Raw genomic sequence first — 72,089 nt, forward strand, 5'->3', positions numbered from 1 at the left:
CACCTGGAGGGGTCTAGAGGCCCCAGATGGTGCAGAGGGCAAAGCTGCAGACAATAGAGGTGCACAAACTAGGCCTAACATGAGAGTGTGTGTACAGTCACTTATACTCCTTGACATTTTACTTTTTCATGTACTGTTTCATACATGCATTTCCACTAGCAATAGAATTCATATTTGAAACAGATCATTTTTGGCTTCTCTACAGTGTGTCAGTATAGTGATATGTCACAATTTCTTTGGTTAGTATTTAGCTACAAGATATTGTCTCCATAGTATTTTTTGGCTTACAACTTTTCCATCTTACTTGGGTGAAATTTCTGCGTGGTCTTTCCAGCTGGATGTTTGAAAGTACAGAGGAAATGATTAAATCTTGGACTCAAAAATCTACTTGGTGTTATAGAGACTACAGAATTATAAAATTTCAAAACCATAAGTTTCAATAGTTACTAAACTCATTTTATAGACTAACAATAATTTCAAAGATTAACAATGACATTACCGTGATCATAATATGATGTGCTAACATAAACATGTAAGTGCCTAATATATGTTAGGTAACATGCTAAGCATTTTATTTGTATGAACTCTTATAATAATAATATCTATTGTTACTTACAATTTACAGGTGACAACACATATCTAACCAATGGTAGAGGTGGGACTCAGCACAGAGTTGATGTGACTGCAAAGCCAATAGTCAAAACACTACACACACCTGCTCACCTGCCAACTGTAAGCACGTGGGCCTGGATGTGAGCAGGAGCACCCTTAGATCACAGCATGGAATACCCATGCCCATCTATATTTTTGCTGAACCCATTGAAATGTCAAACATCAAAATCCCTTCAACACTTGTGAGCTATGCCTAAAAACAAAAACTGAATTTCAGCACACAATCTATATAGGTGCAACCCTCCAATTTTTATGGAAGCATTTTGAGAGCACTTTTTCTCCAAAACAAGTTTTTAAAAATTTGATATCATTAATATACAATTACAGGAGCAACACTGTGGTTACTAGATTCCCCCCATTATCAAGTACCCACCACACACCCGATGACAGTCACTGTTCATCAGCATAGTAAGATGCTATAGAGTCACTACTTGTCTTCTCTGGGCTGTACTACCTTCCCTGTGCTCCACCCCCTACATTATGTGTGCTAATCATAATGCCCCTTTCCCCCTTATCACTCCCTTTCCACCCATCCTTCCCAGTCCCTTTCCCTTTGGTAACTATTAGTCCATTCTTGGATTCTGTGAGTCTCCTCCTGTTTTGTTCCTTCAGTTTTTTCTCCTTATACTCCACAGATGAGTGAAATCATTTGATACTTGTCTTTCTCTGCCTGGCTTATTTCACTGCGCATAATACCCTCTAGCTCCATCCATGTTGTTGCAAATGGTAGAATTTGTTTTCTTCTTATGGATGAATAATATTCCATGTGTATATGTACCACTTCTTCTTTACCCACTCACCTACTGATGGACACTTAGGTTGCTTCCAATTCTTGGCTATTGTAAATAGTGCTGAGATAAACATAGGGGTGTGTATGTCTTTTACAAACTGGGCTCCTACATTTTCTTTTTTTTTTGTTAATTAATTAAAAAAATTTTTTGATATCATTAATGTACAATTACTTGAACAACATTATGGCTAGTAGACTCCCCTCATTATCAAGTCCTCCCCACATACCCCATTATAGTCACTGTCCATCGGCATAGTAAGATGCTATAGAATCACTGCTTGTCTTCTCTGTATATACTGCCTTTCCCGTGCCCCCCCCGCCCAATATTATGTGTGCTAATAGTAATGCCCTACTTTCCCCCTTATCCCTCCCTTCCCTCTCACCATCCCCAGGCCCTTTCCTTTGGTAACTGTTAGTCCATAGTCCATTCTTGGGTTCTGTGATTCTGCTGCTGTTTTGTTCCTTCAGTTTCTTCTTTGTTGTTATACTCCACATGTAAGTGAAATCATTTGATATGTGTCTATCTCTGCCTGGCTTATTTCACTGAGCATGATACTCTCTAGCTCCATCCATGCTGTTGCAAATGGCAGGATTTGTTTTCTTCTTATGGCTGAATAATATTCCATTGCATATATGTACCTAATCTTCTTTATCCATTCATCTAATGATGGACACTTAGGTTGCTTCCATTTCTTGGCTATTGTAAATAGTGCTGTGATAAACATAGGGGTGCATATGTCCTTTTCAAACTGGGATCCTGCATTCTTAGGGTAAATTCCTTAGGAGTGGTATTCCTGGGTCAAACAGCATTTGTATTTTGAGTATTTTGTGGAACCTCCATACTGCTTTCCACAATGGTTGAACTAGTTTACATTCCCACCAGCAGTGTAGAAGGGTTCCTCTTTCTCCATATACTCACCAACATTTGTTGTTTGTCTTTTTGATGTTGGCCATCCTAACTGGTGTGAGGTGATATCTCATTGTGGTTTTAATTTGCATTTCTCTGATGATTAGTGATGTGGAGCATCTTTTCATGTGCCTGTTGGCCATCTGAATTTCTTCTTTGGAGAAGTGTCTGTTCAGCTCCTCTGCCCATTTCTTAATTGGATTATTTGCCTTTTGTTTGTTGAGGTGCATGAGCTCTTTGTATATTGTGGATGTCAACCCCTTATTGGATTTGTCTTTTATAAATATATTCCCCATATTGTAGGATGCTTTTTTGTTCTACTGAAGGTGTCCTTTGCTGTAAAGAAACTTTTTAGTTTGATATAGTCCCATTTGTTCATTTTTGCTCTTGTTTCCTTGACCATAGAGATATGTTCATGAAGAAGTTGTTCATGTTTATATTCAAGAGAGTTTTGCTTTTGTTTTCTTCTAAGAGTTTTATGGTTTCATGACTTACATTCAGGTCTTTGATCTATTTTGAGTTTACTTTTGTGTATGGGGCTAGACAGTAATCCAGTTTCATTCTCTTGCATGTAGCTGTCCAGTTTTGCCAGCACCAGCTGTTGAAGAGGCTGCCATTTCCCCATTGTATATCCATGGTTCCTTTATCCTATATTAATTGTCCATATATGCTTGGGTTAATATCCCGACTCTCTATTCTGTTCCACTGTGGGTCTGTTCTTGTGTGAGTACCAAATTGTCTTGATTACTGTGGCTTTGTAGTAGAGCTTGAAGTTGGTAAGCAAGATTCCCCCTGTTTTATTCTTCATTCTCAGGATTGCTTTGGCTATTCAGGGTCTTTTGTGGTTTCATATGAATTTTAGACCTATTTGTTCCAGTTCGTTGAAGAATGCTGTTGGTATTTTGATAGGGATTGCAGTGAATCTGTAGATTGCTTTAGGCAGGATGGCCATTTTGACAATATTAATTCTTCCTACCCAAGAGCATGGGGTGAATTTCCATTTATTGGTGCCCTCTTTTAATTTCTCTTAAGAGTGTCTTATTGTCTTCAGGGTATAGGTCTTTCACTTCTTTGGTTAGGTTTATTCCTAGGTATTTTATTTTTTTTGATGCAGTTGTGAATGGAAATGTTTTCCTGATTTCTCTTTCTGCTAGTTCATCATTAGTGTATAGGAACGCAACAAATTTGTGTGTATTAATTTTGTATTCTGCAACTTTACTGAATTCAGATATTAGATCTAGTAGTTTTGGAGTGGATTCTTTAGGGATTTTTTATGTACAATATCATGTCATCTGCAAACAGTGACAGTTTGACTTCTTCCTTACTAATCTGGGCTCTTTTTATTTCTTTGTGTTGTCTGATTGGCGTGGCTAGGACCTCCAGTACTATGTTGAATAAAAGTGGGGAGAGTGGGCATCCTTCTCTTGTTCCTGATCTTAGGGGAAAAGCTTTCACCTTCTTGCTGTTAAGTATGATGTTGGCTGTGGGTTTGTCATATATGGTCTTTACTATGTTGAGGTACTTGCCTTCTGTACCCATTTTGTTGAGAGTTTTTATCGTGAATGCCTGTTGAATTTTATTGAATGCTTTTTCAGTATCTATGGAGATGATCATGTAGTTTTGGTCCTTCTTTTTGTTGACGTGTTGGACAGTGTTGATGGATTTTCGAATGTTGTACTGTCCTTGCATCCTCGAGATGAATCCCACTTGTTCATGGTATATGATCCTCTTGATGTATTTTTGAATTTGGTTTGCTAATATTCTGTTGAGTATTTTTGCATCTATATTCATCAGGGATATTGGTCTGTAGTTTTCTTTCTTTATGGTGTCTTTGCCTGGTTTTGGTATTAGAGTGATGCTGGCTTCATAGAATGAGTTTTGAAGTATTCCCTCCTCTTTTATTTTTGAAAAAGTTTAAGGAGAATGGGTATTATGAATTCCCTAAATGTGTGATAAAATTCAGTGGTGAATCCTTGTGGACCTGGGATTTTGTTCTTGGGTAGTATTTTGATTACTGATTCAATTTCATTGGTGGTAATTGGTCTGTTTACATTTTCTGTTTCTTCCTGGGTCAGTCTTGGAAGATTGTATTTTTCTGGAAAGTTGTCCATTTCTTGTAGGTTATCCAGTTTGTTAGCATATAGATTTTTATAGCATTCTCTAATAATTCTTTGTATTTCTGTGGTGTCCATCATGATGTTTCCTTTCTCATTTCTGATTCTGTTTATGTGTGTAGATTCTCTTTTTTCTTAATAAGTCTGGCTAGAGACTTATCTATTTTGTTTATTTTCTCAAAGAACTAGTTCTTGGTTTCATTAATTTTTTCTATTGTTTTATTCTACTCAATTTTATTTATTTCTTCTCTGATCTTTATTATGTACCTCCTTCTACTGACTTCGGGCCTCATTTGTTCTTCTTTTTCCAGTTTCAATAATTGTGAATTTAGACTATTCATGTGGGATTGTGATTCCTTCTTTAAATAGGCCTTTGATTGCTATATACTTTCCTCTTTGAACTGCCTTCACTGCATCCCACAGAATTTGGGGCGATGTGCTGTTGTTTTCATTTTTTTCCATATATTACCTGATCTCTGTTTTAACTTGGTCATTGATCCATTGATTATTTAGGAGCATGTTAAGCCTCCATGTGTTTGTGAGCCTTTTTGTTTTCTTTGTACAATTTATTTCTAGTTGTATATTTTTGTTATCTGAGAAGTTGGTTGGTAAATTTCAAACTTTATGAATTGCCTGGGGCTCTTTTTTGGCCTAGTATGTGATCTATTCTGGAAAATGTTCCATGTGCACTTGAAAAGAATGTGTATCCTTGTGCTTTTGGGTGTAGAGTTCTGTAGATGTCGGTTAGAGGTCCATCTGTTCTTCTGTATTGTACAGTGCCTCTGCGTCCTTACTTATTTTCTGTCTGGTGAATCTGTCCTTTGGAATGATTGGTGTGTTGAAGTCTCCTAAAATGAATGCATTGCATTCTATTTCCCCCTTTAATTCTGTTAGTATTTGTTTCATATATGTAGGTGCTCCTGTGTTGGGTTCATAGATATTTATAATAATTATATCCTCTTATTGGGCTAAGTCCTTCATTGTTATGTAATATCCTTCTTTGTCTCTTTTGACTTTCTCTGTTTTGAAGTCTATTTTGTCTGATACAAGTACTTCAACACCTGCTTTTCTCTCCCTGTTGTTTGCATGAAATATCTTTTCCATCCGTTCACTTTTAGTCTGTGTATGTCTTTGGGTTTGAAGTGAGTCTCTTTTATGCAACACATAGATAGGTCTTGCTTTTTTATCCATTCTATTAGTTTATGTCTTTTGATTGATGTATTCAGTCCATTTACATTTAGATTGACTACTGATAGATATGTACTTATTGCCATTGCAGGCTTTGGATTCATGGTTACCAAAGATTCAAAGGCAGCTTCTTTATTATCTAGCCATCTATCTTAACTCAATTATTACACTATTATAAACACAGTCTGATGATTTTTTTATGTCTCTCCCTTCTTTTCCTTCCTCCTTCACTCTTTATATGTTAGGTGTTTTATTCTGTACTCTTTGTGATTTCCTTGACTGATTTTGTGGATAGCTAATTTTATTTTGCATTTAGTTAGAATTTCTTTGGTCTTCTTTCTTTGCTGTGGTTTTATTTTCTCTCGTAACAGGCGTTTGGCCTTAGTCACACTTCCATCTAGAGCAGTCCTTTTAATATACATTGTAGAGTGCTTTGTGGGAGGTAAATTCCCTCAACTTTTCCTTTTCTGGGAATTGTTTAATCCCTCCTTCAAATTTATATGATAATTTTCCTGGATACAATATTCTTGGTTTGAGGCCCTTCTGTTTCATTGCATTGAATATATCATTCCATTCCCTTCTCGCCTGTAAGTTTTCTGCTGAGAAGTCTGATGATAGCCTGATGGGTTTTCCTTTGTAGGTGATCTTTTTTGTCTCTCTGGCTGCTTTTAATACCTTTCCTCATCTTTGATCTTTGCCATTTTAATTATTATGTGTCTTGGTGTTGTCCTCCTTGGGTCCCTTTTGTTGGGAGATCTCTGAACTTCCGTAGTCTTAGAGACTATTTCCTCCCCCCAATTTGGGAAGTTTTCAGCAATTATTTCTTCAAAGACACTTTCGATCCCTTTTTCTCTCTCTTCTTCTGGTACCCCTATAATGCAGATATTATTCTGTTTGGATTGGTCACACAGTTCTCTTACTATTCTTTCATTCCTAGAGATCCTTTTATCTCTTGCTGTCTCAGCTTCTCTGTATTTCTGTTCTCTGATTTCTATTCCATTAACAGTCTCTTCCACCTCATCCAGTCTGTTCTTAAAACCTTCCATTGATTGTTTCATTTCTCTTATCTCCCTCCTCAATTCATCCCTTAGCTCTTGAGTATTTCTCTATAGCTCCATCAGAATACTTATGACTTTTATTTTGAATTTTTTTACAGGAAGATTGGTGATTTGAGTCTCATCAAGCCCTCTCTCTGGTGTTTGAGGGATTTTAGCCTGAACAAGTTTCTTCTGCCTTTTCATGGTGATGGGAGTGGTTGCCAGTGAATGGTGCATGTGTCAGCTGGGAGAACAAACTCCCTTCCTGCTGGCTGGTTCCTTTGCCTGCCTCCTCTGTCTGTGCCAGTTAATCACACACAGGGAGCAGCCTTTGGGTTAATCCCCTGAGCTGCATTGGCGGGGAAACCCTTGGTTTGTCCCAGGCCACTGGCAGGGATCGCAGGCCAGCAGTGCAAGTTCTGCTCTGAGAAAAGAGCCCCTTCATGCTTTCTGGGCTCTGTGCCCATCTCCACTGTCTGTGCTGGGTAACTTCATGCAGAGAGAGGAATCTGGGTTAATCCCCTGACCTGCCATGGGTGGGGTGCCCCTCAGGATGGCTTCAGACACTGGTGGGGGTCACAGGTGAACAGTGTGTGTTTGGTCATGAGAACAAAGCCTCTTTGTCCCTCTTGGACTCTGTGCCCATTTCTGCTGTCTATTCTGGTGAACAACTTGCATGGAGCAGCCTCTGGGTCTAGGCCATTTAGCCACATGCAGGGAGAAGCCTCTGTATTAAGCTGTGTGGTTTCTGTAGGCATGGCTGTTTCCTGGCTGTTCTGCAGGAATGGTGGGTCAGCTGGTTTGCTTGCAGTGATGGTGGGGTGGAGGGGGAAGGAATGGCAGCTGCTTATTGCCATAAGGGGGTTTGGAGCTTTGTTACCACCATGGACTTAGGGGGACTGAAGTTCCTTAAAGTTTCCAGCCTGCTGGGCTGAGTGTGCAGGACAATTTTGTCCACCAATTAAACCCTTGTACCTTTAAGACTTTTAAAGAGCCTGCTTTACTTTTTTCCCAGAGCAGCAAGCTCTGGGAACCTGTTCACAATCTTAATCTCAGATTTTGCTTTTCCGCTCCTCTAATATCCAGTGCACCATGCAATGTGTGTTTGTGCTCCTGGGAGAGATTACTAGGGCTGGTTATTTATCAGTTATGTGCTTCCACTCCCTCTCCACTCTGATTTTTTTCCTCTTGCTAGTGAGCTGGGGTGGGGGGGCATGCTCGGGTCCCACTGAGTCACGGATTTGTATCCTACCATTTTCCATGAGATGTTGGGTTTTTGCAGATGTAGCCTGGCTGGTGTACTGTATCTTCTGGTCACTCTTTTAGGAATAGTTCTATTTGTTGTATTTTCAAAATATGTATGGTTTTAGGAGGAGATTTTTGCCACCCTACTGACACTGCCATCTTGAGAATCTCTCCGAAACAATTTAAAAAGATTACTCTAACCAGCAACTTGACAATTTAAAGTAAATGTTGGCTTAGTTAAACTATTTATATCAAGAGGAGCCAAGATGATGGCATGAGTAGGGCAGCAGAAATCTCCTGCCAAAACCATATATATATTTGAAAATACAACAAATACAACTATTCCTAAAAGAGTGACCAGAGATATAGAACAACAGCCAGGCTACATCTACATCTGTGAGAACTCAGCATCTCACGAAGGGGGTAAGATACAAGCCCTGGCCCGGCAGGACACAAGCACACCCCCACCCCAGCTCCTCAGCAGGAGGAGAGGAGTGGGAGTGGGGAGGGAGTGGAAGCACAGGACTGCTAAACACCCAACCCTAGTCATCTGCACCAGGGGTACAGACATACATTGCATGGTGTGCTGGATATTAGGGAAATGGAACAGTAAAATCTACGAACAAGTCCCAGCAGCTGGTGCTCCTGGGACAAAAGAAAAGCAAGTGCTATTTGAAAGTCTTAAAGGGACAGGGGCCCCACAACTGGATGGAAGCATCCCAGCACACAGCCCAGCAGCTGCAAATCCCAGGGAACTCCAGACACCCTAATCCTCTGGGTGGCAGCACAGTTCTGAAGCCCCTCACAGTGATAAACAGCCTCCCATCCTTTCCCCCTCTGGTGTGGCCCCACAATAGCAAGGGAGCAGTCTGGGAGCAGCAGCGCCCACAGCAACCACCCAGAGCCTTCTCAGCAGCTGCCCAGGCCAGAATCAGAGGCCCCCTGTCACGCAGCTACCTGGCACAGAGGAAGCTGGGATAAGGTGTGAAGGGTTACTGTTCTCACAGAAGAGCACACCTGGCATGCCTGCCACATCCCGCAGGGTTCTGGGCTGCCCCGCCTGCGGCAGATCACGAAATAAACCTGGAAGCTGCTCCCTGTGTGCGGGTAACCAGCACAGGCAGTGGAGGGGGGCAAGGCATCAAGCAAGCAGGAAGGGACTTTGTTCTCCCAGTTAACGCATGCACCAACTGCCTACGACTACATCTATCACCATGAAAAGGCAGAAGAATTTGATCCAGTCCAGAATTACCTAGACAAGCCCTGAGAGAGAGCCTGGGGAGACAGATTTAACTAATATTCCTGAAAAAGCACTCAAAATAAAGGTCATAACCATGCTGATGAACCTGCAGAGAAATATGCAAGAGCTAAGGGATCAAGTTAGGAGAGAGAATACAGAAATAAAACAATCTCTGGAAGGATTTAAGAGTAGATTGGATGAAGTGCAAGAGGCCATTAATGGAATAGAAATTAGAGAACAGGAACACAGAGAAGCTGAGGCAGAGAGAGATAAAAGGATCTCTAGGAATGAAAGAATATTAAGAGAACTGTGTGACCAATCCAAATGGAACAATATTCTCATTATAGGGGTACCAGAAGAAGAAGAGTGATAAAAAGGGATAGAAAGTGTCTTTGAAGAAATAATTGCTGAAAACTTGCCCAAACTGGGGGAGGAAATAATCGCTCAGACCATGGATGCCCACAAAACTCCCAACACAAGGGACCCAAGGAGGGCAACACCAAGACACATAATAATTAAAGTGGCAAAGATCAATGACAAGGACAGAGTATTAAAGGCAGCCAGAGAGAGAAAAAAGGTCACCTACAAAGGAAAACCCATCAGGCTATCATCAGACTTCTCAACAGAAACCTTACAGGCCAGAAGAGAATGGCATGATATATTTAATGCAATGAAACAGAAGGGCCTAGAACCAGGAATATTATACCCAGCACGATTATCATTTAAATATGAAGGAGGTATTAAACAATTCCCAGAAGAGTAAAAGTTAAGGGAATTTGTCTCCCACAAACCACCTCTACAGGGTATTCTAGAGGGACTGCTCTAGATGGAAGCATTCCTAAGGGTAAATAGATGTCACCAGAGAAAATAAAATCACAGCAAAGAAAGAAGACCAACCAAATACTAACTAAAGGCAAAAAATAAAATCAACTACTCAGAAAAGCAGTCAAAGTAAACACAAAAGAGTACAGAATAAAACACCTAACATAAAAAAGAATGGAGGAGGAGGAATAAGAAGGGAGAGAAATTAAGAATCATTAGACTGTGTTTATAATAGCTTAATAAACAAATTAAGTTAGACAGTTATATAATAAAGAAGCTACCCCTGAACCTTTGGTAACCACGAATCTAAAGCCTGAGATGGCAATAAGTACATATCTTTCAATAATCACCCTAAATGTAAATGGACTGAATGCACCAATCAAAAGACACAGAGTAATAGAATGGATAAAAATGCAAGACCCATCTATATGCTGCTTACAAGAGACTCACCTCAAACCCAAAGACATACACAGACTAAAAGTCAAGGGATGGAAAAAGATATTTCATGCAAACAATAGAGAGAAAAAAGCAGGTATTGCAGTACTAATATCAGACAAAATAGACTTCAAAACAAAGAAAGTAACAAGAGATAAAGAAAGACATTATGTAATGATAAAGGGGTCAGTCCAAAAAGAAGACATAACAATTATAAATATATATGCACCCAATACAGGAGCACCAACATATGTGAAACAAATACTAACAATTAAAGGAAGAAATACAATGCAATGCATTAATTTTAGGAGACTTCAACAAACCACTCACTCCAAAGGACAGATCCACCAGACAGAAAATAAGTAAGGACACGGAGGCACTGAACAACACACTAGAACAGATGGACCTAATAGACATCTACAGAACTTTACACCAAAAAGTAGCAGGATACACATTCTTCTCAAGTGCACATGGAATATTTTCCCGAATAGACCACATACTAGGCCACAAAAAGAGCTTCAGTAATTAAAAAAGATTGAAATTCTACCAACCGACTTCTCAGACCACAAAGGTATAAAACGAGAAATAAATTGTACAAAGAAAACAAAAAGGCTTACAAACAAAAGGAGGCTTAACAACATGCTCCTAAATAATCAATGGATCAACGAACAAATTAAAATAGAGATCAAGGAATATATGGAAACAAATGACAACAACAACACAAAGCCCCAACTTCTGTGGGATGCAGCGAAAGCAGTCTTAAGAGGAAAGTATATAGCGATCCAGACACACGTGAAGAAGCAAGAACAATCCCAAATGAATAGTCTAACATCACAATTATTGAAACTGGAAAAAGAAGAACAAATGAGGCCTAAAATCAGCAGAAGGAGGGACATAATAAAGATCAGAGAAGAAATAAACAAAATTGAGAAGAATAAAACAATAGCAAAAATCAATGAAACCAAGAGCTGGTTCTTTGAGAAAATAAACAAAATAGATAAGCCTCTAGCCAAACTTATTAAGAGAAAAAGAGAATCAACACAAATCAACAGAATCAGAAATGAGAACGGAAAAATCACGACAGACTCCACAGAAATACAAAGAATTATTAAAGACTACTATGAAAACCTATATGCCAACAAGCTGGAAAACCTAGAAAAAATGGACAAATTCCTAGAAAAATACAACCTTTCAAGACTTACCAAGGAAGAAACACAAGTTAAACAAACCAATTACGAGCAAAGAAATTGAAATGGTAATCAAAAAACTACCCAAAAATGAAACCCCCGGGCCAGACGGATTTACCTCAGAATTTTATCAGACATACAGAGAAGACATAATACCCATTCTCCTTAAAGTTTTCCAAAAAATAGAAGAGGAGGGAATACTTTGAAACTCATTCTATGAAGCCAGCATCACTCTAATACCAAAACCAGGCAAAGACCCCACCAAAAAAGGAAATTACAGACCAAAATCCCTGATAAACACAGATGCTGAAATACTCAACAGAATATTAGCAAACTGAATTCAAAAATACATCAAGAGAATCATATACCATGATCAAGTGAGATTCATCTCAGGGATGCAAGGATGGTATAACATTAAAAAATCCATCCACATCATCCACCACATCAACAGAAAAAAGACAAAAACCACATGATCATCTCCATAGAAGCTGAAAAAGCATTAGACAAAATTCAATATACATTCATGATAAAAACTCAAAAAATGGGTACAGAGGGCAAGTACCTCAACATAATAAAGGCCATATATAATAAACCCACAGCTAACATCATACTTAAGAGCAAGAAGCTGAAAGCTTTTCCCCTAAGATCAGGAACAAGAGAAGGATCCTACTCTCCCTGCTTTTATGCAACATAGTACTGGAGGACCTAGCCATGGCAATCAGACAACACAAAGAAATAAAAGGTGTCCAGATTGGTAAAGAAGAAGTCAAACTGTCACTGTTTGCAGATGACATGATATTGTACATAAAAAACCCTAAAGACTCCATTCCAAAACTACTAGAACTAATATCTGAATTCAGCAAAGTTGCAGGATACAAAATTAATATACAGAAATCTGTGCCTTTCCTATACACTAACAATGAACTAGCAGAAAGAGAAATCAGGAATACAATTCCATTCACAATTGCATCAAAAAGAATAAAATACCTAGGACTAAACCTAACCAAAGAAGGGAAAGACCTATATCCTGAAAACTACAAGACACTTAAGAGAAATTAAAGAGGACACTAACAAATGGAAACTCATCCCATGCTCTTGGCTAGGAAGAATTAATATTGTTAAAAGGGACATCCTGCCTAAAGCAATCTACAGATTCAATGCAATCCCTATCAAAATACCAACAGCATTTTTCAATGAACAGGAACAAATAGTTCTAAAATTCATATGGAACCACCAAAGACCCTGAATAGCCAAAGCAATCCTGAGAAGGAAGAAAAAGTGTGGGGGGTGATCTTGCTTCCCAACTTCAAACTCTATTACAAAACCACAGTAATCAAGACAATTTGGTTCTGGCACAAGAACAGACCCACAGACCAGTGGAACAGAATAGAGAGTCCAGATATTAACCCAAAAATATATGGTCAATTAATATACAAGGAAGGAGCCATGAACATACAATGGGGAAATGACAGCCTTTTCATCAGCTGGTGTTGGCAAATCTGGACAGCTACATGCAAGAGAATGAAACTGGATCACTGTCTAACCCCATACATAAAAGTAAATTCCAAATGGATCAAAGACCTGTGTGTAAGTCATGAAACCATAAAACTCATAGAAAAAAACATAGGCAAAAATCTCTTGGACATAAATATGAGCTACTTCTTCATGAATATATCTCCATCGGCAAGGGAAACAAAAGCAAAAATGAACAAGTGGGACTATATCAAGCTGAAAAGCTGCTATACAGCAAAGGACACCATCAATACAACAAAAAGACATCCTACAGTATGGGAGAATATATTCATAAATGACAGATCCAATAAAGGGTTGACATCCAAAATATATAAAGAGCTCACACACCTCAACAAACAAAAAGCAAACAATCCAATTAAAAAGTGGGCTGAGTAGCTGAACAGACACTTTTCCAAAGAAGAAATTCAGTTGGCCAACAGACACTTGAAAAGATGCTCCACATCGCTAGTCATCAGAGAAATGCAAATTAAAACCACAATGAGATATCACCTCACACCAGTAAGGATTGCTACCATCCAAAAGGCAAACAACAACAAATGTTGGCGAGGTTGTGGAGAAAGGGGAACCCTCCTACACTGCCGGTGGGAATGTAAATTAGTTCAACCATTGTGGAAAGCAGTATGGAGGTTCCTCAAAAAGCTCAAAATAGAAGTACTATTTGACCCAGGAATTCCACTTCTAGGAATTTACCCTAAGAATGCAGCAGCCCAGTTTGAAAAAGACAGATACACCCCTATGTTTATTGCAGCACTATTTACAATAGCCAAGAAATGGAAGCAACCTAAGTGTCCATCAGTAGATGAATGGGTAAATAAGAGTTGGTACATATACACAATGGATTATTATTCAGCCATAAGAGGAGAACAAATCCTCCATTTGCAACAACATGGATGGAGCTGGAGGGTATTATGCTCAATGAAATAAGCCAGGTGGAGAAGAACAAGTACCAAATGGTTTCACTCATCTGTGGAGTATAAGAACAAAGAAAAAACTGAAGGAACAAAACAGCAGCAGAATCACAGAACCCAAGAATGGACTGACAGTTACCAAAGGGAAAGGGACTGGGGAGGATGGGTGGGAAGGGAGGGATAAGAGTGGGGGGAAGAAAGGGGGCATTATGATTAGTATATATAGTGGGGGGCATGGGGAGGGCTGTGCAACACAGAGAAGACAAGTAGTGATCCTATAGCATCTTACTATGCTGATGGACAGTGACTGTAATGGGGTTTGTGGGGGGACTTGGTGATGGGGGGAGTCTAGTAAACATAATGTTCCTCATGTAATTGTAGATTAATGATACCAAAATTAAAAAAAAAATATTTATATCATGGTTAGATATATTCAGATGTTGTTTCTCTATTGAACTATTTTCCAGAAGGATAGTATTTTTGACAAGTAGAGTGGTAAATAGATAATGGTAAAGTATCTGATACATGCGTTTTAATTGGGTAGAATTTATCATATTCCCTTTGGATAAGCAGAGATCTTGTGGGATAAAGACTAGGAATGGAAACATGGATTCACTTAGTACTCACTCATTTACCAAGAATTTGAACCCCTATTATGTGCCAAAGTTGCTGTTTGTTGCTGAGGATACAAATAGCACAGAGCAGAATTTTCCTATGCTTTACATTGCAGATTGTTTAAAAATGTTGTGGAATAATTTCCGCAGTGCCTCTGTAGAAGTAGTTTCTAGAAATTTCCCATTCTTTTCTGTTATTCTTTAAAAGTACTAAGAGCTTGAAGTGATTATATCAAAGGCCTGGGATGTCATCCTACAATTATGGAGCGTTAGATATGGAAAGGTATCACAGACACTTTCTTTATTCTACAAATAAGAAAACTGAGGCCAGGGAGTTAAGTGGGATGGAACAGCTCACAGGACTAGGTATAGATGTAGGCAGGAATGGAAACCAATGCTCTTGGTTGCTTGTCTTTATTTTGGTACACTACTGAAAAAAAGTCATGCATTTACCTTGAAGGTGATAAATCTAATCCATTCCAGATATACAAGAAAGAATTGTTTCTTTTTTATGAAGATATCATTGATGTACACTCTTATGAAGGTTTCTCATGAAAAGCAATGTGGTTACTACATTCACACATATTATTGAGCCCCACCCGATACCCCACTGCAGTCACTGTCCATCAGTGTAGTAAGATGCCACAGAGTCACTTCTTGTCCTCTCTGTGCTATACTGTCTTCCCCATGATCCCCCCACACCATTTTTACTAATCATAACCCCCATAAATCCCCTTCTCTCCCCCTCCCCACTTCTCCTTTCATACCCGCTAGTCCCTTCTTGGAGTCTGTGAGTCTGCTGCTGTTTTGATCCTCCAGTTATGCTTCATTGTTATACTCCACAAATGAGGGAAATCATTTGGTATTTGTCTTTCTCTGCCTGACTTATTTCACTGAGCAAAATACCCTCTAGCTCCATCCATGTTGTTGCAAATGGTAGGATTTGTTTCTTTCTTATGACTGAATAGTATTCCATTGTGTATATTTACCATCTCTTCTTTACCCATTTATTTGTTGATGAACATTGCTTTCATATCTTGGCTATTGAAAATAGTGCTACAATAAACATAGGGGTGCATATTTCTTTTTGAATCTGAGAACTTATTTTCTTTGGGTAAATTTCTAGAAGTGAAATTCCCAGGTCGAATGGTATTTATATTTTGAGTTTTTTGAGGAACTTTCATGTTGCTTGCCATAATGGTTGAACTAGTTTACACTCCCACCATCAGTGTAGGAGGGTTCCCCTTTCTCCGCATCCACACCAGCGTTTGTTGTTCCTAGTCTTTTTGAGGTTGGCCATCCTATCTGGTGTGAGGTGATATCTTATTGTGGTTTTAATTTGCATTTCCCTAATAATTAGTGATGTGGAGCATCTTTTCATGTGTCTGTTGGCCATCTGAATTTCTTCTTTGGAGAAATGTCTGTTCACACACACACCCTCTTTTTTTAACTGGGTTATTTGCTTTTTGGGTGTTGAGGTGTGTGAGTTATTTTTATAATTTGGTTGTTAACCCCTTGTTGGATATGTCATTTATGAATATATTCTTCTATACTCTTTGGTGCCTTTTGTTACTGCTGCTGATGTCCTTTGCTGTACAGAAGCTTTTTAGCATGATGCATTCCCATTTGTTCATTTTTGCTTTTGTTTCCCTTGCCCAAGGAGATGCATTTAGGAAAAAGTTGCTCATGTTTATATTCAAGAGATTTTTGCCTATGTTTTCTTCTAAGAGTTTTATGTTTTCTTGACTTACATTTAGGTCTTTGATCCATCTCAACTTTACTTTTGTGTCTGGAGTTAAACAGTAATCCAGTATCATTCTCTGACATGTAGCTGTCCAGTTTTACCAACACCAGCTGTTGAAGAGGCTGTCATTTCCCCATTGTATATCCATGGCTCCTTTATCATATATTAATTGACTATCTATGCTTGGGTTCATATCTGGACTCTCTAGTCTGTTCCATTGGACTATGGGTCTTTTCTTGTGTCAGTACCAAACTGTATTGATGATGGTGGCTTTGTAGTAGAGATTGAAGTCAGGGAGCATAATCTCCCCAGCTTTATTTTTCCTTCTCAGGATTGCTTTGGCTATTCGGGGTCTTTTGTGGTTTCATATGAATTTTAGAACTCTTTGCTCTAGTTTGTTGAAGAATGTGTTGGTATTTTGATAGGGATTGTACTGAATCTGTAGATTGCTTTAGACAGGATGGTCATTTTGACAGTATTAATTCTTCCTGTCCATGAGCACAAGATGTATTTCCATTTACCGGTATCTTCTTAATTTCTCTCATGAGTGTCTGATAGTTTTTAGAGTATAGGTCTTTCACGTCCTTGGTTAGATTTATTCCAAGGTATTTTATTCTTTTTGATGCAGTTGTGAATGGAAATGTTTTCCTGATTTCTGCTAGTTCATCATTAGTGTATAGGAATGCAACAGATTTCTGTGTATTAATTTTGTATCCTGCAACTTTTCTGAATTCAGGTATTAGTTCTAGTAGTTTTGGAATAGATTATTTAGGGTTTTTCTGTACAATATCATGTCATCTGCAAACAGTGAGAATTTGACTTCTTCCTTACCAATGTGGATGCCTTTTATTTTTTTGTGTTGTCTGATTGCCATGGCTAGGACCTCCAAAAAAATGTAGAATTAAAGTGAGGAGAGTGGGCATCCTTCTCTTGTTCCTGATCTTAAAGGAAAAGCTTTCAGCCTCTTGCTGTTAAGTATGATGTTGGCTGTGGGGTTGTGGTATATGGTCTTTATTATTTTGAGGTTCTTGCCTTCTACACATTTTGTTGAGAGGTTTTACCATGAATGGATGTTGAATTTTGTTGAATGCTTTTTCAGCACCTATGGAGATGATCATGTGATTTTTTTCCTTCTTTTTGTTGATGTGGTCAATGATATTGATTGATTTTTGAATATTGTACCATCCTTGCATCTCTGGAATAAGTCCTACTTGATCATGATGGATGATATTTTTGAATTCAGTTTGCTAAAATTTTGTTGAGTATTTTTGCATTTATTTTCATCAGGGATATTGGTCTGTATTTTTCATTTTTTTGTGGTGTCTGCCTGGTTTTTGTATTAGAGTGATGCTGGCTTCATAGAGTGAGTTTGGAAGTATTCCCTCCTCTTTTACTTTTTGGAAAACTTTAAGGAGGATGGGTATTAGGTCTTCACTAAATATTTTTTTTTTTAAATAATTATTTTTTATTGAAGGGTAGTTGACACACAGTATTACATTACATGAGTTTCAAGTGTACAACACAGTGGTAGAACATTTATATACATAATTCTAGGTTCCAGCTATCACCCTACCAGGCTGTTACAATATCTTGACTATATTCCTTATGCTATACATTACATCCCGGTTACTAATTTATTTTACCATTGGAAGTCTGTCCTTCTTTTTTTTTTTTTTTGTGAGGGCATCTCTCATATTTATTGATCAAATGGTTGTTAATGACAATAAAATTCTGTATAGGGGAGTCAATGCTCAATACACAATCATTATTCCACCCCAAGCCTAATTTTTGTCAGTCTCCAATCTTCTGAGGCATAACAAACAAGTTTTTACATGTAGAACAAATTCTTACATAATGAATAAGTTACATAGTGAACAGTACAAGGGCAGTCATCACAGAAACTTTCGGTTTTGCTCATGCATTGTGAACTATAAACAGTCAGTTCAAATATGAATACTCATTTGGTTTTTATACTTGATTTATATGTGGATACCACATTTCTCTCTTTATTATTATTATTTTTAATAAAATGCTGAAGTGGTAGGTAGATACAAGATAAAGGTAGGAAACATAGTTTAGTGTTGTAAGAGAGCACATGTAGATGATCAGGTGTGTGCCTATAGACTATGTGTTAATCCAAGCTAGACCAGGGCAATAAAACAACCACGTATGCAGAAGATTTCTCTCAGAACGGGGGGGTGAGGTTCTAAGCCTCACCTCTGTTGATCCCCAATTTCTCACCTGATGGCCCCCCTGCGACTGTGCCTGTCTTAGGTTGTTCCTCCCTTGAGGAATCTTACCCGTCTCTGGCTAACCAGTCATCTTCCGGGGCCATACAGGGAAATGTGAAGTTGGTAAGTGAGAGAGAAGCCTTATTGTTTGAAAAAGTTAGCTTTTTACTTCTTTGCATATTTATGCCCTGTGGCTTCTATGCCCAGCATTTGTCTTGAGGTATCTTTACCAATTGGAAGAATTATGATACCCGGTAAATTTGATATGAGGCACGAATTCTATTTAAGGGTTGTAATTAGGAAGGAAGAAGAAAAGCTATAGAAGTAGCAGGCGGAAGAAAACATGGGAAGATTGATTATTTCTTTGATATATCTTCTTGTACAGTAACTTCAGCATGTACAGGTTTTAAGCTACTACTTAAATTGCACACACACATTAACATAATAGGAGTATAGTTACATAACCAAAGCATATCTGTAATTACCAGCCGTCTGCAGTGAAACCAAGAAAACCAGTTAGGCACCTTAGGCATTTGTGAAAACTTATCTATGATATGGTGGATATTGTCCAACTGAACTTGAACAGTCTGAGAGAAATCAGACAAATTAAAACAACCCATTCCTGGGGACTGTTCACATGCCATATGTTCTTTTAACAATAAATAGTTTGTAGTTGTAAGACTTTGGAGCGCTACAATTTGCACTTCTCCAAATTCTTGGTTGAGTTCCAACAGTATAGATCCAGTCCAATTTTGTTGTTTTACTGTATGCACAGGCCAGCTTAGATATCTCCTTCCTCATTCCCATGGCAGGTCCAGGAACTGGTGGGATGAGTGCATCTACAGCTGTAGCAGTGCGTGGATCTTTGTTGGGGTTTTTTGATGATCATCTTCTGGCATGAGTCTTCCAGAGGGTGCAGATGTTGGAAGTTCTTTTTCATATCATATCTTAGTTTATTTTCGGGGTAGCCCAATTAGGCTTTGATCCTCTGTATAAACACAAACAGACCCTTTGCCTACACTTTTATATGCCCTTTATACCCTTGTGTAGAACTCGTTGGAGGTTACCACACAGGAACTGCCCCTTTTTTTTTTGCTATCACTAATCTACACTTACATGATGAATATTATGTTTACTAGGCTCTCCCCTATACCAGGTCTCCCCTATAAACCCCTTTACAGTCACTGTCCATCAGCATAGCAAAATGTTGTAGAATCACTACTTGCCTTCTCTGTGTTGTACAGCCCTCCCTTTTCTCCTACCCCCCCATGCATGTTAATCTTAATACTCCCCTACTTCTCCCCCCCTTATCCCTCCCTACCCACCCATCCTCCCCAGTCCCTTTCCCTTTGGTACCTGTTAGTCCATTCTTGAGTTCTGTGATTCTGCTGCTGTTTTGTTCCTTCAGTTTTTCCTTTGTTCTTATATTCCACAGATAAGTGCAATCATTTGGTATTTCTCTTTCTCCACTTGGCTTGTTTCACTGAGCATAATACCCTCCAGCTCCATCCATGTTGCTGCAAATGATTGGATTTGCCCTTTTCTTATGGCTGAGTAGTATTCCATTGTGTATATGTACCACATCTTCTTTATCCATTCATCTATTGATGGACATTTAGGTTGCTTCCAATTCTTGGCTATTGTAAATAGTGCTGCAATAAACATAGGGGTGCATCTGTCTTTCTCAAACTTGATTGCTGCGTTCTTAGGGTAAATTCCTAGGAGTGGAATTCCTGGGTCAAATGGTAAGTCTGTTTTGAGCATTTTGATGTACCTCCATACTGCTTTCCACAATGGTTGAACTAACTTACATTCCCACCAGCAGTGTAGGAGGGTTCCCCTTTCTCCACAGCCTCGCCAACATTTGTTGTTGTTTGTCTTTTGGATGGCAGCCATCCTTACTGGTGTGAGGTGATACCTCATTGTAGTTTTAATTTGCATTTCTCTGATAATTAGCGATGTGGAGCATCTTTTCATGTGTCTGTTGGCCATCTGTATTTCTTTTTTGGAGAATTGTCTGTTCAGTTCCTCTCCCCATTTTTTAATTGGGTTATTTGTTTTTTGTTTGTTGAGGCGTGAGAGCTCCTTATATATTCTGGACGTCAAGCCTTTATCGGATGTGTCATTTTCAAATATATTCTCCCATACTGTAGGGATCCTTCTTGTTCTATTGATGGTGTCTTTTGCTGTACAGAAGCTTTTCAGCTTAATATAGTCCCACTTACTCATTTTTGCTGTTGTTTTCCTTGCCTGGGGAGATATGTTCAAGAAGAGGTCACTCATGTTTATGTCTAAGAGGTTTTTGCCTATGTTTTCTTCCAAGAGTTTAATGGTTTCATGGCTTACATTCAGGTCCTTGATCCATTTTGAGTTTACTTTTGTATATGGGGTTAGACAATGGTCCAGTTTCATTCTCCTACATGTAGCTGTCCAGTTTTGCCAGCACTACCTGTTGAAGAGACTGTCATTTCGCCATTGTATGTCCATGGCTCCTTTATCAAATATTAATTGACCATATATGTCTGGGTTAATGTCTGGATTCTCTAGTCTGTTCCATTGGTCTGTGGCTCTGCTCTTGTGCCAGTACCAAATTGTCTTGATTACTATGGCTTTATAGTAGAGCTTGAAGTTGGGGAGTGAGATCCCCCCTACTTTATTCTTCTTTCTCAGGATTGCTTTGGCTATTCGGGGTCTTTGGTGTTTCCATATGAATTTTTGAATTATTTGTTCCAGTTCATTGAAGAATGTTGCTGGTAGTTTCATAGGGATTGCATCAAATCTGTATATTGCTTTGGGCAGGATGGCCATTTTAACGATATTAATTCTTCCTAGCCACGAGCATGGGATGAGTTTCCATCTGTTAGTGTCCCCTTTAATTTCTCTTAAGAGTGACTTGTAGTTTTCAGAGTATAAGTCTTTCACTTCTTTGGTTAGGTTTATTCCTAGGTATTTTATTTTTTTTGATGCAATTGTGAATGGAGTTGTTTTCCTGATTTCTCTCTCTGTTGGTTCATTGTTAGTATATAGGAAAGCCACAGATTTCTGTGTGTTGATTTTGTATCCTGCAACTTTGCTGTATTCCGATATCAGTTCTAGTAGTTTTGGGGTGGAGTCTTTAGGGTTTTTTATGTACAGTATCATGTCATCTGCAAATAGTGACAATTTAACTTCTTCTTTACCAATCTGGATTCCTTGTATTTCTTTATTTTGTCTGATTGCCGTAGCTAGGACCTCCAGTACTACGTTGAATAACAGTGGGGAGAGTGGGCATCCCTGTCTAGTTCCCGATCTCAGCGGAAATGCTTTCAGCTTCTCGCTGTTCAATATAATGTTGGCTGTGGGTTTATCATAGATGGCCTTAATTATGTTGAGGTACTTGCCCTCTATTCCCATTTTGCTGAGAGTTTTTAACATGAATGGATGTTGAACTTTGTGAAATGCTTTTTCAGCATCTATGGAGATGATCATGTGGTTTTTGTCTTTCTTTTTGTTGATGTGGTGGATGATGTTGATGGACTTTCGAATGTTGTACCATCCTTGCATCCCTGGGATGAATCCCACTTGGTCATGGTGTATGATCCTTTTGATGTATTTTTGAATTCGGTTTGCTAATATTTTGTTGAGTATTTTTGCATCTACGTTCATCAGGGATATTGGTCTGTAGTTTTCTTTTTTGGTGGGGTCTTTGCCTGGTTTTGGTATTAGGGTGATGTTAGCTTCATAGAATGAGTTTGGGAGTATCCCCTCCTCCTCTATTTTTTGGAAGACTTTAAGGAGAATGGGTATTATGTCTTTCCTGTATGTCTGATAAAATTCCGAGGTAAATCCATCTGGCCCGGGGGTTTTGTTCTTTGGTAGTTTTTTGATTACCTCTTCAATTTCGTTGCTGGTAATTGGTCTGTTTAGATTTTCTGTTTCTTCCTGGGTCAATCTTGGAAGGTTATATTTTTCTAGGAAGTTGTCCATTTCTCCTAGGTTTCCCAGCTTGTTAGCATATAGGTTTTTTATAGTATTCTCCAATAATTCTTTGCATTTCCGTGGGGTCCGTCGTGATTTTTCCTTTCTCGTTTCTGATACTGTTGATTTGTGTTGACTCTCTTTTCTTCTTAATAAGTCTGGCTAGAGGCTTATCTATTTTGTTTATTTTCTCGAAGAACCAGCTCTTGGTTTCATTGATTTTTGCTATTGTTTTATTCTTCTCAATTTTGTTTATTTCTTCTCTGATCTTTATTATGTCCCTCCTTCTGCTGACCTTAGGCCTCATCTGTTCTTCTTTTTCCAATTTCGATAATTGTGACATTAGACCATTCATTTGGGATTGCTCTTCCTTTTTTAAATATGCTTGGATTGCTATATACTTTCCTCTTAAGACTGCTTTTGCTGTGTCCCACAGAAGTTGGGGCTTAGTGTTGTTGTTGTCATTTGTTTCCATATATTGCTGGATCTCCATTTTGATTTGGTCATTGATCCATTGATTATTTAGGAGCGTGTTGTTAAGCCTCCATGTGTTTGTGAGCCTCTTTGCTTTCTTTGTACAGTTTATTTCTAGTTTTGTGCCTTTGTGGTCTGAAAAGTTGGTTGGTAGGATTTCAATCTTTTGGAATTTTCTGAGGCTCTTTTTGTGGCCTAGTATGTGGTCTATTCTGGAGAATGTTCCATGTGCACTTGAGAAGAATGTATATCCCGCTGCTTTTGGATGTTCAGTTCTATAGATGTCTATTAGGTCCATCTGCTCTACTGTGTTGTTCAGTGCTTCCGTGTCCTTACTTATTTTCTGCCCAGTGGATCTATCCTTTGGGGTGAGTGGTGTGTTGAAGTCTCCTAGAATGAATGCATTGCAGTCTATATCCCCCTTTAGTTCTGTTAGTATTTGTTTCACATATGCTGGTGCTCCTGTGTTGGGTGCATATATATTTAGAATGGTTATATCCTCTTGTTTGACTGAGCCCTTTATCATTATGTAGTGTCCTTCTTTATCTCTTGTTACTTTCTTTGTTTTGAAGTCTATTTTGTCTGATATTAGTACTGCAACCCCTGCTTTCTTCTCACTGTTGTTTGCTTGAGATATGTTTTTCCATCCCTTGACTTTTAGTCTGTACATGTCTTTGGGTTTGAGGTGAGTTTCTTGTAAGCAGCATATAGATGGGTCTTGCTTTTTTATCCATTCTGTTACTCTGTGTCTTTTGATTGGTGCATTCAACCCATTAACATTTAGGGTGACTATTGAAAGATATGTACTTATTGCCATTGCAGGCTTTAAATTCGTGGTTACCAAAGGTTCAAGGTTAGCCTCTTTAGTATCTTACTGCCTAACTTAGCTCGCTTATTGAGCTGTTATATACACTGTCTGGAGATTCTTTTCTTCTCTCCCTTCTTGTTCCTCCTCCTCGATTCTTCATATGTTGGGTGTTTTGTGCTGTGCTCCTTCTAGGAGTGCTCCCATCTAGAGCAGTCCCTGTAAGATGTTCTGTAGAGGTGGTTTGTGGAAAGCAAATTCCCTCAGCTTTTGTTTGTCTGGGAATTGTTTAATCCCACCATCATATTGGAATGATAGTCGTGCTGGATACAGTATCCTTGGTTCAAGACCCTTCTGTTTCATTGTATTAAATATATCATGCCATTCTCTTCTGGCCTGTAGGGTTTCTGTTGAGAAATCTGACGTTAGCCTGATGGGTTTCCCTTTATAGGTGACCTTTTTCTCTCTAGCTGCCTTTAACACTCTTTCCTTGCCTTGATCTTTGCCATTTTAATTATTATGTGTCTTGGTGTTGCCCTTCTTGGATCCTTTCTGTTGGGGGTTCTGTGTATTTCCGTGGTCTGTTTGATTACTTCCTCCCCCAGTGTCGGGAAGTTTTCAGCAATTATTTCTTCTAAGATACTTTCCATCTCTTTTCCTCTCTCTTCTTCTTCTGGGACCCCTATAATACGGATATTGTTCCTTTTAGATTGGTCACACAGTTCTCTTAATATTGTTTCATTCCTGGAGATCCTTTTGTCTCTCTCTATGTCAGCTTCTATGCGTTCCTGTTCTCTGATTTCAATTCCATCAATGGCCTCTTGCATTCTATCCATTCTGCTTATAAACCCTTCCAGAGTTTGTTTCATTTCTGCGATCTCCTTTCTGGCATCTGTGATCTCTTTCCGGACTTCATCCCATTTTTCTTGCGTATTTCTCTGCATCTCTGTCAGCATGTTTATGATTCTTATTTTGAATTCTTTTTCAGGGAGACTGGTTAGGTCTGTCTCCTTCTCTGGTGTTGTCTCTGTGATCTTTGTCTGCCTGTAGCTTTGCCTTTTCATGGTGATAGGAATAGTCTGCAGAACTGGGACGAGTGACGGCTGGAAGGACTTCCTTTCTTGTTGGTTTGTGGCCCTCCTCTCCTGGGAGAACAGCGGCCTCTAGTGGCTTGTGCTGCGCAGCTGCGCGCAGACAGGGTTTCTGCTTCCTGCCCGGCTGCTATGGAGTTAATCTCCGCTGTTGCTGTGGGCGTGGCCTGGCTCGGGCAGCTGCTCCAAAATGGTGGAGTCGCGTTGGAGCAGGAGCTGCTGGGAGGCTATTTATCTCCGTAAGGGGCCTCCCTGCTCCCTGCATCCCAGTGGTTAGGGTGCCCAGAGATCCCGGATTCCCTACCTCTGGATTAAGTGACCCACCCTGCCCCTTTAAGACTTCCAAAAAGCACCCGCCAAAACAAAACAACGACCACAAAAAAAAACAAGAAAAAAAATTTTTTTAATTAAAAAAAAAAAAATTTTTAATTAAAAAAAAAAGGTGGTCGTTCGTTTTTCTTTATTCTCCGGTACCAGCCTCAGGCCTCTGCTCACTGGTCTTTCTGCCCTGTTTCCCTAGTATTGGGGTCCCTGTCCCTTTAAGACTTCCAAAATGCGCTCGCCAAAACAAAGCAGCAAAAAAGCAAAAAAAAAAAAATGGTCGCGCGCTTTTCTTATGTCCTCTGTCGCCCAGCCTCCAGTGCCTGCTCACTGTTCTTGCTGCCCTGTTTTCCCAGTATCGAGGGCCCTGCACTCTGGCCCAGATGGCTGGGGTTGGGTGTTCAGCAGCCCTGGGCTCCGTCTCCCTCCCGCTCTGCCCGCTCTTCTCCCGCCGGGAGCTGGGGGGAGGGGCGCTCGGCTCCCGCGGGGCCGGGGCTTGTATCTTACCCCCTTCGTGAGGCGCTGGGTTCTCTCAGGTGTGGATGTGGTCTGGATATTGTCCTGTGTCCTCTGGTCTTTATTCTAGGAAGGGTTGTCTTTGTTATATTTTCATAGATATATGTTGTTTTGGGAGGAGATTTCCGCTGCTCTACTCACGCCGCCATCTTCCGCCGGAAGTCCTTCACTAAATATTTTATAAAATTCAGCAGTTAGGCTATCTGGTCCAAGGATATTTTGTTAGTTAGATTTTGATTTCCATTTCAGTTTCATTTCTGGTAATTTTTCTGTTCAGATGTTCTGTTTCTTCCTGGGTCAATCTTGGAGCATTGCATTTTTCTAGAAAGTTGTCCATTGTTTCTAGGTTATGCAGTTTGTTAGCATGTAATTTTTCGTTGTATTCTCTAGTATTCTTTGTGTTTCTGTGGCATCCATGGTGATTTTTCCTTTATCACTTCTGATTCTCTTTATGTATGCAGACTCCCTTTTTACTTGAAAAGTCTGGCTAGGGGTTTATCTGTTTTATTTATTTTCTCAAAGAGGCCAGGTCTTGCTTTCATTGATTCTATTGTTTTATTCTTGAATTTGTTTTTTTTTTTGTTCTGAACTTTATTATGGCCCTCCTTCTACTAACTTTGGGGCTCATTTGTTCTTCTTTTTCTATTTTTGTTTATTGTGACTTTAGACTCTTTATATGGTATTGTTCATCTTTCCTGAGGTAGGCCTGTATTGCAACATACTTCCCTCTTAGCATGGCCTTTGCTGCTTCCCACAGATTCTGTGGTGTTGAATTATTGTTGTCTTGTCTCCCTATTTTGCTTTATCTGTTGTTATTTGGTCATTGATCCATTGATTATTTAGGAGGATGTTGTTAAACCTCCATGTGTTTGTGGGTATTTTCATTTTTTGTGTGTAATTTATTTCTAGTTTCACCTCTGTGGCTGAGTAACTGATTTGTATAGTTTCAATCTTTTTGAATTTGCTGAGGCTTTTTTTGTGGCCTAATATATGATCTATTTCTGAAAACGTTCCATTTTCACTTGAGAAGAATGTGTAGCCTGCTTCTTTTGTGTGGCATGTTTTGTAGATGTCTGTTAGGTCCAACTGTTCTTCTGTGTTGTTCAGTGCCACTGTCTCCTTACTTATTATCTGTCTGGTTGATCTGTCCTTTGGAGTGAGTGGTTTGTTGAAGTCTCCTAAAATGAATTCATTGCCTTCTATTTTCCCCTTTAATTCTGTTAGTAGTTGTTTCACATATGTATGTGCTCCTGTTTTGGATGCATAGACATTTATTATGTTTATATCCTCTTGTTTGAATGGCCCCTTTATTATTATGTAATGTCCTTCTTTATCTCTTGTTACTGTCTTTGTTTTGAAGTCTGATTTGCCTGATACAAGTACTGCAATGCCTGCTTTTTTCTCACTATTGGTTGCATGAGATATCTTTTTATGTCCTTTCACTTTTAGTCTGTGTATATCTTTGGGTTTGAAGTGAGTCTCTTGTAGGCAGATATAGACAGGTCTTGTATTTTTATCCATTCAGTGACTCTATGTCTTGATTGGTGCTTTCAGACCATTTACATTTAGGGTGTTTATCAAAGATATGTACTTATTGCCATTGCAGGCTTTAGATTCATGGTTACCAAAGGTTCATGGGTAACTTCCTTACTCTCTAACAGTCTAATTTATCTCATTTAGTATGCTATTACAAACACAATGTAAATTGTTATTTATTTTTTCTTTCTTTTTCATCCTCCTCCATTCTTTATATATTAGGTATCCTATTCTGTACTCTTTGCCTATCTCTTGATTGACTTTGGGGGTAGTTGATTTGATTTTGCATATGCTTAGTAATTAATTGTTCTACTTTCTTTTTTTAAAGTTTTTATTAAGGTATTATTGATATACCCTCTTATGAAGGTTTCACATGAAAAAACAATGTGGTTACTACATTCACCCATATTGTTAAGTCCCCACCCATACCCCAATGCAGTCACTGTCCATCAGTTTAGTGAGATGCCACAGATTCACTATTTGCCTTCTCTGTGCTACACTGTTTTCCCCGTGATCCCCCACACCATGTGTGCTGAACATAATACCTCTCAATTCCCTTCTCCCTTCCTCCCAACCTGCCCTCCCACACCTCTCCTCTTTGTTAACCACTTGTTGCTTCTTGGAGTCTGTGAGTCTGCTGCTATTTTGTTCCTTCAGTTTTGCTTTGTTGTTATACTCCACAAATGAGGGAACTCATTTGGCACTTGTCTTTCTCTGCCTGGCTTATTTCACTGAGCAAAATGTCCTACAGCTCCATCCATGTTGTTGCAAATGGTAAGATTTCTTTCTTTCTTATGGCTGAATAGTATTCCATTGTGTATATGTACCACATCTTCTTTATCCATTCATCTACTGATGGACACTTTGGTTGCTTCCATATCTAGGCTATTGTAAAAAGTGCTGTGATAAACAGGGGTGCATATATGATTTTGAATCTGAGAAGTTGTATTCTTTGGGTCAATTCCAAGGAGTAGGATTCCCATGTCAAATGATATTCCTATTTTTAGTCTTTTGAGGAACCTCCATATTGCTTTCCACAATGGTTGAACTAGCTTACATTCACACAAGCAGTGTAGGAGGGTTCCCCTTTCTCTGCATCCTCACCGGCGTTTGTTGTTCTTAGTCTTTTCAATGCTGGCCATCCTTACTGGTGTGTGTGAGGTGATAGCTCATTGTGGTTTTAATTTGCATTTCCCTGATGACTAGTGATGTGGAGCATCTTTTCATGTGTCTGTTGGCCATCTGAAATTTTTCTTTGGAGAACTGTCTCTTCATATCCTATGCCCATTTTTTCATCAGGTTATTTGCTTTTTGCATGTTTAGACATGTGATTTCTTTATATATTTTGTATGTTAACCCCTTTTCGGATATGTCATTTACAAATGTATTCTCCCATACTGTAGGATGCCTTTTGTTCTGTTGATGGTGTCCTTTGCCATACAGAATCTTTTTAGTTTGATGTAGTACCATGAGTTCATTTTTGCTTTTGTTTCCCTTGCTTGAGGAGATGTGTTCAGGAAGAAGTTGATCATGCTTATATTCAGGATACTTTTGCCTATGTTGTCTTGTAAGAATTTATGTTTTCATGACTTACATTCAGGTCTTTGATCCATTTTGAGTTTACTTTTGTGTATGGGGTAAACAATAATCCAGTTTCATTCTCTTGCATGTTGTTCTACTTTCTTTACTGTGATTTTATTTCCTCTGGTCATGGCTATTTAGCCTTAGGAACACTTCCATCTGTAGCAGTCCCTCCAAAATACACTGTAGAAATGGTTTGTGGGAGGTAAATTCTCTTAGCTTTTATCTTGAAATTGTTTAATCCCTCCTTCAAATTTAAATGATAATCTTGCGTGGTATTCTTTATTGTGGCCATTCTGCTTCATTGCTTTAAAGTAATTATGCCACTTCCTTCTGGCCTGTAAGGTTTCTGTTGAGAAGTCTGATGATAGCTTGATTCATTTTCTTTGTATGTGATTTTTTTCTCTCTCTCTAGCTGATGTTAAAAGTCTGTCTTTTTCCTTGATCTTTGTCATTTTAATTATTACATGTCTTGATGTTGTCTTCTGTGGGTCCCTTGTGTTGGGAGATCTGTCCACCTCCGTGGTCTCAGAGACTATCTCCTTCTCCAGATTGGGGAAGTTTTTAGCAATTAGCTCCTCAAAGACACTTTCTATCCCTTTTTCTTTCTCTTCTCCTTCTGGTACCGCTATATGCAAATATTGTTCCATTTGAATTTTTTGCAAAGTTCTCTCAATAGTCTTTCATTCCTAGAGATGCTTTTCTCTTTCTCTGCCTCAGCCTCTTTGTATGTCTCTTCTCTAATTTCTATTCCATTTACATCTCCTCCACTATATCTAATCTGCTTTTAAATCTGTCCTTTGTATGTTTCATTTCAGAAATTGAATTCCTTTATAATTGAATCTCCATGCAGAATTCCTCCCTGAGTTCTTGAATATTTTTATGAACCTCCATGAACATCTTTATGATTTTTATTTTGAAATCTCTTTCAGGAAGAATGATGAATTCAGTTTCACTTGGTTATTTTTCTAGTGTTTGTGGGATTTTGTTTGAATCAGATTCCTTTGACTTTTCATATTTTTATGTAGCACCCTCTAGTGCCCAGTAGCTCTACTCTTGGGAGCTGCTCTACTGCTGGAGCAATGTTGGGGGTTACAGGGGAGTGGTAATGGTGCCTGGGGAGAGGAAAGAGCTGTTTTCTGCTCCCTCGCTCCAGTGCCTGTCCCCACTGCTAGAACCAGTGGGCCGAGTGCACAGGTGTAATCCCTTATGCTTTGCATTTGTAGCTGCCATAGGCAGGCCTCCCTCTGACTGGTCTTACCCAGGGCAGGGGCTGCTGGTTTGCAAGCATGTTACGGCTGGTTGCTGGGAGGAATGAGAAGTAGGCTGCATGTCATGGTGGGGGACCTCAGAGCTATGTAGTCAGCCAGTGGGATGGAGCGCCTGAAGTTCCTGAAAGTTTCCAATCTGCTGAACAGAGTGTGCCTGGACAATTTTTTCCTCTTGTCCTTTCTCCTGAGCAGGGAGATTTGTGCAATCCTTGCCACTTTAGCATCCCTCTCACTGTTAGGAAGTCTCTCAGACTGCCCACATTTATTTTTTCCCAGAGCAGCCAGATGTGCATCCTTGTTTTCCACATGTGTGGAATCTCAGTCTCTCCAAGTATTCCACCTGTATTAAGTTTCCATCCCCACTAATCTCCAGAGCACCATGCAATGTAGGTTCGTGGTCTCAGAGCAGATCTCCAGGGCTGGATGTTCAGCAGTCCTAGGCCTCCACCCCTTCCCTGCTCTGTTTCTCTTCCTTCCGATGGTGAGCTGGGGTTGGGGAATGGCTTGGGTCCCACCTGATCATGGCTTTGGTACATTATCCTACTCCATGAGGTCTGTTATTTTCTCCAGGTATATGCAGTCTGGTGCAGCCTTTTTTCCTGTTGCTTTTTTGGGATTAGCGGTTTTAACTATATTTTTGTATTATATGTGATTTTGAGAGGAGGACTTCATCTCACCTCTCATGCTACCATCCTTAATCCTCGAGAATAATTATTTTAAATTTTTTTTTGAGAGGGCATCTCTCATATTTATTGATCAAATGCTTGTTAACAATAATAAAATTCTGTATAGGGGACTCAATGTACAATTATTAATCAACCCCAAGCCTAATTCTCAACAGTCTCCAATCTTCTGAAGCATAATGAACAAGTTCTTACATGGTGAACAAGTTCTTACATAGTGAATAAGTTCTTACATGGTGAACAGTGCAAGGGCAGTCATCACAGAAACTTTCGGTTTTGATCACGCATCATGAACTATAAACAACCAGGTCAAATATGATTACTCGTTTGATTTTTATACTTGATTTATATGTGAATCCCACATTTCTCCCTTATTATTATTTATTATTATTATTATTTTTAATAAAATGCTGAAGTGGTAGGTAGATGCAAGATAAAGGTAGAAAACATAGTTTAGTGCTGTAAGAGGGCAAATGTAGATGATCAGGTGTGTGCCTATAGACTAAGTATTAATCCAAGCTAGACAAGGGCAACAAAACATCCACGGATGCAGAAGATTTCTCTCAAAACAGGGGGGTGAGGTTCTAAGCCTCACCTCTGTTGATCCCCAATTTCTCACCTGATGGCCCCCCTGCGACTGTGCCTGTCTTAGGTTGTTCCTCCCTTGAGGAATCTTACCCGTCCCTGGCTAACCAGTCATCTTCCGGGGCCATACAGGGAAATGTAAAGTTGGTAACAGAGAGAAGCAATATTGTTTGAAAAGGTTAGCTTTTTACTTCTTTGCATATTTATGCCCTGTGGCTTCTATGCCCAGCATTTGTCTTGAGGTATCTTTACCACTTGGAAGAATTATGATACTCAGTAATTTTTGATATGAGGCACGAATTCTACTAAAGGGTTGTAACTAAGAGGGAAGAAGAAAAGCTATAGAAGTAGCAGACAGAAGAAAACATGGGAAGATTGATTATTTCTTTGACATATCTTCTTGTAGAGTAACATAAGCATGTATAGGTTTTAAACTACTAATTAAATTGTGCACATACATTAACGTAATAGGAATACAGCTACATAACCAAAGCAAATTTACAATTACCAGCCATCTCCAGTGAAACCAAGAAAACCAGTTAGGCACCCTAGGCATTTGTGAAAACTTATCAATGATATGATGGATATTGTCTAACTGAATTTGAGTAGTTTGAGAAAAATCAGACAAATTATAACAACCCATTCCTGGGAACTGTTCACATCCCATATGTTCTTTTAACAGTACATAGTCTATTTTTGCAAGATTTTGGAGCACTGCAACTTGCACTTCTCTTAATTCTTGGTTGAGTTCTAACAGTATAGATCCAGTCAAATTTGTTGTTTTACTGTATGCACAGGTCACCTTAGATATCTCCTTCTTCGTTCCAAAGGCAAGTCCAGGAACTGGTGGGATGAATGCAGCTACAACTGCAACAGTGCCAGGATCTTTGTTGAAGATTTTTGATGATCATCTTCTGGAATGACTCTTCCAGAGAATGTTGATGTTGGAAGTTTTTCTTCACATTGTAACTTAATTCGTTTTCTGGGTAGCCAAATTAGGCTTTGCTCCTCTGTGTAAACACAAACAAACCCTTTGCTCACACTTTGATATGCCCTTTATACCATTGTGAAGAACTTATTGGAGGTCACCACACAGGAACTGCTCTTTTTTTAAGAGAAAGGAATATTATCAGAAAAATGTACTTCCATAGCTGATCATCTGACACCCTTTAAATGATCAAAATTAAGGATATTTAAAGCATACATTAATCGGTGATTTGCAATTAGTTTTATCCTATCAGGGAGTAATCTCCCTTTTCTTTCTTTTTTTTTGTTATCATTAATCTACAATTACATGAAGAATATTATGTTTACTATGCTCTCCCCTATACCAGTTCCAACCACAAACCCCTTTACACTCAGTGTCCATCAGCATAGCAAAATGTTGTAGAATCACTACTTGTCTTCTCTGTGTTGTACAGCCCTCCCCTTTCTCCCACCCCCCCATTATGCATGCTAATCATAATACCCCCTTTCTTCTCCCCCCCTTATCCCTCCCTACCCACCCATCCTTCCCAGTCCCTTTCCCTTTGGTACCTGTTAGTCCATTCTTGGGTTCTGTGATTCTGCTGCTGTTTTGTTTCTTCAGTTTTTCCTTTGTTCTTATACTCCACAGATGAGTGAAATCATTTGATATTTCTCTTTCTCCGCTTGGCTTATTTCACTGAGCATAATACCCTCTAGCTCCATCCATGTTGTTGCAAATGGTAGGATTTGTTTTCTTCTTATGGCTGAGTAATATTCCATTGTGTGTATGTACCAACTCTTATTTATCCATTCATCTACTGATGGACACGTAGGTTACTTCCAATTCTTGGCTATTGTAAATAGTGCTGCAATAAACATAGGGGTGCATCTGTCTTTTTCAAACTTGAGTGCTGCATTCTTAGGGTTAATTCCTAGGAGTGGAATTCCTGAGTCAAATGGTAAATCTATTTTGAGCATTTTGAGGAACCCCCATACTGCTTTCCATAGTGGTTGAACTAATTTACATTCCCACCAGCAGTGTAGGAGGGTTCCCCTTTCTCCACAACCTCGCCAACATTTGTTGTTGTTTGTCTTTTGGATGGCAGCCATCCTTACTGGTGTGAGGTGATACCTCATTGTGGTTTTAATTTGCATTTCTCTGATAATTAGCGATGTGGAGCATCTTTTCATGTGTCTGTTGGCCATCTGAATTTCTTTTTTGGAGAACTCTCTGTTCAGTTCCTCTGCCCATTTGTTAATTGTATTATTTGTTTTTTGTTTGTTGAGGTGTGTGAGCTCTTTATATATTTTGGGCGTCAAGCCTTTATCGGATCTGTCATTTACAAATATATTCTCCCATACTTTTTGTTCTATTGATGGTGTCTCTTGCTGTACAGAAGCTTTTCAGCTTAATATAGTCCCACTTGTTCATTTTTGCTATTGTTTTCCTTGCCCAGGGAGATATGTTCAAGAAGAGGTCGCTCATGTTTATGTCTAAGAGATTTTTGCCTATGTTTTTTTCTAAGAGTTTTATGGTTTCATGACTTACATTCAGGTCTTTGATCCATTTTGAATTTACTTTTGTGTATGGGGTTAGACAGTAATCCAGTTTCATTCTCCTACATGTAGCTGTCCAGTTTTGCCAGCACCATCTGTTAAAGAGACTGTCATTTCACCATTGTATGTCCATGGCTCCTTTATCAAATATTAATTGACCATATATGTTTGGGTTAATGTCTGGAGTCTCTAATCTGCTCCACTGGTCTGTGGTTCTGTTCTTGTGCTAGTCCCAAATTGTCTTGATTACTATGGCTTAGTGGTAGAGCTTGAAGTTGGGGAGTGAGATCCCCCTACTTTATTCTTCTTTCTCAGGATTGCTTTGGCTATTGAGGGTCTTTGGTGTTTCCATATGAATTTTTGAACTATTTATTCCAGTTCGTTGAAGAATGTTGCTGGTAATTTGATAGGGAATGCATCAAATCTGTATATTGCTTTGGGCAGGATGGCCATTTTGACAATATTAATTCTTCCTAGCCACGAGCATGGGATGAGTTTTTGTTTGTTAGTGTCCCCTTTAATTTCTCTTAAGAGTGACTTGTAGTTTTCAGGGTATAAGTCTTTCACTTCTTTGGTTAGGTTTATTCCTAGGTATTTTATTCTTTTTGATGCAATTGTGAATGGGAGTTGTTTTCCTGATTTCTCTTTCTGTTGGTTCATTGTTAGTGTATAGGAAAGCCACAGATTTCTCTGTGTTAATTTTGTATCCTGCAACTTTGCTGTATTCCGATATTAGTTCTAGTAGTTTTGGAGTGGAGTCCTTAGGGTTTTTTATGTATAATATCATGTCACCTGCAAATATAGTGACAGTTTAACTTCTTCTTTACCATCTGGATTCCTTGTATTTCTTTGTTTTGTCTCATTGCTGTGTCTAGGACCTCCAGTACTATGTTAAATAACAGTGGGGAGAGTGAGCTTCCCTGTCTTGTTCCCGATCTCAGAGGAAAAGCTTTCAGCTTCTCGCTGTTCAGTATGATGTTGGCTGTGGGTTTATCATATATGGCCTTTATTATGTTGAGGTACTTGCCCTCTATTCCCATTTTGCTGAGAGTTTTTATCATGAATGGATGTTGAATTATGTCAAATGCTTTTTCAGCATCTATGGAGATGATCATGTGTATTTTGTCTTTCCTTTTATAGATGTGGTGGATGATGTTGATGGATTTTTGAATGTTATACCATCCTTGCATTCCTGGGATGATTCCCACTTGGTCATGGTGTATGATCCTTTTGATATATTTTTGAATTTGGTTTGCTAATATTTTGTTGAGTATTTTTGCATCTACATTCATCAGGGATATTGGTCTGTAATTTTCTTTTTTGGTGGGGTCTTTGCCTGGTTTTGGTATTAGGGTGATGTTAGCTTCATAGAATGAGTTTGGGAGTATTCCCTCCTCTTCCATTTTTTGGAAAACTTTAAGGATAATGGGTATTATGTCTTCTCTGTGTGTCTGATAAAATTCTGAGGTAAATCCGTCCGGCCCGGGAGTTTTGTTCTTGGGTAGTTTTTGATTACCGTTTCAATTTCTTTGCTCGTAATTGGTTTAACTTTTGTGTTTTTTCCTTGGTCAGTCCTGGAAAGTTGTATTTTTCTAGGAAGTTGTCCATTTCTTCTAGGTTTTCCAGCTTGTTGGCATATAGGTTTTCATAGTAGTCTTTAATAATTGTTTGTATTTCTGTGGAGTCTGTCGTGATTTTTCCGTTCTCATTTCTCATTCTGTTGATTTGTGTTGATTCTATTTTTCTCTTAATAAGTTTGGCTAGAGGCTTATCTATTTAGTTTATTTTCTCAAAGAACCAGCTCTTGGTTTCATTGATTTTTGCTATTGTTTTATTCTCTCAATTTTTTTTATTTCTTCTCTGATCTTTATTATGTCCCCCCTTCTGCTCACTTTAGGCCTCATTTGTTCTTCTTTCTCCAGTTTCGATAATTGTGATGTTAGACTATTCATTTGGGATTGTTCTTGCTTCTTCAAGTGTGCCTGGATTGCTATATACTTTCCTCTTAAGACTGCTTTCACTGCGTCCCACAGAAGTTGGGGCTTTGTGTTGTTGTTGTCATTTGTTTCCATATATTCCTTGATCTCTATTTTAATTTGTTTGTTGATCCTTTGATTATTTAGGAGCATGTTGTTAAGCCTCCATGTGTTTGTGAGCCTTTTTGTTTTCTTTGTAAAATTTATTTCTAGTTTTATACCTTTGTGGTCTGAAAAGTTGGTGGGTAGAATTTCAATACTTTGGATTTTACTGAGGCTCTTTTTGTGAGCTAGTATGTGGTCTATTCTGGAGAATGTTCCATGTGCACTTGAGAAGAATGTATATCCTGTTGCTTTTGGATGTAGAGTTCAATAGATGTCTATTAGGTCCATCTGTTCTACTGTGTTGTTCAGTGCCTCCATGTCCTTACTTATTTTCTGCCCAGTGAATCTATCCTTTGGGGTGAGTGGCTTGTTGAAGTCTCCTAAAATGAATGCATTGCATTCTATTTCCCCTTTAGTTCTGTTAGTATTTGTTTCACATATGCTGGTGCTCCTGTGTTGGGTGCATATATATTTAGAATGGTTATATCCTCTTGTTGGACTGAGCCCTTTATCATTGTGTAATGTCCTTCTTTATCTCTTGTTACTTTCTTTGTTTAGAAGTCTATTTTGTCTGATATTAGTACTGCAACCCCTGCTTTCTTCTCTCTGTTGTTTGCCTGTAATATGATTTTCCATCCCTTGACTTTTAGTCTGTGCATGCCTTTGGGTTTGAGGTGAGTTTCTTGTAAGCAGCTTGTAGATGGGTCTTGCTTTTTTATCCATTCTATTACTCTGTGTCTTTTGATTGGTGCATTCAGTCCATTTACATTTAGGGTGACTATCGAAAGATATGTACTTATTGCCATTGCAGGCTTTAGATTCGTCGTTACCAAAGGTTCAGGGTTAGCCTCTTTAGTATCTTACTGCCTACTTTAGCTCACTTATTGAGCTGTTAAATACACTGTCTGGAGAATCATTTCTTCTCTCCCTTCTTATTCCTCCTCCTCCTTTCTTTATATGTTGGTTGTTTAATTCTGTGCTCTTTCATGTTTCCTTTAATTGCTTTTAGTGGGTAGTTGATTTTATTTTTTGGCTTTACTTAGTATTTGGTTGGTCTGGTTTCTTTGCTGTGATTTTATTTTCTATGGTGACATCTGTTTAGTTTTAGGAGTGCTCCCATCTAGAACAGTCCCTCTAAAATACCCTGTAGAGGTGGTTTGTGGGAGGCAAATTCCCTCAACTTTTGCTTGTCTGGGAATTGTTTAATCCCTCCATCATATTTAAATGATAATCGTGCTGGATACAGTATCCTTGTTTCAAGACCCTTCTGTTTCATTGCATTAAATATATCATGCCATTTTCTTCTGGCCTGTAAGGTTTCTGTTCAGAAGTCTGATGATAGCCTGATGGGTTTTCCTTTATAGGTGACCTTTTTCTCTCTATCTGCCTTTATAACTCTTTCCTTGTCCTTGATCTTTTCCATTTTAATTATTATGTGTCTTGGTGTTGTCCTCGTTGGTCCTTTCTGTTGGGAGTTCTGTGTATTTCTGTGGTCTGTTTGATTATTTCCTCCCCCAGTTTGGGGAAGTTTTCGGCAATTATTTCTTCAAAGACACTTTTAATCCCTTTTTCTCTTTCTTCTTCTTCTGGTACCCCTATAATACAGATATTGTTCCTTTTGGATTGGTTGCACAGTTCTCTTAATATTGTTTCATTCCTGGAGGTCCTTTTATCTCTCTCTATGTCAGCTTCTATGCATTCCTGTTCTCTGGTTTCTATTCCATCAATGGCCTCTTGTATCTTGTCCATTCTGCTCATAAATCCTTACAGAGTTTGTTTCACTTCTGTAATCTCCTTCCAGGCGTCTGTATTCTCCCTCCGGACTTCATCCCTTAGCTCTTGTATATTTCTCTGCATGTCTGTCAGCATGTTTATGATTTTTATTTTGAATTCTTTTTCAGGAAGACTGCTTAAGTCTGTCTCCTCAGGTGTTGACTCTGTGATCTTTGTCTGTCTATAATTTTCCCTTTTCATGGTGATAGAGATAGTTTGCAGAGCTGGCACGAGTGACAGCTTGAAGAACTTTCCTTTCTTGTTGGTTTGTGGCCCTCGTCTCCTGGGAGAACAGCGACCTCTAGTGTCTTGTGCTGGGCAACTGCGTGCAGACAGGGCTTCTGATTCCTGCCAGGCTGCTATGGAGTGTATCTCCGCTGTTGCTGTGGGCGTGCCTTGCCTCGGGCAGCTGCTCCGATATGGTGGGGCCACATTGGAGGGGGAGCGGCTGGGAGGCTATTTATCTCCATGTGGGTCCTCCGTGCTCCCTGCTGCCCAGGAGGTTAGAGTGCCCAGAGTCTGCTGGACTAAGTGTCCCAGGACGCTTCCGTTCAGTTTTTGGGTCCCTGGCCCTTTAAGACTTCCAAAAAGCACTCGCAAAAAAGAAGAAGAAGAAAAAAAGCCCCTTGGTTTTCTTTGTCCCTGGGGCCGGCCTCAGGGACCCACTCACATGTTTTGCTGTCCTGTTTCCCTAGTATCCAGGACCCCACGCATGCACTGTGTCTGCGCTCTGGCCCGGATGGCTGGGGCTGGGTGTTCAGCAGTCCTGGGCTCCCTCTCCCTCGTCGCTCTGACTCCTCTCCTCCCGCCAGTAGCTGGGGTGTGGGGTGCTCGGGTCCCACCAGGCCGGGGCTTGTATCTTACCCCCTTCGCGAGGCACTGGGTTCTCGCAGGTGTGGATGTGGTCTGGATGTTGTCCTGTGTCCTCTGGTCTCTATTCTAGGAAGAGTTGTCTTTGTTATATTTTCATAAATATATGTGGTTCTGGGAGGAGATTTCCGCTGCTCTACTCACACCACCATCTTGGCTCCACCTAGAGAATAATTATTTTTTACAGAGTTCATAATCCTTTAAAATATTTTAATGTTTTGGACCTGCACTGTCTTCATTATAACTAAGCTAAAGAGCTCATTAAGATATGAAATGAAGTTAAATTTGTAGGTTAATCCACTATCTGCCTTGCATGTTCCTTTAAAACATGTTTTGCAAGTTCATTTAAAAAGTGTAACAATTGATGGTTAGATTAATTTTGATAAATGTTCATAATGAACAATAACTTTCTCCAAATTTTATAATTTTGAGGGTGTGTTTTGAGGCTGCTTGAAGAAAAAAATGATTTTTCAGTAATAGATTTGTATCTATATGTATATCAAATCTAGGTTGACTTCGACTTTGGATGTCTTTCCGTCTTCTGCATTTTATCTAGTAATTTCTCTAGGAGAACATCCCCTGTTGGAGGTGAGGGAAGTAGGACAGGGCTGGGGAGAATGTGAACCATGACCTGACTGTGCTTGAGGTCTCAGGTGTCCTGAGAGAAGCTCTGTCCTAGGTTGGCTTTTCAGAGTCATCTGACCTTGAGACAAGGGGTCCAGGCTTCTCTGTGCCCCACTCCCTGTCTCCTCACTGGAAGGGACCTTCCCCTGGGAAGGGAGTGTGAACTTGGGTGAAATGGCTGTTTAGCTGAGGACAGTTTTTGGGGAAGGACTCAGCTGCCCGTGTGTCTAGCAGAGGGGACTGAAAGCCGCAATCCTGAAGGGGCAGCTGGAGCGCCCACTGAAAGGAATGAACCTGGTTAGGATCTTATCTGTTGTCCTGTCAAATGACCTTTGGAAGAGGGGTGGCTGAAATCACATTAAGGAAATCAGAGTTGGAGCAATTGGTGAGCTGTTTCTATTATTATATTTTGAGTAGTTAAAAGGCTGAAGGTGGAGAGATGAGTTATAATTTAAACATATCTTTTCAGTTTCACAGCAAGGTGATCCAGAATCTTTTGCTGGAAGGGGGATGTGTAAACATCACAGAACTGCTGCCCCTTTCTTTTCCTTGACTGTCTGGAGCTATGGTTGGGAAGGCCGGACAGGCAATGATTGCAGCCCCGTTGCTGCACTGAGGCATTTTTTATTAAAGATTAACTTTTGAGCAGGATTTTGGAAATGGCCCAGTTCTCCACTGACTTACCAAACGTTTGGAAGATGAGACTTAAAAACAGTAACGTAAATCAGAGGGCATGGGCATTCAGATGCTGGCATCTGGGAGAACAGCTCCAGATTGGTTAAGATTAAGCATTTCCTGTGCACTGGGTATCATGGTGTGATGAGCCATGCTTTTGGGAGGCTGATCCAGCTTGAGTGTAGGTAGAGAAATTAGGGAAGAAATTAAGAGCATTAAAGAGAATATTTGTAGATTTAGGGAGCTAAACAATTCAAATTTTCACCTCTGTAAATTAAAAAAAAATCCAAATCTTTGATGTTCATTTTTATGGAAATAGTATTTATTTAATAAGTCATAAGAGGTGATTCCAGATATTTGAACAATGCTCTTGGGTGGGGTTGAAGGTCAGAAGACTGTCATAGATGGACTAACTGAAAGAAAAGTGGGTGTTTAGTTGGACCACTTCTAACATGAGAGCTGATGAGCCTTTGAACAAGACGTTCTGACATGCAGAAAAGAAAATAAATGTATATTGTGTTGCTCCAGAGACAAGAGCAGGAAGCAATGAGCAGACACAGGGAGACACATTTTGATCCACCCTAAGAAAGGACCTTCTGCCATTAAGATGCACAGCTCCACCTTTCCCCAGCTGGACCTTGACGAGCACAGGCTGATGGACATCTGCAGATTGCAGAGGGGTTTCCCTTACCTAATGCGAGGTCAGGTCATATACCTGCAGAGACTTTCCTCCTAGGATTTTATTTCTCCAAGTCCTCAGAAATGAATTTTTCCACTTTCTGCCCCAGCTAATTAGTTCAGAAGTAGAGCTGCCTCTCACCTGGCTTGGCCCTCCTCTGCAGCCCTGATGTGGGCGCAGTGGGACTTAGGGCCGGCCTGTAGGAGGAAGAGCCTGACATGGATGGGGTGGATTTTGTTTGAATTCCTCCTGTTTGGTTGCCTCTGGTAAGCCAGTGCACTTCCTCAGCATTAGATTTTTTGCATAGAATGGACACAATAATATGTAACCTTAAAATGTCTCTGTGAGAGGTAGGTGAGGGGGAATTATCTTAAACTGCCTAGTTGGGGACCTAGTCTGAAGTGGCACCCCAGAAATGTTCATTTCCCTTTCTCTCAGATCCCTCATATTTCCTAATTGTGGCCACTATAGGGTCACACATAGTGCTTGGGGACTCTGACACTGTTGGGTCCCACTCTGCTGTTTGCCAAAAGAAGGTATCAGAGATTTGCTGCCAGAAGAAGTCAGGAAGGTAGAGAATCCGTGAGGCAGAGCGCTGCCTGGCCTGATAACTCACCACATATCCACCCAATGAGCCATTGTCCTCTCTCTGTTGCCTCCTGTGTTCCTTTCTCTGGTGACACTTTCATGTCTGCATCACCCATCTGTGGTCTGACTCTTGGGCCAAGTGCCTAGGTGGCTGGAGAGGAGAGTCCGTGTCCCTGCGGACACTGCAAGCTTCACATGGGAGGGGCAGGAGCAGCGACACGGGGCCGGCAGGCTTGGAGCAGGATTGGATGTGGTTCCAGTTTGGGAGTGGATGGTGATCAGGGCCCAGCATGGCACTGTCAGACCGTGAGGTCCTCCCAGGAGGTGCCTCAGCTCCTGCGGTCTCTCCCACGATCCACACGTGCCTGGCATGCTGTAATTTCAGTTCAATTCGGGAAATGGTTTCCTAAAAATTCAATGTGTAAAAACCTGATATGATTTTAATGAGAAAAACATAAATATTTGCAAGGAACATAATACAATTCCTCTTTGATGATTTTGTTAATAACGACAGCAGCTCTATTCACTGTTTGCTGAATTTTTGTTTGCACAAATTTGAATATAAACTAAAGACAATTGTCACTGTGAGAGAGGTTACCTCTCACTGGCTCCATGGGCTCGACCCCCACACTGAAGGTGTTGCTACAGACAGCTCACCTGCCACCCTCTCTGGAAGGTCAACCTTGGGTGACTGGAGCTGCCTCCTCCTGGAGGGACCTGGGATTTATTTGCACCTTTCCGTGTAGTCCTTGACTGACTGACATGTGGGTACAAAGGCCTCGGGTTCTTGCCTCAAGACGGAGCTGACTGCTGGTGCAAAATTCATTCTCCCGATGCCCCCATGGGATCAGGCTGCAGCCAGACTTCCCCTGATGCCACAGCCTTCCTCACCTTGCTTTCCTCATTCTCTATGGGCTTCCCTAATGCCTTACATGTTTCTCAAGAGAGCTCCCTGCCGATGAATGCCTTGCACAAACACCCCCCCAGGTTCTGCTTCTAGAGAACTTGCCCTGAGACGCTGCCATGGTTTGTTCCTTGAATGCACCTGCACATGCCTCATCCCATACATTGAAAGGAATCTCACCTAACAGGGCATGTGTCCAATTGCAAACCCACTTACTGCTCTGCAAAGAGGAAGGGAATCAAACTCCTTCCCCCCAGTCATCTGGAAGTGGTGTTCTGGAGTCCCTGCTCATAGAGCTGTTCCCTCTGGGTGATATCTGTTCCTCTATTTCTGTCTTGATCAGTTTTTTCACATTTCCAGGAGGAGGAAAGGTGAACCAGCCACCACAAAAATGCCATGTATTGGTTACAAGACTAGAGGCTTGTGCATGGATGGTAAGCAAATGAAAGGGCCAGCAGCTCTCATAAACATTAATTTTTTGGCTAATTTATCTGGTGAGAAAGTAAACTTCTTGGTCAGCCAAAGTGACTGCCACCCATCTTGTCCCTGGGAGAGTTTTACTTGCTTGTTATCCTTCCAGAGTCAGGAAGGACTTCTCTGTAGAGGTCAGGGTGGGAGGTCTTACACCATTCTCAACTGTTACCAGCATCATGTGCACATATGCTGGAAGATTTTAGGTGGATGCTAGTTTGAGGAATTTTTCTTGAGTACCATCCTCATAAAATTTTAGTCAACTGTCTGCCAGTTTCATGTTTGAAACTCCATTTGCTAAAGACTAACATTGGGAAAATTGTTGAGACATGCTTTGTGAATCTGGCCTGATAAACTCCCAGGGCTGTCTGTCATACCTGTGGGGCTTCTATTGTTAGTGGAAATTCTGGAGCTCCACTTATTTTCATATTTTCTCTTAATGACAGAGCATGAATAGGGAATGGTGGGTTGGAGTTTTGCAATGGGTTACAGGAAGCATTTCTTCTCATCTGCTTTGGAGCATTGCCAAAATATTTCATTATAGTCAAATTAATATTACAAAAGGAGGCATCATTGTTTTTGCTTCATGAGGGAGAAGGCACATTACAACTATGTTCCTCATTCCTGTTAGCAATTCTTGGTTTCTCAATCCTGCAATTGCAGTCAACACACAGGCAATCACCCACACACAATCACACGCAAACACCGCTGCAGTTTGGCCAAGCTAGTGATGGATTTTGTGATCTGGAGCCATGTTGTGTCCTTGGGGGCCCTCTATTCTTTCTCTGCCATTTGTTTCCACTGAGCAGCTCTAGACGGGAGCTATTTTTCCTCTTGCTGTTACTGAGGCCATAAGGAATTGCTAATGCAATCTGATAGTCTGGCATTAAAAAGACGAATTCCTCTAAAGACTCACTGTCTGAGGAAGTAGGCAGTCTGAATCCCAAGAAACGAGACACTGCTACCATTAAACATGCACTTCCAGCTTCCATCGCACGGAGGGTAGACTTCTGGCTGCACCCAATCCATCTTGACTCAACCAATCCACATTTTCTCTGCAACCCCATTCCCAATACCAATTTTCTTATTAAATTCAATGGCTTGTCAGCAAGTGATAGAAATCCTTGAAATCTAGGGAAGGCTATAAACAGGATACAGTAGAATCTCTGGGAACTCTAGGGTAGGAAGAAAGCCAAGTCTCTGTTCTATTTACTCTTACTGGTAAGCCAACCTTAACACCTGTGGCATAAAACAACCACGTCATATGTTTGTGGCTTCTGTGGGTGAGGGACCCACAGGACATAACTGGGATGCCTTGTCTGTGCTCCGTGATGCCTGCGACTTCAGCTGGAAGATTCAGAGACTGGGGATTCTGGCCCCTGGAGGTGCTGTCACTAGTGTGTCTCATGGATGAGGCTGGAGCATCTATGTGGCCTCTGATTATGGCTTGGGTGTCCTCATGACATGGTGGCCTCAGGGTACTCAGACTTCTTGTATAGTAGCTTAGGACTCCCAAGGGCAGTGTCCTAGCTTCAGAAGTCATGCCACTGATTTAGCTGCATTCTGTTGGTTACAAGTGAGTCACTAGCCCCATCAGACTCAAGAGAGAGGAAATGGACTCCACAGCTTGGTGGAGACATGAGTGGCAATGAGAAGGCTCCTGAAGAGGGGATGCTGGTTTGGTCCTCTTTGGAAAACACTATCTGCAGCCTCTCCATAGTACTAAAGTCAGTACAAGCAAAACCATCAGGTCCTAAGCAGTTTTTTTCTTGGCCTTTATTTCATTTTTCTCTCTTTTTGCTTTCTGATTCTATTTACCAATCTGCACATGGGGCAGGGAAGGAGGATATGTTATTCCATGTTCCTTGATATCATGCCATGAAGATGGGGACCACAAGCCCCCATAGTTTCTGAGAATGAATATGATACTCTGTATAAAAGAGGCGAGCACAGACTAAATTAGTTGTGATAGCTCCAATTACAAACTGCCAAGAAGGATAATTCCCCAAACTTGGATCTGGTGTCCTCCCTCGTCAGTAAGCTATAGCTAGGACCAAGGTCATGGGCCTGACCATGAGCTCACAGGCTGTCCTTTAAGCCAGGCAGGCACCTTGAAGGGGCCTGCTGCATTTATTATGCCACTTTACCTCCCCCTCCCGCCATTTATTTTAAAACTGTACTGTCAGATACAGAATTTCTATTCACCCATTAAAAGTATACACCCTCTTAGAATTCCCCAAGTGCCTTTGCAATTAGCAAAGTCTATGTAAATAGTTAATGACATTCATCAGACTTATTATAGAGATGGAATGTTGCCTTAGCAAAGTACTTTGTGGGCATCAATTTGTTTTTATCATATCATTTTTATTTGACCAGGTCTAGAATGAATCTTGCCTCCCTTTTCTTTGTCTGAATGCTTTCAATATCCATTCCAAACATGATGTGTGCAAACACACACACACACACACACACACACACACACACACACATGCCATGAACACAATGCCCATGTCCTCAGACTTCACACTTTCCTGACAGTCATCTGGTTTGGTTTGCTATCCCTGAGCAATGTTTATCATCCCTTCTGAATGCACTTAAACAAATTCTTATTTCAACACAGTTATAAGTGGACTGTAACATCAAAACCAACAAGAGGGACTTTTTAGTTATTCATAATCATGACAGAATATGGATTGTATGGGGGTAGGGATTTTTGTTTGCTATACTTATTGCTGTAACACCAGCATCGAGAATGGTGCCAAGCATATACTGGACACTCAGTGAGTATATATTCAGTGTGGGATGTATAGACAGTTTACACTAGCCCTCCAAAGAATATTGGCATTTTTGTGCTCATCTGCTTTGGATTTAAAAGAACGATGAAGTAGATTCATCATAAACTCTAAGGTAGAGATGTAGCTGGATCTGTATCTCCCTCAGCATCCCTTAAATAGCTAGGGAGCAACTTTCCCTAACCCCTGCCTTTGCACATACCACACCCACCTTTTCCCATTCACATTCTTGGATACTATCTGTAGAATTCAGCAAGAGGACATGGGATTCAGGGCTTGGCAGTTTGTGCAATTGTGGACACATGACTCCCCTGTGTACTTACTTGCATGGTTCAGCAGTCTTGGGTTTTGCCTCAACTATGAGGTGGGATAGTTTCTGTAATCAAGGGAGGCCTTACACTCATTCCCGTTTGGTCTCTTTGACAGATTTCTTCCTCCAGTGGAGACAGAAGTTAGAAGTAGAAAACAAAAGATATGCTTTAATAAGACTTTGTAAGGCTTTGGTTACACAAAATGTTGATTTGGGGTTTGGGTGACAAAATTCTGTCCAGAACTGGGGAGAATTCAGTTCACTTCTGCCCAGGTACAACACTGCCCTGGCCCACCCTACTGACCTGTTCTGGAAGTTGGATCCCTGCTTTTGCGGATAGAATAATAAAATGCTGAGCTGACATCACCACCCTCCAGAGTCTCACAGTTTCTAGGACAAGGATGGGCATAGCCCATGGCTTCCTCAGGACCTTAGGTGTTTGATGTTTTAAGGTATTATACTTAGATTATACAAATAAAAGCCCAGATAGAGTTTTATTGAGTTGCTGATGTTATTAATAATTTTAGAATTACTGTGTTTCTAGAAGAATTATATTGTGTTTCAGGCTAATATTTGCTGAGTTATTCTCCATTTACATTGTCAAATTGATTTTTAACGATCACTTATATCTTTAGAGCAGCAATTTCCAAAAATTTTTCCATATCTCACTAGTTCTATATGATGCTTCCTCAAAAATAATTCTGCCATTGAGGAAGTTTTTGAGGTGCACTTCATATCATAATACCTTTGTGGACAGTTTCAATGTGCATTAGCAAATTAAATCCCAAAGAAATATTTAGTATAGAAAATAAATCTTAAACATATTCAATACTAACGAAACCTTTAGTAAGGAAATACTATTCTTTGTTAACCTACAATATTCAAAACTTATGGGACCAGCTGAATTCTCCAACCACGTGTTTTTCTTCTAAGAAACTATTACCATCTGGAGGAAACTTATAGACCCAGAACTCCTTTTGGGAACGCTCTTTTAGAGAAGCCAGTTATTTGTATACTTTAAAAGCAAGTCTTGGACCTTTGTTTTCATGCTTTATGTTCTAAGGAAGTGTTGCTCTTCCAATGGCAGCAGCTGCTGTGGGTTTCTTGAGTCCCTGCTTGGGGTCAGGGTCAATGCCCAGTCTTTACATATATTTTCTGGAGCCCTTACTATGTTTCCAACCAGAAGAGTATGAAAAGTCTATTTTACCAATGAGGAAACTGAGGTTCATGGAGGATGTTTCAGAAAGTCCCAACGAACCCAAGCCTGTCTGTCTATACACACTTGCTATGCAGTGCTGCCTTCCAAATAATGCTCTTTTTTTGTAGCCCAGGGTCACCCTCAGACAGTTAACCAATAAAGACACAAAGTCCTTTCTCATTGTATAAGATGAATAACTTTTTCATCTCTCTGTCCCTTACTGTAGTTCTTGTTTAGGACTGCTTGCATGTGAGGTAGTAATGTGAGCAAGAAAGTACCTGCAGTGATAGACTATGCTTGGGCTTCTTAAATAATGGATTACAGACAGGGCACTAAAAGGTTACGTGTTCAGCTGCTGATGTAGCATGAAAAGTGAATAATGTTGGATCGGAAAAGGAGAAGAGATAACAAATGCTTCTTTCTGTGGATTTGCTGAGCTGCAAGTCTGACAAAATTACCTCATCAGTTGTCTTGACTTTTTCCTTCCCACTCTAGCTCCAAACCCAGCTTTCTAATAATCTGAGGGTGCTTGAAAGTCCTTCTAATAGTCGTTGTTATTGGTTTTGGGAAGGTAACTACTTTTAAAGCTGTATGAAAAATCATAGCTTGGACTGTGGGGGAGTATTAAAGACCTCATATTAGTTTTATAGTAGCCAGCATGTTGGAAAATCTAATATAAACAATTTCTTACCAACCTAAGTGTAAAACTCTCTATCACTTATTTTTACACAATTTTCTATGTGTTTCAGTAAGAAAAGTTATTATGTTCTCTTTAGAACAATTGTACATTATGCTGGTCACTTTTCTTTTTACCTGAAGAAAATTGGGCTCTGATTTCTTTGGGGGTTCAGCTGGACGATGTTCAGTATATCCTATGACTCTGATTTTTGTGATAGCTTGGTGAGGGAATACTTGTGCGTATAGAGATTTCCTTCTCTTCCTGAACATGTGTAATTATTACGTAGCTCTGTAGGTAAAGGCTCAAAGAACAGGTGATAGCCAATTCGTTGATCTATAGAATGTAGATGTAGAATATATTCTTCACCATACCTTAAAGTAGTATCATTAGAATTAGTTCACCAGCAAAGACACTGAGTTAAAAAATACCCCGCCAAATGTATTCTAAAAATACATTAGAGAAATTTGAAGTGCTATGTCTAGTGTTTATGAAGTTACAAAATGCCAAATATTTCTCTAATTCCTCAAATGCTTCAAGAATATTCAACTTCAATAAAAGTAACAGAGAAATGAGAACTAAACATCACCTAAAAAAACTACATTTTCATTTTAAAATGAATTTCATTTTTTAAAATGAATGATAAAATGCTTTTTATTCTATCTTCAAATTGCCTAAACTCTGACTAAAGTATATAATAAATTTTAATCTTGGAAAAGTAGGAAATCAAGGAGTAAAACTGCTTTCATGAAAGACTTCCTGAAATTTAAGGCAACTCTCAAATAAAAAGAAAGCCAATAAAGGTATACACTTGTACTTTGATTGCCTTATGAACCTGTTCTCATATTTGTCTTCATATTACTATCTACTCATAAAGCCTACTTTAGAAAAGAAAACCTACAGCAGTGTATGTTCTCCTAGGTGTTTGTATTGGCAGTGGCATGGACAATAGAACTTCTCGAGTTCAGCTACGTGTTTTTGTAGAAGGTAAGAGTCTTCTGGAGGCCATGGCTGACTGCAAAGCTGCCACGTTGTTTTTGTGAAGAACTTGGACATTCTCCCTCTATCTTTCCTGGTATAAGGTTATTATTTCAGAAAGTGGGGATACTATGTGACTATAGGCCTTGATGTAATTCCATCCCATGATATGAATATAATCAAATGTGCCATTTCAGTCACCCAACTAGAAATTTTTAAAACTAGGCACAGGACAATTTACTTGAAGCACATTATCCTTTTTCCATTCCTGAAACACAAATCTGTATAAATATTTTAGGCATTTTGTTGAAAATAAGGGAAGATAGATTACAGATTATTCATCTTAAACTGGAAAGGATATTTGCTACCTATTTTGGTGGAGTGGAACCACATAAAAAATTCTAATTTCCCAAGGAACTAGACTTATTTGCCTCTTTAATCTCTACATTTAGAGGACTGGTTTCCTCTTGAGTAGGTAAATAAATATTTTCCAACTCAACTTAGCAACCGAACTTACAGCATTATTCACCAATCAATTTTGGAATGGTCCTTGGGTTAGCCAAAGTTAAAGTGAAAAAGTAAATATGTGATTGAAAGATCATATAAAATTTCAAAATAAATACATGTGCAGGTTTCCCAACCTATAAACATGATTGAGTTTCCCATAAGAAATAGTCCATTTCTTAAAAAGTTCTTAAAAGTTTTTTGCTTTATCAATGTTATAAATCAGCCATAGTAATCCCTCCCAAAGAATTTATGCTTACTAACATCATTTGTTCCCCAATCTGTGTATACCTATTGAAATTATAATTGTAAACAAACGATTTTACATATTATATAACCCAATAAGATGTCTCCATGTAGAGAGTTGTTACTTTTATAAGATTTAAAATGGAGGTTTTTGGAAAGACTAATGAAGTAATAGGTTAAAGTTTTTATGTTGAGTTAGCTGTGATGAGATTACAGTTTAGAAGCTGGAAAAAATAGTGTAAAATCATAAAAATATTTAGAGTGAGTCTTTGCTTGAGCTGATTTCCAGAGTGTTTTAATCTTTTTTAAAGAAGGGACTCTTAGATGATGCACTATGGGTAGTTTATGCAAGAAAGACATTGTCAAACTCCAAAATGCAGACCCATACGTGAAGAAAATGTCTCATTTGTGAGAGTGACAGCAATGCATATATACCTCTTTTCTTTTAAAGTCAAATGTTAAGGTATAAATGTATCACTGACTTACGACTCTCCAACTTAACTTCTTTATCCCACAGTTCTACTAACAGCCTGAATTTTGACAGACAGGTGGGATCCCATTGTAGCACCTACATGTAAGGTAGCAAATGTCAACATTTTTGGTCTGAGGACCTGTTTACATCCATAGAAATTGTTGATGAATCCTAAAAGTCCATATTAATTTACCATATTAGAAATCTAAAATGAGAAACTCTAATATCTCTATTTAAATTCACTTAAAATATACTTAAGGAAAGATAACTAAATTTTCCATAACAAAGAAAATATTTAGAACAGTGGCATTGTTCTACATGTTTCAAATCTCTTTACTATCTGTTATCTCTTAGTAATAGAAGACATCTAGATTCATGTGTGTTCCTGAAGTTAGTCTTTTGCTATGTTGTTTTGATTGAAGTATATGAAGAAAATCTGGCCATTCACAGGTATGTAATAAGAAAAGGCAGAAGTATTTTAAAAGCCTTTTTAGACAATATGAATATTCTTTGATACTACATCAAAACTCAACAAGTGACAGTTTAAACTTAAAGGCTAGTTGCAATGTATAATATGAAAATATATAGGTAAACTTTTTATTCTTGATTACCTTAGAATAAGTTGATCTTTTTTGCACTTTGAATGAATCTTTTGTCCTGAATGATTTTCTAATATGTACAGGTTCACTGAACTATGTAGATCTTCCAAATGTTGACACATTTTATTATGTGATAACACAAAAACATACATTTGTTAATATTAGTGCCAATTTCATCTAAAAAGCTTTTACTTGCTGGGAAGATGTTTTCCAATTTCCTAATTTTTGCTTGAAAGCTCTGATTTTTTTCATTGGAAACAAAAATGCTCAGATACTTTCTTTGAACTTAGATGCTTACTTCATTTCAAGAAAATGTCTGCCAGATATACATTTGAATAACCTGTCACTCATTCTTTAACGTGCTATAGCATTCGGATCAGCTCACAACTCTGACAACTGTACAAGGCCTTTTCCTTGAGAGGACTGTCACCTTCCAGGTATGGCAGAAATAAGAATTTCCTGTTTGTCTAATGGAACATTAAAAAGATGTGCACTCAGGGTTGAGATTTAATGGAATTAAACTTTTTTTAGTCCTTTGTCAAAAACATTCTTAAGCGAGACTGGCTTTTGAACAAACATGATTGTCTGGTAGTGAAGAACACAACGAGCGCTCCCCCAGCCTGGTGCTGCTCTGCTGCCTTGTGCTCAGAAGCCAGCAGGTTGTCCTCACTGCTTTTGTGCCGTCAGTGCACATGTGAGAAAGGCAGAGATTGTCTTAGTACTATTATAAAAATTATTACAGAGATTATAAAAGTAAAATGATTTAAAATAGTATTATTCACATATATGAATTTTATAAAATATTAAATTAAAATAATAAAAATATGAAAATGCCCTGGGAAACCCTCAGGGATCTGTGGATCACACGTCCGGAACTTCTGCTCTATGGGCTACCGAGGGGTTAAATTATTTCACACACACACTACACTTAACATAATGTATATGAAGACACGGAGGAGCCCTTGATTACCATTACTAACTTTCCTAATGCTGGTGCAGCACCAAAAATGCCTCAAGCTCACAGATAGGTCTGGATCCTGAGGGGCTTTGGTAGATAGTTTAGATTTCCCCGGGAAGAGCCCAGGGTTAGAATTAGCATTAAAAGAAAAGGAAATAATCAGATTTGATCACAGTCTTGAGTATTATGAAATCATTTAACTCTAGCATTTATTATCACAATGGAAACCTACCAGGCCAGAGCACACCTCAAGAGCATCTTGGTTTCCATTCAAGTGGAGAGGTCTAATTCTGATTCGTTCTGGTTCTGCCCCTTGGTTTGTCCACTCACCCAGCAGTGGTCAGAACCTTAGAATTTAGACATGCTTACTCAAAAAACCAGTTTGTAGCAAAAGGGCAATTTGTGCTCATGACAGGTAATAATTAAATTTTCTTCTGTGAAGACCAAGAATGATCACATTTCTAGTAGGAGCACAGAAAGTTTGCTTACTTTGAGATGTGTTTGTGAGGAAGTGAATTACATTGAGCAATGTTATGCCCAGAATGGCAACTCCTTAAAGGGGCCTTATTTCAAATATTCCTTTGAATTTGGATCACTCATATGAGGCATGGGACTGTGGGAATGCCTGTGTGGATGTAGTTTCCTACAGTATTGCTCTTGACCATATTCCATTCGTTCCTTGATAAGTTCTGGGAAGAGATGAAAAGAACCAACTTTTCTACTTACCTTATATTTTCTTAAAAGAGCGTACGCACGAAGACAAACAAGACAGCCTAAGACTTCAGTAGTATATACTTAGCCTGTTTCTTCTCCAGGATGTCAGCAGTTTCTTTCCTTTCCTGAGGGAGCTAAGGAGCACTTGCGAATAATTAGATCCAGAGATTTATGCTTCTAAAGTAACATCCTTTGTCTTGCTTTTATCTGTCTGATTTCAGATATACAAGCAACATTAGATCATCTCTTTGAAGATGTAAAGACTTTGGCTATTGCAGGTTTGGGAAAACACTGAAATATTTTATAATCTTAAACACGATGACATAATATGTATCTTAGAAATATGAATTAGCATTAAATTTAGTTTAATAAAAGTTATTTTAGAATAACACATATATGCATGAAAATACAACTTAAATTATAATTCCCAATGTACTGTTTTCAAACATGGGTAAGTCTGTCACTGCAAAATGTGAATGCCTCCATTTGGTAATTGCTAAGGTTATAGCTTAAAAATCCTAAGGCTTCTTTAATTTCAATTATAGTTCGTAGATGATTTGGGGACAATGTTCAAAGTTGCAGTTTCTTCCCTATGCACTTGCCTCTGTGTTAGTGTTCATCTGATTGTGAAGATGAGCCTCTTTGGTTCTGTGGTCCTGGGGGAGCCCCTCGGAACATGTGAGGTGGCCCTCTGTGGCTCCTGTCAGTGCTCATATCCCACCAACAGTCACACCAAGGTTGGCCACATGCTTTTCCTGGTAAAAAAAAGTCCTGAAGAGAAGCAATGAACCTACTTAGCTGCTTCCTATATTCAGCTGAGTTGATGATTCATAGATTAAATTGAGTAATTTAGTCAATGTATTGAGTAAAACAAATAATTTAGCCATAGTTTACCCAACTCTGTCTATTCATTCCTTTATGACTATCAGACAAATGCTTTCAATATGATGCATTGTCTTTTCTAATTCTATGTTTTCTGGGAATGTAAGAATGGTTTTTACACCCAATTTTCTAGTGTGCTAATTCTCTGAATTCTCCTGTAACCCCTATTTTGGACTGGTCAGCACAGAGGAGGTAAAACGTAATTTTTCATATAAATGGGTCATGTTAGTTGTCATTTAGAAACACTTTCCCATTGTACCATGCTACAGTATGTGCATACACTTTTACAATGCATAAAAGCTACTGTTCTTAAAATTTATTTAGCGAGAGTCTTACTTTTTTCTTTTAAGATGGGCTGCTGAAAGGATTCTGACAAATATCTATGATATTCTTTAAAAAAAAAAGCAAAACAAAATGAACAACTATTTTTCTATCCTTCATGCCATCCCCTGGACAGAAACACAGCTATGATTGTATTCTGTGACAGATGAACCTTAAGCAACAAAGCCTCTTCATTTACCCAAATAGGAGATAGTGTCACTTGCATTTGTCCATGTGATACATTACTTCTGTAACTGAAAGATACTTTATTTGTTGTGAAATAATATGAGCAAGATAATTGAAGATGAAAAGATCTGGATGCAGAATTTGTGTGAGAAGTTATGTGAACGTGATCATTACAGGAGGTTGTATGGGTTCCCACTATAGGTTCTTTATACCTTTCTAAATATTGCTAGAGCTTCTTTGCTGAACTTTTATTATATTTGCCCAGTTACAAATAATATACTATACTCATTTCATAAGCTTTCTAATTTGTGCTCACCCTAATAGTGGCCATTTAATAATGTTCACCCAACTGAAAATATATGCCAAGTCAAAAGAAACTACAAATTTTTTTTTAACATAGACTGCAACTTTTAAAAGCTAAATAAGGAAGTTTATAGAATTTCAGAAACACTTCCTTTTATAAGACCTCGTAGTCTAGCCCTTACTTGGTCATTGATCACCTGTGTACCTGAAATGGTCCCTTCACCTTGGTTGGTCTCAGTTTTCTCCTCTGTAAAATAAAGAGTTGGAACTAGATTCATTTTTGGTCCCTCCCTTGATCAGGTTAGGTCATATGGCGAAGTTGATGGGATGTGCTTCCGTGATCACATTACACTAATAAGAATCCATTTCAGCAGACTTATCTGGAGTTGTGTTTTGATGCCTTGACAAGACTTACAGGTAGGTCATGATTCATGGGTCATGTTCACAGTTATATTGCTAAAATAAACATTCCTTGCATATACAGTTCTATTATGCACTTAAATATTGAGACAGTATTGAAAACTTCCAAGTTTTTCTCATAGGCATCAGACCTAAAGTCTGCAATAATAATGGCTTATAATGTTTGGATAGACTATAAATGCAGTTAAAAGTATTCAACCTATTATAATTGTGTCTTCTGCTTCCTGGCCAGTGCTGTGTCTTGCGACATGGCCAAGGCCATCCAAGTAAGCATTGTGACAGTATAGTTGATTGTGGAGTGTTGAGGCAGATGCAGGGGCCAGTGCTGGGCAGTGAAGTTGTTGACAGGGATGGAGCAGGTTTGGATCTCACACCCAGCCTTTGACACTGAGCAAAAGTCTCATCTAGCAATCTGGATGTGCTATTTTAAAGGTGCATCAAGAGGTCTACCTTGATGTAATGATAAGGCAGCCAGGGGTATGACCTGAAGGAAGCTGGAGGTTGAATATTGTAGTGGGAAGGAAACAAGCAATGAGCCCAGGAGTCATCCCTTGAGGAAGGCTAGCCATCTACCCACTAGGCAGGTCCCTCCAGGAGTGCAGGATACAGGTTAGCCTCCCCTGCTGCTTGGCTTTCTGGTCTCAGATTGTGATTTCTCAGAAGTAATTCAGCTGGAGGACTGACTGACACCTAATTCACCAGGGACTGATGATTAAAAACTGAAATACCAGTTTTTTACTTTACAATAAGAACTTGAAGCAGAGTAGGTGTTAGATCTGCCGCTTAGCTCATTTTCTCTTTGTAGACAAATTTACATGAGAGCCAATGATAATAAGATGCAGTTTGCAGAGCATGGGCTCTTAGCAATAGTAGGCATCTGGTGCATTAGTCCCATGCCCTCAATTTCCATTAATGGGACATTCTGCCCCATTAACAGGTTTCTGCCTGGACTAGGGCATCTTCTCCCTTGCACAGGGCAGGAGACACATGTCAGAATTTCCTCTCACCTGCCTTTTTCCCTACTTGAATTACTGATCATTCTTCTTTTTGGCATAATCTTTCTTTAGATAGGCTAGTTTCTTTCTGGTTTTACTCAGATATTGCTGATCTGAGAACCGTTCTGTCTTTTGATGGCACACTGGCATAACTGTTCTGATCCATTAAATGTTTGTTGTAAGGTTTCACTTTCAGAGATCAGTAACAGAATGTAGACTGCTAATGGCAGAGAGCAGAAACATTCCTTCCTGCCTCCTTCATTTCCTTATTTCCTTCCTTCCAACAATTTAAGGTTTAATGGATTTCATATACAGTTGCTAAAAATATAGTTGCCAAGTATTAATTCTTATAAATAACAACTTGCCTTCTGTATCTAAAACATTTACCTGATGCTGTTGCTATTTGTTTATTATGTCCATCCTCTATCTAGAAACTCATTTTTCTTTTGATTGACTTTGAGATGGTGGGAGCATATATAGTCCCCCTTATCCACTAACTCCATCTTGATTTGCTCCTTCAGATATTTTTTTTGTTATTGTTCACCTTCTTTTAATCTTGTTCTTTCCTCTGGATAGATGCTTCATTTTTTTTTTCACTGATTGCCTCACTGAAACATTTGCTTCAATTAGAGGAATTGACAAATCTAAAAGGGTCTTAAATATTTCAGAAAAATAAATGGTAGATAAGTTTCCTAAATGGTTAATTGTTGGGACTTGTACTTCTGGGAATATGGAGTACCTGTAGTTTTCTCTATTTCTCTCACTAAGTAGAACTAAAATCCCTGAACATTATGTGTAAAGCAAATGAAAGACTAAAAGGTGGATAAAAGCAGACTGGCTAGGGATGTGGAGACCTAGTAAATAGCATGGTGTTGGGCTCCCTGGGTTTTCCTTTTGCATCATCTATTCAAGACTCGGAACCGAAGAAGTCAGCAGCCTGGAAACACCAATGGATACCGACAACAAAAGCCCAACCAAAGCCTGCTGTCTCGTCATAGGCCCAGGAAAGAGGCAGCCTAGGAAGACAGAAAACTTTCAGGTAATTGTTCTACTGTAGCCAAACACCACAGAAAAAACTGGCTCCACCACCACCAATGCAGGTTGAATGGGGAATCTAGATTTTCACTCTTGTCAGACTGTAGCAAGCAACTCCAATCCCTCCCCAGGGGTGCTATCAGAGGAGATGGAGTCAAAACCTTGGATTTCCAGCAAGGCTAGTCAGCTGCAGTGCCAGGGAAGGCCATGTGGAAAGTTGTACTTATTCCCTATCTGACAGAATTGAGGGTGGTGTTAGAGGAGGCCTAGTGGAGACTCGGGCCTTTTGCCACTGTCCGGGGGTAATGAGGCATGTGGTGTCAGTAAGGCTATGTGCAGAGCAGTGATGAAGCGTATCTGCTATTCCCAGTCAGGGTGGTTTCAGCAGAGTCCTACTGGGAAGTTGAGCTCCCACTTCTGTTCAGAAGAAAGAACAATGGAAAGAGTAAAAATGTGGGTGAATATCTGTTCCTAGGATCTGTTCCTGAGGATCCTTTGTCCCACACGGGTTTCCAGAGTCTGGTGGGAAACCTGGACTTCTGCCCTCATCTGGTTGTAATGAAGCAGCACACCACACCTTTTCTGTTGGAGTGGTGTAAGGGAAAGTCCATTAGGTTTAAATAAGATCCAGAGTTTCATAAGAAAACATTCAAAATATCCCAGTTTCAAAAGAAAATCACTTTTCATACCAAAAACCAGGAAAATATCAAGTTAAAAAAATCAGTAGATGATAACAATAAGATGATAGAGATGTTAGAGTTATCTGACAAAGGTTTTAATGCAGCCATCATAAAAATTTTTCAATGAACAATTATAAAAATGCGTGAAAAGAAAAACAGAGTCTCAGCAAAGAAGTAAGAATAAGATGATATAAAGAAGAACTAAATGGAAATTTTAGAACTAAAAAAATTTAAAAACCAAAATTTAAAAGTTAAATTGATGGGCTCAGTAAAGGAATGAATATGATGGAGGAATGCCATAAATTTGAAGAAAGAACAATAGAAATTACTCAGTTTGAACAATAAAGAGAACTGATAAAAATATAAAACCTCAAGGATCTGTAGGATGATAACAAAAATCTAGCATTGTCATTTGTCAGTCCTAGGGAAGGAGAGAGAAGGCAGAACTGGAAGCCTCCCAGATTTGACAAAATACACCTACAGATTGTAGAAGATGAGAGAACACCAAAAAATGACCAACTCTAAGAAATCCACACCAAGATGCATAGTCAAACCTCTAAAATTTAAAGAGAAAAAAAAGACACTTAAAGGGGAAATAATTCAAATGACAGTGGATTTCTAATCAGAAATCATGGAGACCGGAGGAATGGCATGGCATTTCTGAAGTACTGAAAGAAAACAAATGTTAAACCAGAATTCTATATCTAGTGAAAATAACCTTCAGGAATAAAAAGGAAATCAAGATGAATGGGAAATCCTCAGATGAAGCAAAATGAAAAGAATTTTCCACCAATAGTCTTACCCTAAAAGAACAACTAAAAAAGTCCTCTGAAAAGTAAGGAGGGGACAAAAGAAGGAAACTTTAACATCAGGAAGGAAGAAAGAACAATGGAAAGAGTAAAAATGTGGGTGAATATCTGTTCCTAGTCCTCTTGAGTTTTCTAAGTTGTATTGGTAGTTAACTAAAAATTATAGCACTATCTGATGTGTATCTAAATATATGTAGAGAAATATTCAAGATAGGTATAAGTGGGTGATGGTAAAGAGATATAAAGAGAGCTGAATTTTCAAATCTCAAATTGTTAAAATGTTGGCACCAGTAGACTGGTAAATTATATATATAGAATATAATACCTAGAGCAACACTTAAGAAAGCTATGTAAAGAAATAGACTCTAAAACACTATAGAAAAATAATAGTGGAGTTCAAAATAAGTGTTAAAGTAACTCATAGGAAAGAAGGAAAAAGAAAAAGGAAATGAAAAACAAGAGAAATTGAAGACAAAAATAATTAGACTTAAGTTCTCACATATCAAAAATTACATTTAATGTAAATGATCTAAATATACCAATTAAAAGACAGGGAATTATGGCCAACCATATGCTATCTATAAGAAACTCCCTTCAACTATAATGATATAGATAGGTTGAAAGTAGAAGGATCAAAAAAGATATATCACATAAACTTTATTTAAAAGAAACAAGAAATATATATATTATTATCACACAAAGTAGAATTTAGAGCAAAGAAATTGACCAGAGACTAGAAAGGATAGTATATAATTATAAAATAGTCTATCCACCAAGAAGATTTAGCAATCCTAAAAATGTTTCACAGAAGAGCTGCAAAACATGTAAAGCAAAAACTGACTGACCTGAGAAAAGAAAAAGGAAAATCCACATTTATAGCTGAAGACTTCAGCACCCTTCACTTGACAATTGATAGGAAAGTAGGCAGAAGACTAGCAAGATTATAGAACTCAAAAGTGCCATCATCCAACAGATCTGACTGATATTTATAGAACACTTCACCACAAACAGAAGAATACATATTCTTTATGAACATCCATGGAAATATATACCAATAAAAACTATATCTTGTGCCATAAAATAAACTTCAACAACTTAAAAAAATTGAAATAATACAGAGTGTGTTTTATAATCATAATAGAATCAACCTAGAAATCAATTTTGGGATAAAAAAATCATTTTTGACTTGAGAAAATAATAATAAAATATCCAAACACTTAGAAATTAGACAACACACTTGGAAATAATCCATGCATTTAAAAGAAAGTATCAAGGGCTATAAAAAATACAGATTGCCTGAAAATGAAAATAGAACATGTTAAAATTTTCAGGGCACAGCTAAAGCAGTGTTGAGAGGGAAATTTGTAGCACTGAATGCTTATCATTGAAAAGAAAAATTTTCAAATCAGTAATCTAATTTCTTGTGTCAAGAACCTGGAGAAACAGTAGCAAAAGAAGCCCAAAGCAAGAAGAAGGACCAAAATTATAAAGATAAGAGCAGCAATAAATGAAATTGAAAACAGGAAAACAATAGAGAAAAATCAATAAAACAAAAGCTATTTTCTTAAGAGATCAACAAAATTGACAAACCTGTATCAAAGCTGCCAAAAATAGGTGGCATAATTTGCTAATATCAGCAGTGAAAAAGGGACTATTACTGCAGATCCTGCAGACATCCAAAGAATATAAGGACAAATACTATAAACACATACACTCATTTGATAACTTAAGTGAACTAATTCTAAAACCATTTACAAACTACTGTGATAGTCACAATATGAAAGGGATAGATTGAGTTTATATTAAAACTCCCCAAAAAGTAATCTCCAGACAGACAGATTCACTGAATAATTCCACTAAATATTTAAAGAACATTCAATATTACTTCTACAAATATTCCAGAAAACAGAAAAGGAGGAAACATTTCTCTGTTCATTTTAGAAAGCTAGTACTATACTGGAATTAAAACCAAAGAGTACAAAAAAGAAATCTATAGTCCACTATTCCTCATGAATATAGATGCAAATATTCTTAATAAACTACTGGCAAATAAAACTCAGTAATAAATGAAAAGAATTATACATTGTGGACAAGTTTTTTTTCAGAGATGCAAGCCTGACTCTATGAAAACCAGTCAATATAAAACACAGTATTAAAGAAGAAAAATCACATGATCATATGAACTGGTACAGAAAAGTATTTGACAATATTCAGTATCTATTCAAGATAAAAAATTTCTGAAAAATAGAAATATTGGATATTACTCAACTTGGAAAAAAGTCATCTACAGATAACATTACACTTAATAGTAGAAGACTAAATGCTTTGATGTAAGATCAGGAATGAGGAAAGGATGTCCACTCACACTATTATTATTTAATACCTTATTGGAAGTTCTTGCCAGTGCAATAAAATCAGAAAAGGAAATAAAAGGTACACAAATTGGAAAGGAAGAAATATAAAACTGTCTTTCTTCATGACACAATTGTTTATGTAGAAAATCCCAAGAAATCTACCCTAAACTCATAGAACTAATAGATCAGTTCAGCAAACTTTCAGGATACAAGATAAATATACAAAAGTCAATTGCATTTGTGTATACTAGACATGAACACAAGAACACTGAAATTTAAACTACCATACCACTACAGCTTCTCAAACAATGGATAACTTATATGCAAATCTAACAAACATGCAGGAATTGTATGCTGAAAATCACAATTCACTGATAAAAGTAAAAAAAGATATAAATAAATGGAGGAACATACCATATTAGCAGATCAGGAGATTAAGATAGTAAGGATGTCAATTTTCCCCAAATTGATATATAGGTTCAATGTAATTCCTATTAAAATAACAGCAATACATTTTCTAACATATATATAAATGAGATTATTCTAAAATTTATATAGAAATGCAGAAGAACTAGAATAAGTAAAATAATTTTTTAAAAGAATAATAAAATTGGGAGAGTCAGACCACCTGATTTCAAGACTTATTATGTAACTTCAATAATCAAGATAGTGTGATATAAGTAGAGTGATTGACAAATAGAAAAAATGGAATGGAATCAAGAACCAAGAAATAGACACACACAATTATGACCAACTTCGTTTTGACAAAGATTCAAAAGCAATTCAGTAGAATTATGGCCTTCTCAAAAAAAAATGCTGGAATAATTGGACATCCATAGGCAAAAAAATGAACCTGGACCTAATCCTCACACTTTATATAAAAATAAAATCATTATATAAAAATTAACAAAAATTAAAAAATACCTAATCCTCACACTATATATCAAAATTGATTACAGACTTAAATGTAAAATTTTAAACTATAAAGTTCTAGTAAAAAATAGGGAACAGTTTTTGGTATTCTAGGGCTAAATGAAAAGTTCTTAGGCTTAACACTAAAAGCACAATTTAAATAAAGAAAAGATCATAAACTAAAGTTTATCAAAATTTCAAACTTTTACTCTGCAAAGAACTCTGATAAGATGAAAAAAGAAACAATAGCTTGGGAGAAAATATTTGAAAACATCTCTCAAAGTACTAGTATCTAGAATACGCAAAAATTATTAAAACCCAATTATAAATAGTGATTGAATTAGAAAACACTCAGACATGAATAGAATCTTACTGAAGAAAATATATGGAAGGAAAATAAACACATGAAAAGATGTTCAATGTTTTTAGCTGTTAGGGAAATGCAAGTTAATACCAAAATGAGATATCACTGCACACTTACTAGAATGCCTAAAATAAAAATAGTGACAACACCATAAGCTTGTAAAGATGTTAAGAAACTGGTGATAATGTAAAATGATTCAGCCACACTGGAAAACAGTTTGACAGTTATGGAAAACAAAAAACTAACCATGCAACTACTATATACCCAGCTATTGCATTCCTGGTCACTTATGCCAGAGAAATAAAAGCTCATGTTCACAAAAACCTTGCACTTGAATGCATGTAGAAGCTTAATTCATAGTAATGTCAAACTCTAATTAATCCATATCCTTTCTACATTCTTACCTTGGAATACTACTCAGTGATAAAAAGTAATAAGCTCTTTATACACAAAGTGCTGTGGGTGAAACTCCAGAAAATTATGCTGATTGTAAAAAGTCAATTCCAAAAGATTGCATATTGTCTATTACCACTTATATAGCATTAGTGAAATGATAAAATTGTAAAAATGGAGAACATATTTAGCTTGCCAGGAGTTAAAGGTGGGATGCAAGGGAGGCCCAGAGGGAAGTAGGTGTGGCTATAAAAGGGCAGCAGGAGTGATCTTTTGGTAATGGAATTATTCTGTATATTGATTGTATCATTGTCAATGTCTTGGTTGTGATGTTATGCTATAGTTTTGAAAGAAACGATCATTGAGGGAAACTGGGCAAAGGACATGGGTCTTATTTCTTAAAACTGCACACCAATCTAGAATTATCTCAAAATAAAAAGTTTAATTTAACAAGTACATTATTGTGAGTTAAAAGTTGACTTTGACACAAATTTCATTATATACTGGAAAAAAATCACTTTGGAGTTATTTGTCTCGTATTCACCTTCATGAATAAGGGTGAATTTCCATTAGAAAGATTTTAGTTTTTATTTTTGTGCTTAATTAATGTACCCATTTTTCAAGAGGTATCTTTTCAAAATATTGATTACTGAGTAAAAAATTTTAATTAATGGAAGATGTAAAAACTTAGTTAATGCACAAATTCAAACCTATGACACTGAAAATTGATTACACTTAGAATTAAATTTTTTTTCCAAAATGATGTGGATTTCAGATCCTAATATGCCTTTCTATTTTGTTTTTAAAGATAACACATACAGTCTTACTTTGCATGTATTCTAACTGGAGAAAAAATACTGGCATCATAAAAAAGCAGGGGAAACATGGGGTAGTGACCAGTTAGAGCAACCAATGGCAGGTGCATTATACATGAGAAATTTCACTTGAATTTGAGCCCTTGTCTATTTACTAACTAAACAAACACATTATTCTCTCAGAGGACTTCTTAATTTCTTAATCCATAAAAATTGTAGTGTAAAATCTATTTTATTGGGTTGGGAGGAATACTTTATGGGAAATACTTCATAAATTGTGAAGTGCTTTGCAAATGGAAATAAAGCCTGCTTATCTGCTGCATGCCAGACAAAATTAATTGAAAAATTCCATATGAAAAGGATGATGTAATATTTACCTCAATTTTAGAAAACAAACAGGGAGGCATTTTGCATAAATTAGCAACACATTTTGAGATCATGTTGAGGTTTTATGCTGTAGGAATATAGCAGGTGTAGCCAAGATGATAAAGATCTTGCTGGACAGGGATTTTCACTTGCCTCCAGCTCTGCACTTAGCACACTGATAGCCTAAATTGTGTCACTCTTTATTTATCTTTGAAAAATTTTATTATTATTATTTTATTGAAGTGTAGTTGGTATACAATATTGTATTGGTTTCAAGTATACAACATAATGATTCAACAATGATCTACATTATTAAATGCTCACCACAACAATTAACACAGAAAGAGGTTACAGAACTATTGACTATGTTCTCTATGCTGTACATTCATCCCCATGACTAATTTGTATTATGATTGAGATTTTGTGCCTCATTATCCCCTTCATTTATTTCACCCACCACTGCAACCCTTCTCCCATGGTAACCACCAGTCACTTCTCAGGGTCTATTTCTGTATTATATTTGTTTGCTTGTTTTGTTATTTAGATTTCATGTGTAAGTAAATTATATGGTATTTGTCTTTCTCCACCTGGCTTATTTCACTTAATACCCTCTAGCTCTATCCATGTTGTCACAAATGGCAGGATTTCTTTTTTTCAATGGCTGAATAATATTCTATTGTATATGTGTACCACACCTGCTTTATCCATTCATCTACTGATGGACACTTCAGTTGCTTCCATATCCTGGCTATTTTAAAAGTGGGCTTCCAAACTGCTTTCCACAGTGGTTGCACCAATTTACATTCCCACCAACAGTGTAGGATGGTTGCCTTTTCTCCACATCCTCACCAACACTTGGTCTTTCTTGTCTTTTTGATAGTAGCCATTCTGCATGGTGTGAAGTGGTATCTCATTCTGGTTTTGATTTATAATTCCCTGATGATGCACTCAGTTTACTTTTAGAGATGTTGTGGTAAGATTGAACATGTTCCTGAATATTTAAAATTCAACTTTATTTCCCCATACCCTTTATTCATGCATTTTTTAGGGCATTAGTATGCTTATTGATTTATATAAAATTTTTGCATATTGATTCTTTGTTATGTTTGTTACATAAATTTTTCTTTTGATTAGTTGTTTCAAAATTTTCAGCTATTATTATTAGGTGCTATGAATTTTTAAGGGTTATTTAATGAGAACTTTATTTTTCTTTGCTGATTTTCCATATCTTTAAAATGTTTTATTCATGAGATCAAATATATATTTGTTTCTATTTTTAATAGGTAAAACTTAAATAACTTTAAAATGATTTGCTTCTTTTTTAATTTAAATTTTACACTTTGCTTTTACCCATCTGGTCATATACTTGAGTTTATGGCATGAAGGAATATCTGCATCATTTTAACATTTAGTTCTAATTTCACTATAAATATTCTTAGTTCTTGATTAATTACAACTGGGTTCAACATAAATTCTTAAATACTAATTTCTTTTAGTAGCTTAGCCATTGCCTCCACAAAACCTCTTATCAGTATACTTGATGGAAAACTGAATGAATTCATACACTCACCATATGCTTCTGCTGATTCAGTTGCAAATAGAGACCTTTTTCACAAGAAACTTGCCTGTGAGCAAGAGTAATGCCACTTTATTGAATCCATTGTGACAAGTGAAGGATCACCGATAACACTCATTTCCCTTTGGTATAGAAGTGTTTCTTAAATGATATCCAGATTGGAGCAATTAACATTGTTCCTTGGGGCAAGATTCCTTGCTCTAAATTCCAGCAATCATACTCAAAGTTATCAGCCCCTGCTCCATGATGCACACAAGTGGCCATCCTGAATACGGACCCTTTCTCCTTGCCTCTGTAAATTAGTCTTTCCAAACCTAAAGCTGCACAGATATATACATGATCTGTGGCTACCCAGGGTCATCATGTATAGGTAAAAGCTCCTCAGTAAACCTCTACAGAATTCAAGCTGGACTTGTCGGCGTCTTTCTTTGGTCTTATAGCCCTTTCCACCTTCAGGGTTGGTTTGCTTATACCTCCCCTGAGTGGAGCAAAAATGCTCACAGAAAATTATCTGCAGAAAGTTGGCAAAAGATGATGGGCTTCTCTGGAATGAGTAATTCACTCTGCCAGGGAATTCAGTTACACCTGCTCCAGTCCCCATAACATGTAAAGAAATAGACCTGAAGATATTAGTGAAGAGCCCAAGTTTGCACGACACTCTAGAGGCAGGACTCACTTCTCTGCTCAGTCTCTTTCAATCACATTACAAATAACCTTAAAATTATCCGTTCACCATGGAGCATGGGTTTTAAATCCTAGACAGTGATTTTACTGATTCAGCTTACTTCATTATTGGGTTCCTCTTGAATGGGGAAAAGATGGGACTGAAAAAAGTAGGCTAATAAATCTTTTGGTATTCATAAAAAAGAAATTGCCATGATCCTATTCCTTTCTAATTTATTCCTTTTTGGTGCACTTTTTAATCTCCCCATATCGTATGATTTTCACAACTTGAGTATTAACTGGCTCATAAAAGGACATCAGGGCAAGTAGTTTGAGATCACTTTGGACTGTTCCATTAGTCTTATGCTTATTTTATTGAATCGGCTTATGTTATTAGTGTTCTTTATAAAAATGTTTGTACATTCTATGAAAGGAACATTCAAATGATTTTATCATTACCTAGGAACAATGCTTTGTGTTTCTATAACTAGATTATGTAGAAGCAATCTGAACCCGGTGGTTAAGGTTTAGTATGGATGTGATTAGAGGTGTTAGGAAGCTCCTTGGATGCTCTGAGATTGTTTAAAAAAGGAAACAGTTTAAATAACTAAAAAGGATACATGCTCTTCTCTTTGAAGGTGGAGGTGGGACAGAGGAGTGGCAAAAAAAAAGTAAATAATATGAATTGTTTAGAGTGTATTATCATTAACTATTCTTAAAGTCACTGTATTCTAGAGGTTTCTGATTTTGGGAGTCAAGAAAATTGGAGTCATCAAAATTATCTGACACCTCATTAGTAAGGGACTTTTAATTGCTTCTTTTTTCTAAAATATTTCACCATTCTTCCTGAAGGCCCTGATTAATGGCTGATGTAGAGCCTTCCCAATGGCATGGGGTGCTTAGACAAGACAATAAAACAAAATTCTTTGGCAGAGAAGAGATTGTTTATACTTTTCTTTTATTGCTTACTAAAGGCCAACATTCTACTTTAGAGAGATCGATATTCCTGAACTGCAAACTTTTTAGAAGCCTAAAGGAAATGGATCCTTGTCAAACATAAATGTTAACCCTCTCTCTGCTGAAGGAGAGCAAAGCTGTTTTCCCCCTGCATTTTTTGGTAAAAGAAGAGGTAATCTCCCAGAAGCCCATGACTTGTTAGCCCTAGCTTTAGTATTCTGACTGGCCCTCTCTTCCTCCATTAAAAATACAAGCTGATTCTGGGCTGCTGAGAGCATGTGCAGCATGGGCATGTTTGCTGAGGCTGTGACTAAGTCATCTCTTTTTGCCCACTATTCTCAATTCTCAAGGCTTCAGCACCTCCTTAGAGAGGCTTCTGACGCCCAAGAGCAGGGGTATTTCCTTGTGTATGTTCTTAATGCTATCTAATTTTCTTCTAACATAGCACTCTTCTTGTTTTATTGCTAATAATTGCTTAATTTTCTCTCTTCTTTGCTATGCTGTAAACCCCATGAGCACAGAGACTCTGCTTGTCTTGTTTCCAAGACCGGGGTTTGGCTCGTGGTAAGGCACCTTATAAATGTATGTTTTGCAGGACTGATGTATATTACCTGGGCTCCTACCTCATCTGTCGCCCTTGGACCCTGGAAGGGCATCATTACTCTCATCTTTGACATGAAGAAATGGAGGTTCAGGGTGGACATGATTCACCCTGAGTTACAGTGAGAAGTAACTCTGGTCATTTCAAACCCAAGGCTGTACACTGCCCAAGTTTATGCTCCTTCCACTCCAGAACACTTCCTTCAGCATTGCTGAAGCTCTGGCTGCTTCTGGTCCTTGGGGGCAAGCTAGAAGAGCCTGGCCCCCTCCCCTATGGTCTCCCTGAAGGCTCTGCCTGCAGGAGTCTTCATCACTCCATTCTCAGCTAAAATTGTGTCAAAATGGTGGTAGACTAAAGGCAGTACTCTCATTCTCAGCTAACACAACTTTTGGGGCATGGAGGGGAGGGAAAGGGGTAAGTATGCCTCTGGGGCAAATTTGCTTGTAATGGCAGCAGTGACAGCTTTACAGCCTGAATTAAAGATTAAGGCCTCATTCTGAAATGTTCTAGGATGCTCTAGTACCACAGATTGCCAATACCTACACTACCCTGGTACATGCTAGAATTTCAGCACTCCAGGAGAAAATCAAGCTTGCTCCAGCCTACCTCACAGCCCCAGAGACATGTAGAAGACTTAACTAGAGTGGTCTGCACCATAGCCCAAAAGAAGCTTTAGCTCAGTAGCTGGTGAACTATGGCCCATGGCCCAAACCTGCCCCACTGCCTGTTTTGTAAGATCTGTGAGCTACAAATGATGTTTATATTTTCAAATGTTTAAAAAAGCCAAAAGAATAATATAATTTCATAATATATAAAAATGATATGAAATTCCAACTTTTGCATCCATAAATAGAGTTTTATTAGAACACAGCCATGCCCATCTATTTACATATTATATATGGCTAATTCTGTGCTAAACATTAGAGGTAAGTCATTGCAACAGAGAGTACCTTCCCAGCAAAGCCTGAAATATTTATTTGTCTGGACCTTTAGAGAAAAGCTTTGCTGACCTCTGCTCTAGTTGATCATTATAAAGAAGAAATTCATACCTGAAGAAATTCACAGCAGGGTTGCCTCTTCCAGTAATCTTTCAAGCTAAAAATGCCCAACTGTTGAAAATTAATAATCTGTGAAACCTTTTTACTTCTTCCAGTCACAACAGCAACCATAAGCACAAACTTCTATATCTCTCCAACCTTTAAAACCAGAGCCCATTGAGCCACAGTTTCCAAGTCTTGTGGGCTAAGGTCCCACGTTCCCCAGCCCATGTTGGATGATGTTTCTGCCACTGTCACATGCTCAGCACTTTGAAACAGATCACTTCCATTTTCCAACACGCAAAAATCATATCTTTTCCAAGTTGTGGGTGAAAGGAAGTGACTTGATTATAATAGCGCTGATCATAGAACTAAATGGATAAGACCAATGTACTGGAGGGGTAGACTTATATTTCACTACTTCCTGTACAAATTCTATTAATGCTTCTAAGTAGTTAAAAAGCCAACTTCAGAGGGTGGGGCGGAAGATGGCGGCGTGAGTAGAGCAGCGGAAATCTCCTCCCAAAACAACATATATCTATGAAAATATAACAAAGACAACCCTTCCTAGAATAAAGACCAGAGGACACAGGACAATATCCAGACCACATCCACACCTGAGAGAACCCAGCGCCTCGCGAAGGGGGTAAGATACAAGCCCCGGCCCCGCGGGAGCCGAGCGCCCCTCCCCCCAGCTCCCGGCGGGAGAAGAGCAGGCAGAGCGGGAGGGAGACGGAGCCCAGGGCTGCCGAACACCCAGCCCCAGCCATCCGGGCCAGAGTGTAGGGCCCTCGATACTGGGAAAACAGGGCAGCAAGAACAGTGAGCAGGCACTGGAGGCTGGGCGACAGAGGACATAAGAAAAGCGCGCGACCATTTTTTTTTTTTTGCTTTTTTGCTGCTTTGTTTTGGCGAGCGCTTTTTGGAAGTCTTAAAGGGACAGGGACCCCAATATTAGGGAAACAGGGCAGAAAGACCGGTGAGCAGAGGCCTGAGGCTGGCACCGGAGAATAAAGAAAAACGAACGACCACCTTTTTTTTTTTTAATTAAAAATTTTTTTTTTTTTTTTTAATTAAAAAATTTTTTTTTCTTGTTTTTTTTTGTGGTCGTTGTTTTGTTTTGGTGGGTGCTTTTTGGAAGTCTTAAAGGGGCAGGGCGGGCCACTTAATCCAGAGGTAGGGAATCCGGGATCTCTGGGCACCCTAACCCCTGGGCTGCAGGGAGCAGGGAGGCCCCTTACGGAGATAAATAGCCTCCCAGCAGCTCCTGCTCCAACGGGACTCCACCACTTTGGAGCAGCTGCCCGAGCCAGGCCACGCCCACAGCAACAGCGGAGATTAACTCCATAGCAGCCGGGCAGGAAGCAGAAACCCTGTCTGCGCGCAGCTGCGCAGCACAAGCCACTAGAGGCCGCTGTTCTCCCAGGAGAGGAGGGCCACAAACCAACAAGAAAGGAAGTCCTTCCAGCCGTCACTCGTCCCAGTTCTGCAGACTATTCCTATCACCATGAAAAGGCAAAGTTACAGGCAGACAAAGATCACAGAGACAACACCAGAGAAAGAGACAGACCTAACCAGTCTTCCTGACAAAGAATTCAAAATAAGAATCATAAACATGCTGACAGAGATGCAGAGAAATACGCAAGAAAAATGGGATGAAGTCCGGAAAGAGATCACAGATGCCAGAAAGGAGATCGCAGAAATGAAACAAACTCTGGAAGGGTTTATAAGCAGAATGGATAGAATGCAAGAGGCCATTGATGGAATTGAAATCAGAGAACAGGAACGCATGGAAGCTGACATAGAGAGAGACAAAAGGATCTCCAGGAATGAAACAATATTAAGAGAACTGTGTGACCAATCTAAAAGGAGCAATATCCGTATTATAGGGGTCCCAGAAGAAGAAGAGAGAGGCAAAGAGATGGAAAGTATCTTAGAAGAAATAATTGCTGAAAACTTCCCCACACTGGGGGAGGAAGTAATCAAACAGACCACGGAAATACACAGAACCCCCAACAGAAAGGATCCAAGAAGGGCAACACCAAGACACATAATAATTAAAATGGCAAAGATCAAGGACAAGGAAAGAGTGTTAAAGGCAGCTAGAGAGAAAAAGGTCACCTATAAAGGGAAACCCATCAGGCTAACGTCAGATTTCTCAACAGAAACCCTACAGGCCAGAAGAGAATGGCATGATATATTTAATACAATGAAACAGAAGGGCCTTGAACCAAGGATACTGTATCCAGCACGACTATCATTCAAATATGACGGTGGGATTAAACAATTCCCAGACAAACAAAAGCTGAGGGAATTTGCTTTCCACAAACCACCTCTACAGAACATCTTACAGGGACTGCTCTAGATGGGAGCACTCCTAGAAAGAGCACAGCACAAAACACCCAACATATGAAGAATCGAGGAGGAGGAACAAGAAGGGAGAGAAGAAAAGAATCTCCAGACAGTGTATATAACAGCTCAATAAGCGAGCTAAGTTAGGCAGTAAGATACTAAAGAGGCTAACCTTGAACCTTTGGTAACCACGAATTTAAAGCCTGCAATGGCAATAAGTACATATCTTTCAATAGTCACCCTAAATGTTAATGGGTTGAATGCACCAATCAAAAGACACAGAGTAACAGAATGGATAAAAAAGCAAGACCCATCTATATGCTGCTTACAAGAAACTCACCTCAAACCCAAAGACATGTACAGACTAAAAGTCAAGGGATGGAAAAACATATTTCAAGCAAACAACAGTGAGAAGAAAGCAGGGGTTGCAGTACTAATATCAGACAAAATAGACTTCAAAACAAAGAAAGTAACAAGAGATAAAGAAGGACACTACATAATGATAAAGGGCTCAGTCAAACAAGAGGATATAACCATTCTAAATATATATGCACCCAACACAGGAGCACCAGCATATGTGAAACAAATACTAACAGAACTAAAGGGGGATATAGACTGCAATGCATTCATTCTAGGAGACTTCAACACACCACTCACCCCAAAGGATAGATCCACTGGGCAGAAAATAAGTAAGGACACGGAAGCACTGAACAACACAGTAGAGCAGATGGACCTAATAGACATCTATAGAACTCTACATCCAAAAGCAGCGGGATATACATTCTTCTCAAGTGCACATGGAACATTCTCCAGAATAGACCACATACTAGGCCACAAAAAGAGCCTCAGAAAATTCCAAAAGATTGAAATCCTACCAACCAACTTTTCAGACCACAAAGGCATAAAACTAGAAATAAACTGTACAAAGAAAGCAAAGAGGCTCACGAACACATGGAGGCTTAACAACACGCTCCTAAATAATCAATGGATCAATGACCAAATCAAAATGGAGATCCAGCAATATATGGAAACAAATGACAACAACAACACTAAGCCCCAACTTCTGTGGGACACAGCAAAAGCAGTCTTAAGAGGAAAGTATATAGCAATCCAAGCATATTTAAAAAAGGAAGAGCAATCCCAAATGAATGGTCTAATGTCACAATTATCGAAATTGGAAAAAGAAGAACAGATGAGGCCTAAGGTCAGCAGAAGGAGGGACATAATAAAGATCAGAGAAGAAATAAATAAAATTGAGAAGAATAAAACAATAGCAAAAATCAATGAAACCAAGAGCTGGTTCTTCGAGAACATAAACAAAATAGATAAGCCTCTAGCCAGACTTATTAAGAAGAAAAGAGAGTCAACACAAATCAACAGTATCAGAAACGAGAAAGGAAAAATCACGACGGACCCCACGGAAATGCAAAGAATTATTGGAGAATACTATGAAAACCTATATGCTAACAAGCTGGGAAACCTAGGAGAAATGGACAACTTCCTAGAAAAATATAACCTTCCAAGATTGACCCAGGAAGAAACAGAAAATCTAAACAGACCAATTACCAGCAACGAAATTGAAGAGGTAATCAAAAAACTACCAAAGAACAAAACCCCCGGGCCAGATGGATTTACCTCGGAATTTTATCAGACATACAGGGAAGACATAATACCCATTCTCCTTAAAGTCTTCCAAAAAATAGAGGAGGAGGGGATACTCCCAAACTCATTCTATGAAGCTAACATCACCCTAATACCAAAACCAGGCAAAGACCCCACCAAAAAAGAAAACTACAGACCAATATCCCTGATGAACGTAGATGCAAAAATACTCAACAAAATATTAGCAAACCGAATTCAAAAATACATCAAAAGGATCATACACCATGACCAAGTGGGATTCATTCCAGGGATGCAAGGATGGTACAACATTCGAAAGTCCATCA

Source organism: Manis pentadactyla, chromosome 6 (genome assembly GCF_030020395.1).
Source record: "Manis pentadactyla isolate mManPen7 chromosome 6, mManPen7.hap1, whole genome shotgun sequence".
In the NCBI taxonomy this organism is placed as follows: domain Eukaryota; kingdom Metazoa; phylum Chordata; class Mammalia; order Pholidota; family Manidae; genus Manis; species Manis pentadactyla.